The sequence below is a fragment of the Diadema antillarum genome, unplaced genomic scaffold (genome assembly GCF_040938485.1).
Source record: "Diadema antillarum isolate AM-2024a unplaced genomic scaffold, OU_Dant_1.0 scf00000049, whole genome shotgun sequence".
Taxonomy (NCBI): domain Eukaryota; kingdom Metazoa; phylum Echinodermata; class Echinoidea; order Diadematoida; family Diadematidae; genus Diadema; species Diadema antillarum.
In genome coordinates this window covers 1725418-1797506 of record NW_027270938.1, presented here as the reverse complement: position 1 = coordinate 1797506, position 72089 = coordinate 1725418, and the positions used below count along the sequence as shown (strand labels likewise).

The following is a 72089-nucleotide window of genomic DNA, read 5'->3' as shown; positions in this document are numbered from 1 at the left end:
GTCTAATTTGAAATATCTTTTAAATACTAACTTACTAAGTGTTTGATTATCAAATGTATCACTTCAGTGCCCAGTTGAAAATAATGCCAAATCTAAATACATTGAGTATCAAATATTCCTATTCCATTTGAATAAATTGTAACAAGCATGTTTTCACTTTGACAGTTGCATTACAATACAGTGTACAAGTACTTTGCAAACAAAGAGAGGATAATAATCTTATACACGTGTATCTCCATTTATATAAGAAGGGGAGCAAATCTGTGATCAAATGTGTATTCTTGTTTTCTTGTAAATTCATTGCATGTTCTATTGTAGAGGATCATATGAAAGAACGATATTCTATCTACTGAAGATGAGATCATATAAAAATCAAACATAAATGTAATCAAGTAAGATATATGTATATGTGATGAAATATTTCTCAACCATGTCAATTGGCACAAGCGTTTAATGTGTGCACAGATGAAAATACGTCTGTAGTCACAGATCAATTAACTTTCCATTGTTATTAAGTTGCGTTAAGTATGACGTAAGGGTGATATGCTGTGATGTATTGTTCTTTATTTTTATCAAGGTGTCAGCAACAAATGGACATGCTGAGTTTGAGATCACATCCACTAGAGTGAGGGGGAGATAGAAAGATGTCTTGACTGCGATGTGAATGCCCTTTCCAGCTCACAAGTAAGTGTCAACGATTTGAAATTAGGAATATCATCTCATGAATACAAACCGATTTATGCAAGGAAATCATATCCTAATCCACATAGAAATGAGAGCATGATACAATCAAATATTTGTGTACAGGAATTACAGGTGTCAAGATGACTTCCATCCTACATAATTCATTTTCAGTAAGATATGGCTTTAGAGCATCAAAGATGATAATAACAATTACATGATTAATGTATTACATGTAAGACAAATTAATGTTGACAGTGACCTGAAGATCCAAAATTTCATACTAAGGGATTCATGAGATCGTGATGATTAATTCTAATTCATGATGAATGTGTTTGTTTTTTGTTGCAGTATGATTATCCTGTTTCACTCATAAAAATGATAACTTATTCAAGTTTTTGTTAATTGTATTTTCGACCAGAATTAGCACAAAGTGGACAAAATGGACCCTGCAAACCACAGCCAACTACGGACAAGAGAGAGAGAAAAAAAGAAAGAGACAGATGTCCTGACTACCAACTTCTAATCTGTGCATCCTGTACTCTATTTCGAAAGGAAATATGGGAGGTAAGCAATAATACATGTAAAATGTAAACTCCAAATATGTTGGAATATTTTGTCAAGCCTTTGACATCTTGACCAAATTTTTGACTGTCGATCGTTCATTGGGCAGAAAATTAACGCATGTTTTGCTAAATGAATGCAGTACTGCATATGCATGTAGTCAATCACTCCAACTACGAAGATTTACATGAATTAACGCTGATTATTATTTTTTTAGCCTCTGTCAAAGATGGTTGCAGGAGTTTTTATGTTGTTGCAGTCATCCATTCACACGCACATCTGTCCTATTCTCATCTTGCAATAACTTAACATTTACTCAGCAGATCATCTTCAACTTTGATTTTATACAGAAGAGATGATTACCTGCTGAGCCTTGTACAAGTAGCATTTTAGTTATTGTTGTGATTTTGCTGCTGATTGTAGATTACAGGGAAACCCTGATTTTTATTGACTGTAGAGCATTGCTACCATGACATTATATTTACCTTCGGATGGCAAAGTTACCATAACCTCTAAGCAATTTGACTTGATTAGTTATGAGGGTATTGATGTGAAAGGTCACGGGGACATTATATGCATGAAAGTGTTGAATGTATCCAGTTGCAGTATCAGGCAAGCACTACCTTGAAATTCTTCTGAATGGAATAAAAAGCTTAATAGAAAGAATTGGATATTTGGATCATGAAAGTTTCCTACATTTTATATTTCATCGTATACTCACGGTTAAATTGCTACAATTAGGATCTACTGTATAAAATAATATACTTTACAGTTTCAAGGAAACACTACATATAGAGGAAATCAAGTAACCGTATGTCTTTATTAGCGTATATGTCACTGTGTCTTCACCAAAGATTAAAATGCCCGTGTCACTTTCCTCATCAAGTAAAGACAGATACACCATTCTTTCTCTCTCTCTCTCTGGCTCTCTCCAGAAACAACCCTGCCAGGCTATCCGGTCCGCATCCAGATTCCGTATGAAGGATGTCATCAGAACCTGAACTTACATGTGGAATGCATCCATCTAAACTTCTCAAATATAATCACAATGTGCTTTCAGGACTATTATAGAAGTTGAATATATAAAAGACATGTGTATATATTAGAAATTTCTACTAATCAAGATTAAATGCTTCTTTTCTAATCTTTTTTTTCTTTTTTTTTCCTTAGTGATGAAGTAAAACAAGGCCTGATATCAAAATGTGCACAACACTACTTGGCAAAGAGCATTTACAATATGATTTGATGTAGATCTACTTCCAATTTTGATGACAGCATTAAAGGGATGAGGGATGGTCTATTTTTTGGTTGAGATGGGGGCTGAGATGGAGATTTTGTAAAATAATGAGAACCCTGTTATGAAATATTAAAGAGTAAACAATACCAAGAGGAATTCCAAATTTATTTGTTAAAAATTGGTTTTGAAAAGGCTGAGATGTACAAAAACAAAGAGGTCCTAATATAGGTGGCACCCACTTCAAATTATTATCATTCTGTGTCACTTTTTAAAAAGATTTCTCGGCCGTTTCAAAACCAAGAACTTTAATCAAACAAACTTCAAATTACTCTAAGAATTTGATGCTCTTTCGTATTTCATAAGTTGTTTTTATTTGCTTGCAAAAAGTTAAAGTCTGAATCTCCATCTCAACCAAAACTATACCATGCCTTTGAGACTCAGAATTACAAGCCGCATACTAGTAGTTCATGGAAATTGATCCTGTTATTTCCTTTGAAACCCAAACGCCAACATTTTAATCCTGTCAGATTGGAATGTCTTTTGTTTTTGTTTTTATGAGGGGGGGGGGCAACAAAAGGGAGGTGAACTTTGCCTTTCTTCATCAGATGGAGGAAAATATGTGACATGTTAGAAAAAAAAAGAAAACTGCACGTTGAAGTGCTTAAAAAGAGAAAATTTCACAAAGTAACAGTTGATGAATCTGAAGGGAAATAGCATAGAGCATGTTTTTTCTTTTCTAGTTTAAGATATAAAAAAATAGTATGTAGCTTAAAGGAACGAACATAAGTAAAATGTTTCAATCCAAACGCCAAGTACAAGAAGTAGTGAAAAGAAAATGTACTGGTCAAGATGTATGTTTTGCCAGGTTTCTTTCACATGTGCCATAATTGTCATGATGTTGGTAATACTGTAATATAATGTTAGCTATTCAGGGCCCCAGCAATGTATTCTAGTACTTGGAATAAGGGAAAGTATTAGAGGGAAACACCCATGCATTTTGGAGAGGTGATTTTTTTCTTCTTCACTGAGAGACGAGTTTTCAGTGCAGATATCTTATCACACTGGTCTGCAGAACACAAAAATAATATCAGACTAAAAGTAGATTTTTTAAAATTTGGCAGTCACCATTCTAATTTAGTTGTACATTGACGAAACTTCAATGCAACAGTCATAATTAGCTAGGATATGTAACCACAAATTGTTAAAAAGATAGAGATGTTGAAATATTGCTTAAAGAGAACATTTTGTTTTTCTAACTGGTGTAACGTTTGTGGTGCTGGACACATTATAGTATATGTCACATAAAAAGAAAATGAGGCTAGCAATGCAGTTAATGTAGTCAGCGCAATTTGTATTGTTTTTCAAACTCTTTGGATGTATGTCACAGAGATTTGTTCATGAAAGACATTTTCACTGAGGACTCATTCTTTTCTAATGCTTTTAATCATTTAAGAATATTGCTTTCAGATGGATTTTTTTTTTTTTTACATGTCCACAAATGGAGACTGAGGTTCTTTACCTTTCAAAACGAAATACTGTTGAAGAGAAATAATTATATACTAGTATATTTTGCAGGATTCAAGCATGTTCTTACTGTGTATGTATTCTAATCAGCATTTTGGTAACCAGCAACATAGATGTCAAGTGCTGCTATTCTAGTAAATGTACTCTAATGGCAAATCATTGCTTTAAAAAGCAGAAATCGCCTCGTTTACTGTTTACTGTATTTCATTCGTGAACGCTGCTTGAGACGGTGGTTGCGGGCGTGTGCACATTGTGTAGTACGTTTTGTTGGTTGATTGGGAATTTAGAGTGTTGGTGATAAATGAAATGATTTTCTTTCCACAAATTTGTGATAATATAGGAAAAACAATCGAATTGCAAACAAACAAGTTGTTACATGTCTGCTCCAAGGACATAGAACTTGGCCAAGGATTAATCTAATCTGCAATATAGAATCGATGATATAACCGACTTAATGATGGGAAGGGGAATTGAGTCTGTTATTGCATTGTACGCATTTCACTTCTACTTCCTTTTTACTTCTTGTTTTCTCTTTTGAGGGTGATATTTGCCTTACTTTTTCCACACAAATCCGGGATACATAATAACACTTTTATGTCGCCGACTAAGTGTGCGTTCCAAACAACGTTCATGTAAACAATCAACCATCATAAAAGAAACATTTAGTATAAGTCTTCTGCGGGAGAATAAATCAAAATAAAATGCAAACACCTCGCCTTAGAACATTACAAAAGTAAAAGTGATTTCGTGCCAATCCCTTGCAGGGCTCCGTTTCAGGGCCTGAGAATGCAAACTATAGCATTATGAATTCCAAAGCATTCTCGGGGGAAGGGGTGAGTATGCAGGATGGGAGATTTGGTATCGTAATTTGTCCCAGTAACACGTGATTTGTTATCACGGTTTCCATGACAACCATTTCCGAACATAGTAAACAATTTATATACACGTATATTCTTAGGTTTCATTGTTAAATATAGATTAGTTAGATTGATACATTTTTCACACACACACACAAAATGTTTCAACACTTTCGTACGTTTTACAATTATGAATATTTGAAATTTTCAGGGAGTGACCTAATGATGATCAGTTGCCATGGTAACAACACTACTGATTTTATTTATTTATTTATTTATTTATTATTTTTTTTTTTGGGGGGGGGGAAGAAGCACATTTCAGTCATATCAAGGTGCCACAAAGGGTTTTACAGTCAGCTATCCAACCTGTCCATTGACTTCGCCATTTATGTAAGATAAATACCTACACGCACTATACCATGTACAATATATATGGGCTTACGCTATACATTCGATTTTTCATTCAAAATGCGCGTCCGGTAAAAATACATCGTCCCATTTAGGATAACATAAAACGAGTTATCTTTCGCCTTATCTTATAATTTCTTTGCTGCATAAGATATCAGAATATATATTATATTTCGGAAAAATAAAAACTTTTGAATAGATTGATTTAGGTAGTTTAAAAAAAACTTTGAAATATTGGTAGATTTTACAACGTACAATTTTGAGTAAATCAAGTTTTTATGTTTCATTGCGCCATATATGTGCGTGTAAAAATTCCACATTCAAATGCATATTAGTCAGGTTCTAAACTTGAAATGGAAGATAACACATTTCTAGTTTGAAAGGTACTTATCAACCATTACTTATTTCGGTAAAAAAATAAAAATCGTGATTTTTGACATTCTTTCAAATTTTGTGCTAAAAAAGGCATTTTTCGGCAAAAACGCGCTTGACATCCGGCCGTATGCTAAACTTGAGTATTTTCGCAAGACTTTCAGCTGGAAAACTTAGCATTAACAAATTTTGCCGTCCAAAGTAAAAAAAATCGTCTTGGCTGGCCTACTATAACATAAAGAGTAAACATTTTCATTTGTATTAAATGAATAGAGTGAAATCAAAAGTCATTAGGTTATATAAAGTGTATACAGCAAGGGAGGAAAGCTAATTGTAAGCTTTTACGTATATGGCAGTAATTAGATCGATGTAGACAATTGGTATTAGCTTATGAAATTAGTAATGTACACACATATCTTCCATGTAATTTGTATTACAAATTAAAAAACAAGGAAAACATCTATGTTATGTTTCAACGGCAACTTAAAAACTAAATAGGTGCGGCTGGTTAATTAGTGACTAAAACCACTTTTTAGAATTTGTGTACATATTATAATATAATGGGGTATTTGTAACTTCACGAAATAATTGTCTACGATATTTCACTTGTTTATTTCGGCAATTGATGATAATTTTACTCGATGAAAATAGTGAGAGAAATAGGAAATTATAACATTTCCTTGTCAATGAGACAGCTTCACCGTTCGATAATCAATAAGCAACAAACTTCTCCGAAAGGTAAGTCAAAGAATACAGTCTTCGGTACAGCGATATTCAACCGGAAAAAAAGGGATAAAAAAAGAAAAAAAATGCAATTTTCTTATTAATATTGTGAAGTGCTTATAAAGGACAATATTCTGGGTATAATTCAGATATTCATATCAAAAGCACCATTTCTTACAAACCTCATTGTTTTGTCTGCATAGCCATCGTCGTCGTAGTCTAAATTTTTACCCCCCCCCAAAAAAAAAAAAAAATCATTGCAATCTCATGGTTGATATTGGTACCGCTCCTACTCGGAAGGTCAACTATGCTTATTCATTTATATGAAGAAAGGTATATTTTCATTAACACCACTCCTATTTGTGAGTTTATATCATGGGTGTGGAGACGTACTTATGGATAGATGTGGACTCTGACTCGGAATAAAATTTGGACTCATGATTTTACATGAAGGACAAGGATACGACTATTCGCCATTGTTCTATTGTTGGGATAATTGGGATCAGTGCGCTGAAATCGTACAGTGCTCGCATTTCTTACAACAAAACTTTTTCTTTGCAACTGATTGACAAATTGCCCGGCGTCGACGAAAATAAGCACTGAATTATTGACAAATTGCCATACATGGACGTAAATAAGGACTGAATTGATCAGTGCTTGTTTACGTCGATATAGGGCAATTTGTCAATCAGTTGCAATGAAAGCATCTCGACGGAAGAATTTCATAAATATGACAAACTTTGGCTTCCACAAACACCGAGAAAGCAAATACAAAATGTACTTTAGATCACTTTTAAATATTCCTGCAGTTTGATGCTGTCTCGTTCATTATCCTAAAATATGCATTGGGTTTCCCATGGAATACCTGTAGTTCCGTCACATTCGTCTTCTTCCTTATCACAAAGTCACAAGAATATTATTCGTAGTGATTCACCAACTGCTGGCAACAATTTACAGGGGAAGTAGGACCTCCCTTTCGTAGGCAAGGTGAAAGGTAAAAACGGAAAATGAACTGGCAGAGTCTACTTTTGCCTGAGAAGATACTTGATACTTTCACTCACCATGCTCAAGACCAACAGCATTTAATATAGGGACACAAACTTAGCAACGTAATCACTGCCACATTCTACCCTACGGGGACTTGAATTTTCTTTTATGTATATAGAGTTCAACGTTGTTACACTCTTCTGCTTCAAAGAAACTGTATTTGTCATCCACAGACAACAAAGTTGAAAAATCAATCCTACCCCAACTGTAAACTTAGTTATTTTAAGTTGGCCTATCATTCCAAGACAGTGAAGGTAATAAAACATCGACTACTCGCCATTTTCCATATCTCCACCAACTCTGATGCACAGATTTATACGATATCTTATATGAATATGTTACAAGAAACATAATTTTAAGGTGACAATTCAATCGTCCCTCTTTACAAAGGTGATATACATAGGTCTACGTACATAATGATACAAATATGTATTAACACACACATTCACACACATACACATCGATATGTGCATATTGTATATCCCTAAGTACACGTTTGTGTATGTGTATGTGTATGTGTGTGTGCGTGTACTGCGCGTTGCGTGATGGGCCAAGACTACTGAAAGTCAGATTTAGCTAATCATTCCCTCAGTTAGACTTAGTGCACCTGTTTTGGCTAATAACGTCATAACAGTATACGTATTTCATTTCTTCATTATGTGACACATTTTTAAGGACCAACACCTGCTAGCACCTGTGCTACCTCTTAGTTTTTTAAGCAACCTCATTGAGTACATTATTGCCATATTGTAGCTGTTCTTTGGATGAATAGTTTTGGATTATTCAGTTATTTATCCATTATATATTCGATATGTTTTTAGCTCATTTAGACAGTAAATTTCATGTGTGCTTTGTATTAATGTTGATGTATACACACTCATGTATTCAATCTTTCTTATAATGTTGTTGTTATAAATAAGCTGAAATTCCAACTCAAACTCATGCCAGCATTTTTATTTACGGCATATAGTATATTCTGTTGATGTCTCGTAGCACATCAGACGAAAATAGGACCTTTAATACAATCATATCTCTAGCTCCTCACTCAGCTTTCATCATGATAGAAAGTAGTGAATATCCTCGAAAAAGAAAAAAAAACCACCACGAGTCAACAAACTTACCTTGAAAGAGAGTTAAAGTTGATTTTTCATTTTTCAGTATAAACAAATCGTAGTGTATGTGATTTCATCTAACTGTCACGACGTGTGTGTGTGTGTGTGTGTGTGTGTGTGTTTGTTTTTATACTGTGGTAAATTTTGCCAGGGATGGGGTTTGTACAAATTATTTCTTTTGCAATCAAATCGATAGAGTCCTGACCCCTCACTTCAACACATCTTCGAATTCTTTAACATAATATTTCTAAAACCTGTCTCTTCTTTATTTGTTCAGGGAGGGAGGAGGGGGGGGGGGGGGGGGGAGGGGCAGCTTCCATGTTCACCTGTGTTCAATTTTGCCAGCGATGGTACTGCGATCAATTGCATCCAATGCAAACAAAATCGATAGAACCTTGGCCCCTCACTCCGGTAGTTCTTCATATTCTTTTAGATCTATGTATCCGTGTGCTCTCTATATCACACTTTTAAAGGGATGGCAAAATTTTGGTTGAGATGGGGCTTCAGATGTCTAACCTTTTTGATGAGAGAGTGAGAAACCTTTTACGTAATATGAAAGAGCATGAAACCACAAGGGGAAATGAACGTTTAGTTAATAAAGATTGGTTGTGAAATGGCTTAGATATCTAAAACAAAGTGATCCTAATAAAAGGTGAGACCTACCTTTTATTAGGAGCACTTTGTTTTACTTTGTTTTTTTTATCAACGTCTAAGCCAATTCGATTTATATCAAATAATCATTGAATTCATCATAAATGGTATGCTCTGTAAAATTTTATATGTGGTTTCTTAGGCTTCCGATCGCAAAAAGTTAAAAGCTCAATCCACATCTCCGCCAATACGACATCATCCCTTTAATCATACAGAGCGGTTTGCATTGTTGTGTAAGCCGCATGCGCACTTTCGATACCAAACGCCACTGATAGTTGCCAAACTGATTTCATTGTTATAATTCAATTTACCGAAAAGAGTGATTTCTCAGCAGTGTAAGCGACTCCAACAAATGGTCTTCCAAGAAAGAAAATTGGAGGCGAATGCAAGTTTCCTCCAGTTTGATAAAAAGCATCGGCAGGTAGGGGCACTTCTGGATTTATTAGGTTTTCTCTGTCTGAAAAAGTTCTCAATATTCCAACAGCCCTATCAGCGTCGGCTGCCAACCCTGACATTACAATATCTTAACGCATGCTGTAGCCGTTATTCTGACAGTTATTGTTGCTGCCGTTTCATAGCTTTGTGGCAGCATGGATAGGAATGGTACCGCACCCTCAGGGAACATCTATTTCGAATCGACTCTTCTTGCAATCTGCGTGACGGCGATGCTGTGTAATCTTCTCACTCTCTTCGCCATCCTTGGAATCCCCGCCTTGAGACGAGAGCAGAACATCTTTACCTTCAATCTGGCGCTCTCGGACCTGACCCAAGCCGTTGCCCTGACATGCCAAGTCGGCGACGTGCAGAACGGAACGGTGAGTTCCAAAGTGCCGTCTACAAGTAGAGCCAAATGATTAATTTCACTTGGTGTCCATTACTAGCGTTAGAAAAATCTGTTCCTTGATCCCGTCACAGTGGTTGGTTACAATTCATCAATCGGAAGTTTCGTTATTTCGCAAATGAAAAAAAAAATGCGTTGTTCATGTGAAGGTCTGTTTTATGTGAAAACGGGATAGTTCATTAGAAGGCTTGTATTTTGTTATATTAGTTCTTTTAAGCTTGGGATTAGCTAGCCTACATTCATCTTCGGTCTGTCGAATCTTAGCAATAACTAACCTTATTTCATTTTCGTACTGATGAACGTTCTCTAATGGCGAACCTTATTTCATTTTCGGAACAACGAACCTTCGGACTAACGAACTTTTGGAATAATGCCACAATGCTGCAATTAACAAACCCTATTTCATTTTCGGACTACCGCACATTAAGGTATACGGAATTTGTATGTTTCGGAATATGGAACCTTAGTACATTTTCAGATTAACAGATCTTCGGCGTAACGAAAATCACTCCAGCGATTAAGGCATATAAAAATCTAAAGAATCTTTAACAAGGCCCGGATCTGTTTGAGTTTATGTTAAGATTTAAATACTGGTGCAAATTATGCTTTGAGGAGGAGGAAACAGTCACGTTAAAAGATAGAGATGTTTTTTATGTTATTTTTCGTCATTATGCTATGAAATGAAAATATGTTGGATTCTCTTTATATTTTCTTAATATCGTTGTCCAGGGTGATGTTCTGTATTCCTATTTGTCTTTCTTCTTAATATGGGATAAGGTTCGTCATTCCTATGGTTCGTTATTTTGGAACACAAATTCTTCAAGGTTCGTTAGTCCGGAAATAAACAGAAGTTACTTGCTACAGACCCTTATTTCATTTTCAGATTAATGAAACTTCGGAATAAATAACTGTAACCGTTGTCCATGAGTGACATCACGAAATGTTCGGCTCTTCTCAGCCAGCAAAGGCGGCACCAAAACTTAGAAAAAACAAACAAACAAACAAACAAACAAACCTCAGGACTATTGAACGGAGTGTTCGATTTTCCTCAAACTTTGCCGACGTATTCTACTATAGGCGTTCCCGGTCAATTTAGTAATCATTCAAGTTCATAGTCCGAGCATCAATTTTACACACTCTATGCGACTCGCAGCACTGAATCAGCAATCAAATCTAAAATCTGGTCGGTCACTATCGAAGCAATCAATTGTTCATTTGCGTCATTCACATCTAAGATAGGAGCAGGCATTTCAGCAGTGAGCATTCAAATTAATTTCATGCCGGTGACAGAATTTCCTCGGTCCCCAATCCTCACCCAATTACCCCTTCTTCGTAAAGCTGACTCTCTCCATTCTTATCTACTTTATCAAACAGAGTGCAAGAAGTAGGATATTGATCACCTGAAACTGAAATTGGGACCAGAAACAAGCTCATTGAGACTATCGCGTGAATTTGAATGCACGAATCGGATATTCAATGCTCTTAATTGGAAATTGAAGGCACATGCGTGAACGATTTAGAGCTCACATAAATGAAATCGATTCTGAATTTGAATGCCCAAATATTTTCGCGTGCTTGCGCTGTGTGAATTTGAATGCACATTCATGAATAGGTATTACAAAAGTATGAAAATTGAAAACCTATATGAACGACAATATCTTAAATTTGATTGACATGGATATAGATTGAAAATCAATTTGAAGGACAAATCGGACATGGATCGGAAATCGGATCATGACTAAATTCCCTAAGTTAAGCAATAGTTGACATGGGGTGGAGAGTGTTTTATACAACATGGTCATTACATTCTTAGGCAATGATCTTGATTGGGATCGGGCACTACAATTATAACCATCCAAACAAAACAAAAAAAGAAAAAAACCATGGACGAAACAATAACAGACGCTGGCCGATACGAAAAGTAAAACCAAAATATTTCATTTCATTTCATTTATTTTCCACATCCTGGTAAAAAGCATTTACAAAAAAAAAATACAGGAACGATACATACACAGTAGGACATTGCAACAATACAAGAAAAACAGGTCCAACTTACAAGGATTTTACAACAGACAAACACAACATAAAAGCAGCAATTTCAGTTTGTGGGGGGATCAACATAGACCGTTGGTCTTTCTATGGCTGATCCCAAATGTTACAGCAAAGAATAGTTACATTGATGCAATACACAGTAGAAAAACTATACTACAAAAAGTGCACAATACATATAAGAAGGCAAGAGTAATCAAAGTGTGGTGCTTGTACACTGCATAAAACTTCAAATTTATAATATATCTTTATGAACAAGGAATGATTTGTATCTTCTTTTAAATATTGAAAGTCTATTAGACAGCTTTATCACATTTGGCAAGTCGTTCCATTGAACAGGTCCCGTATATGAAATATGAAAAAAAAAACCCAGAAACTTAAATGATTAATAACATTATTGATGTAAGTAGTTTTGGTCATTGGAAGACCTAGTAGGAAAGTTAATACTAGTTTTACATCGGTAATAAACTATTAGTCAGATTCCTACCCGCCGTATGTACTTTTATAAGTTGTTAACCTGTGATCGAAGCTCTCCTACACACGCTAATATCATCGTTGAGATCTGCAGATTTTGAATACGAAGACAGTGCTGTCGAGTAATGAAAAATCGTGATGACATTTTCAGATTTTGAAAAGAAAAAGGTCCCTAAGTATAATTTCAAATACATACATTTCACTCTCATGAACATCAGTGCTTCATAACTTAAACTGAAAGAGGGGCTCCTGTTATGTCAAAATTACATGTTTGGATGTTGTCATAATGTAGTGACTAATCGCATTTCTTCCTTCGTGCTCCAAGACAATTCAGTAAGAAATCGATCAGGAATTGCAATAAGAGTTTACATTACATTTTATACCCCGTTACAGTTCACGCCTATCATTGGAGACTTACAGGCCCCGGCAATGATCATGTCGATATTCAGCACTCTCGCCATCGCCTTCCAGCGGTTCGTTGTCATCCGTCTTGACCCGTTCGGTAATCGTAATCTTGTCACTGCTCCAAGGTCCGTTGCGGCATGTGTGATTGTGTGGATCATTGTCCTCTTCGGCTACATCGTCATACCAGAACTGATAGAGACCAGTGGAGACTTGGTGTCCACAGGAATTGCTCCAGTAGCTTCCGTCACGTTCATATTTTTGCTCATTACGACATTATGCTACGTAGTGATTTACAAACAGGTGGCAACAGTGTCCCTCCAAGTTGGACTGCCCTCCGACGTGAAGGCAAGGCGCGCTGATCAGAACCGGAGAATCCTCCTCACGTTTGGTCTCGTCGTGGGGACGACATTCGTCGCATGGGCAATGTTCCCTTGCGTCCTTCTGATTGTGTTCTTTGCTCCACATCTTATTTCGAAGTATTTCCGACCGCTGGTTGACGCTAGTCTCATCTTGCTCGCCCTGAACCTGGTTGGTAACCCTACTATCTACTGGTTTCGACTCGTCGAGTTTCGACAGCAGCTGATAAGGTGTTTCAGAAAAAGAGGGAAAAGAAGTGGATCGGCAATGCCCAAGACATCCAAGGAAGAGACGGAGAATAACAAGGCCGCCTCTGTTACAGAGACAACAGTTGTAGGAAGAAGTTCGGATATCGCAAACAACATATAGCTTTGTCGTACACTCGAAAAGTTTGTAAGATGTACAAGGAAGTCAGCGCAATATGACTGATTGCGATTGCAATTCGCTTTTACTTCATCATAGTAAAACAAAATTTGTTGAACTTACCAAGATTATGGACGCACTATGTACAGCTAAACGTGAAGGGCACATGTAAACTTATCTGGACAAGCAAGGATTGTACGAATTTTACGTCGTTTAATTCTAGGTGACGTTAAAATCAAAGGACAAATGTTTAACATCAAATATTTACTAGCTATACAACGATTCAGATCAGTGGTTGTTGTTTACTCTGTTAGAAACAGTCCTTTTATTAGAGTTTCTGAGAAATTAAGTGTATTCCTCAGACAAGCTGACCGAAAAATCCCTCTATATTAGTAAAAGTATTCCTAAATGTACCAGCTCCATTCCTGTGCTCCTGTCTTTGACCAATCCAAAAATCTTATCGTATCCAGCATTCACGTTTCTTTGCAGCCATTGTCAAAGTAGACACGAAAGTTTACCTAAGCAAAACATAAAAGTCAAGAAATTTGCCCGTCACATTCCTTTTACCAACGAGAAAGTTCGTGAAAGCAAGTTCTGCCATTCCAACAGTTACAGTCATCGTGAAAACGCGCCAATAATTCCTTTTCACGAGATTATCACTTATTCTAAACTCCAGGAATGGAACGCGATTCCCGTTTTGAAGCGATCATTAGCGTCATTATCAAGGTTACACACTCATTTCTTGTCTCTTTCCTGTAAACATATGCAATTATTGAAGTCTTTGAGAAGAAAGTACTGTAATAAGACCATGCTTTTCACTGCGTGCAGACGTACATTGTATATAAGTCAACGCATGGCTGCGATGGCGCCATTCACTGCACGGTAGTCATTGAAACTATCCGAAAAATGCAATGAATAAAATGAAAATTCATCTAACAGTGATGTTGGCTTTAACAAATAGATCACATGCCAAGAAATGTGGAAATACCTTTAAAATCGGACCCAAATTAGAAAGTAAAGGAGTAACGGCATCCTCATTTTAACTTTCTTTTCCGTTGTCATAATGGTTACACATAATTCTGTATTCATGTTCACAACGTGTATGACATATTACAGTCTAACTAATATTGACAAAAATGATTTCAAAAATCAGAAATTGACAGGTTGTTTGTGTGTGTGTGTGTGTCAGACTGTGATGAATTTTGGTAGTCTCATCCATAAGAATGATTTAGTTACAATGTCTTTCCTCCGTCGTGATTCATTGATACTTTTAATGCCAATTTTAGAACAAATTAATGACATTCAATGACATTCACATGCAAAGTCGATGTTGTGTAGCAATATTATAATTGTTCAGTTCAGTTCAGTTCAGTTTCTATTTCTGCATTTCAAAATCAATACAAATCAACAAATCAACAAAATACTTACATAGTCATTTACACAGCTAATATTCGTAACGTTTGGATCTTACATACATTTTCTTTTTTTTTTCAAGAACGAATATCATATATGAAAGGAAGCAATAGGAAATAATAAAAATGAAATGCAGGGGACCATCATCATAAGCTAAGCTTGACGAGGAAGACGGCCCCAGGTAAATTGTGGCCCCAGGTAATTGTGGAAGGAGGCAGACAGATTTTCGTTGACACTGTGCGTGTGCACAGTCCTTGCATGGGCTGTTACTTGACTGAAGAAGAGAGGAGAGAAGAGGAGAGAAGAGACATAGGGAGAACATAAGGAAGGCAAAGAGTGAGTGAACTGGAAGTTGAAGTTGAACTATAGCAGAGAAGCGAGAATAGGTGACAGAGAGATGTCGTAAGAGAGAATAAAGTGAAAATCAGATGAAGGGTTCGGAAATCGTTGAGAGGAAAAAAATATGAAGCAGAAAGGAAGGGAGGGAAGGGAAAAGTTGCAGGTTTAAAAACCATAAACAGAAGAGAGAAGTGAAATAAATGTGAAATTCAGATAGATATTTCACGAAATCAAGAGGGGGGGGGGGAGACAAATTCGATGGGCAATTCATCACCATGTTTTTCTGTTTTCTATGTTTTGTTGTTTTTTATGTATGAGTTTTGTTTTTCATTTCTGTACATTTATGTTGTATTTCATCCGCACGGACCTGCGGAAGATCAGTCTTCGGACTGAAGTATGTTGCCGTGCTTAAATAAATGAATGAAATGAAATGAAATGAGACTATGGATCGTAGAATCAAAACGCCGATAGGAGGAATATAATCACAATATAAAATTGTAATCATCATGACATTCATGCATTATCATGCAATGCTACTAGATTTAAAAGAAAAAAAACCCTGAAAAGATTGCTGTTCTCGCGTTACATAACGAAATTCTAACTTTTCCCTGTATATTAAAAACGTCATTTTCAGTTTATCCAGGGGCTGTATATCTAAAAGTCTTCTCTTTGATATTGTGTGCCCTTTTGTGCGATTCCATTTCTGTGAGTATACTGGCTCATTTCGCAAACTTTCCTGATTTGAAGGCAAATTATCTTACGAGATGGACTAATACTTGCTTGTGAAAGGGAGAATCCTATCATCTCTTCTTTAAAATTGTTCAGTGACCGTAGAATTTGGATCACTGATCGCCATTATTCGATGACATGTGAGGTGCTCTGAATGCCACCTCTCCTTATAAAACGTTGATGTGATATATAAAGGCAGATAGAAGCATTATGCATGATATGTATAGTGTTTACGGAAGAGGTTTAATTCTCACACGGTATAGTAACATAGAGTCAATTTCCAGAGCTCGTTGTCCAGATTTGATGGAGTGAAAGCAATGAAGATTTGCTGTATGTTGTGTTAGTTTGCTAGACTGCTCACCTTATTTGCTGTCATAGCAACCACAATGTGTATACAATTGCTTGACCGTTTCAATGCGATCTCTTAGATTCAATGCAGAATCTCATACATAATATATATATATATATATATATATATATATATATACATATATATATATTTATTTATATATATATATATATATATATATATATACATATATATATATATATATATATATATATATATATATATATAGATAGATATGGGTCAGAATTTTGAACGATGTACAATTGAGCCAAAACAACACCAAATCTAAAAATAGGAATTACTCAAAATCATTATCATACCCGAACGAGTATAATTCAACCTTTGATATGAACCCGATTATACTAGGATCTTCCCAGAGGAACAATTATATAAGTTTTTATTCGCCGCGGAAGTTTGCCATGTCTAGAGCAGCGAACGTCCGTGAGAAATAATACTGCACATACGTTTAAATACCATTTTACACAGCATGCGACGATCTGATTCAGTTCAGAATCGTAACAAATGTCTCGAGGAATATGTGTGTGTTTTGTCTGAATATTATGCTTGTGTTCTTAACCTATACGTAATGCCAGACAACTGATAACTTAATCAAATTCGTTATTTCTGATAAAATATCACTCTTCCGCTGAACACTTTCTCCAATTTGCGCTCATTTGACAGAAACTCAATATTTCGACCTCTTATTTCACTATCCCATGCTTTAATACTTACTCCCAAATATCAAAATGCTTTTTTTAAAGATGTATCTGATCTAGGCAGTCTCTATAACCCAACAAACGTCAGGATCCCATCGAATCTATTATTCACTTTCAGTTGCAGACATTGCCACGGAATCCATGCAAGTTCATTAGGAAATGTCAAGGAATTTTGACAACCTTTCGCACCCACGAGAAACCTCATGCCAAGAATAATTATATCTCCTTTTCAATTGTTCCACATCATTATTTTTTGTAGTCCTCGTAAAGACAATATGTTGATAGTTTCTCTATAAAACTCCAAAAGTAGAAGTAGAAGTATAAGAACGTGATTCTCAGGTTTGAGTAATTCGTAGCATTGTTCTATAGACTAATTGGTTGTCATTGGTTGTACCGTGCACAGAATATGCTTGTTGCAGTCTTTGGGAAGAGCATACACAGAACACTCCTTTTCACTGCGTGCACATGACATAAGTCAACGTATTGTCGTCGTGGCGCCATTCATCGCACAAGACAGTCTTAGTGAAACCTTGCAGTAGATTTAGTAAAGTGAAACTTCATCTCATCATTATTTTGGCGCTAATTAAGAGATCACAAAATAAGAAGAGTGGATGATATAATTGAAGTCGGACAAAAATATGCAAGTAAAGCGAAAACAATATCCTCATTATTCTCTTTCTGTTCCGTTGTAATTAGAGTGACACATATTGCCATGTTCATAGTTCTTACAACACGTTTTAGTAAAATACGGGATCAGTTTCATGAGGTCATCACATCAAAGTCTTTACGTAAATCTCAGAATGGTCAAAGTCGCTCATACATGAGACTTTTAAATTCATTTTGTGAAGTCTCTCATGAGTGTGTGTTAAAAGGGAAACGGTCTCTCATAAGACTTTCATGAAACGGACCCCTGGTGATTTTGTATTGTGGGAAAAGTGTTCCCTTCATGCAACTCTATTACACATTCGTTTAATAAGTGTACTTTGAATAGTCGTTTACGGAGATTCCCGTAGGGATCAAGTAACGACGACAAAAAACAGCACTCAAAGCCACAATAATGTAAAGGGCAGACTGCAACGAATTTAAACAGTCTCGACAACCTTCATACACAATCTATGAATGTTCTTATCTTTTTTTTTTTAATTTATCAACACATTAACGAACAGGAATGGCATTAGCATGCAATGACTATTTTTTTATATAACGATTGTACTGTCATGCAATGTTGTTGAAACAACAAACAAACAAACAAACAAACAAACAAAAACATGTGAAAATTACAGTTCCGGCGTTAGATTACATAGGTTCATAGTATTCCCATACACAATTGCTTTTTTTTCAGGGCATAAATGTATTATGATATCTATGAGTCATCTTTGATGTTGAAAGTATCCTTATTCACGCATATGGCAGTTTGAAAATTTGAGTCGAATAAACTCATGCTTTATTGGCCAAAAATGCATTTGCCAGTTCGCTTCTTCATTATTACAGATGTAGATATAAATAGTATTCATTATTCCAAGGTTTATCATTTTTTTAAAGGTTCGTTAATCCGAATGTGAAAAGAAGATGGGTACTACCTAACCTTCAAAACATCGCCTTTTCTCATTTTCGGATAAACAACCTCGAAATCAGTAATCATACATGTGTGGGTATGCGTGTACATGCGTGCGCCCTCGCGCCTGTGTGTATGTGTGCGCATATGTTTGTGTGTAATCGTAATCAGTTCCATGAATACTAAAATTTGGGTTTAGTTCATCATTATACTTTACTCGGGCAGATTTCAATAATGCATCCGTTTTACACCGGAGCAGAAAAAGAAGTCGTACGATTTTTTCCATTTATTTTCAAGCTCCTTAATCAGCTATCAGTATATTATGTTTGCTATATAGCATAATGTAATATTCCCGAAGGTTAAAAACACACACAATAGATCCACATATTTGGCTTAAAAAAAGAGGAATCATTGTTAATGCACAAAGCAAACGAGGCGAGAATGTGGAATAGACATGAAATAAACTATTTTATTCTCATCATGACAATCACCACAAGAAGAATTTCATACCACACGGTGCATCATTTGAAGATATCTTAATTAGATCTGACTGTGTGATAGATACTGACACTTTCATTTCAAAACATCTGGAAATTTGCATACAACGTGATGAAAAAAAAAAAAACCCGAAGTGGGAAACACTTCGCTGACAAACAAACGATTAATGGTCTTATGAAAGCATTGCATTTAACAAGGATTAAGAGGCAATCTTGATAATGTGGGCTCATTTTGACACTATTTGCCATTATCTCTTTACCCCAAGCATCCTGCTCAGATTTCTATTGCTCTCATATTTGCATGTAGCCCACGCACTTGACATATATTGCACATGTAAATAAACGCCCACGAATATACCTTTAACAAAATAAAAGAAAAATCAAAAAGAAATCCTTCAGATATTTCATGTGGTTTGTTTTACATTCAAATAACACGAAACGATGGTATCTTGCATTTTGATCATAGTCAGAGTTGCTTTAGTATCCTTTGAACGGCTGGTAAACGTGATTCTCAAGCTTGCATTATATGCATAAAATAACACCTGTTCGCTGTCATTTCGCATGATTATGGAATAATGTCGTGTACTTGATTCACTTACCTGTTTCAACTATTAGATTAAAATAGTATTGTATATGCACATTAGTTTAATTAAATGAATCTGCATGAAATTCATGTATGAGAAATAAATGCAGAAATTATATCAATCAATCAATCAATCAATCAATCAATCAATCAATCAATCAATCAATCATAATATCTTTACCGTCATTATGACAGCGGAAACCATTTCATAAACTATACTGAATTTCCTTTCAATCATGTACGCAGAACATTCACTATTCTACACGAATTTGCTTGCGTCCTTTGTAGTCAGTATTAATATCAAATTCCTTGTAGTATCTGCAAACCTGATACCAAAAGTAGTGGAGCTAAACTTCGGAAAAAGTGACAAAACAAGATAGATAGAATGAGAGGACATTTCGTCGGCGTTTTCACGAACCGACGCTATTTCGTTTTTGAGCGAAAATGCAGTTCTGAGAAAATCGCGTTTAAAGATCTCACAAGTTTTAGACAACGTTTTCAATGACTTTTCCTGTCTTGTGTGTGAAAATTTTGACAGGGTGATGAGAGTGGAAGTTGTTCTTCCTATCCATAGTGTAATTTTAGTGTGAATTCAAAAAATTTACGATATTTCTGTCTTCAAACTCACTGCGTCGGTTCGTAAATCCATCGTTTCTTGCGCGCACCATAGGTTATGTACTTAAGCGCGGGTCTCACGAACCGACGTAAGTTGTATTACGCCGGTTCGTGAGACCCGCGCTGTAGGGCCTGTACAATAGGTAACGTGCAATACGCGTGTATTTACGAACCGTCGCTATTTCATTTGCGTATGTGTTTACATACAAATACTATTAGGGCTATACCTGCTTATCAACAATAACCTTATTAATTGAAATTAATTGTCATGTAATGATTGTTGTGATGATTACAATACATTTAGTGATAATTAAGATGATAATACAAGCCAGTTTCTCTTAATTGTTCTAAAAAGAGCCTGTTGTCATTGTTTTCATCTTCATTTAGTACACGCATGTATTGTTATTATAGCTGTGGTTGATCGTTCCAAAGATTTCTTTGCCCCCCCTTTTTTTGTGGATATATTATTATTTAACACTTTTGCATTTGGACATCTATCATTTGGTAATACAGGTATTCGGTATACTGTGTTTCATATTTTTAAACTTTTTACTGTTTTTTTTTACTTAATTAACTTACTTTTTCATTTTTTCACATTATTTTTAATTCAAATTCAGTTCACTTCTTTCATAATAATTATGAATGTTTGTTCTAAGATGAAGGATACCGCTAAATCTTGGGAAAAAGACGTGCCAGTAAGTAATAATTACTTGTATTTACTCATCTTTCATACTCATGCATGCACTCTGTTATTTCTTTCTCTGAAATAATATATTAATTTCTTTATTTCTTATTATTCCACATATCTGTGACATTTACTTTGTCACAATTTTTATCAGTGTCATTATTGTCATTTGGCTCGCATGCGAATTCACTCATAATTCCTCATTTTCCATCTTTCTCTTTCCTGCTCAACAGATTCTATGATAGCTGCACCTGATCATATAAAAACATAAACTCATCCTGCATGCACTCTTCGAAACTGATAAACTCCTAAAAATACATGAATATCAACACTATCAGAGTTTCAAGCTTCATTTTAAATATATAATAATGGTCATGTTTTATTATGCCTTTTGCAGCAATATATTGAAGAGGTACATTATGTAATCGAAAAAACATAGGTCCTCAATAAAATATCAAATTTGAATTATTCAGAGATGAGTACTGACAATGGGAAGGATAACAATTGTGGAAGAGCTCCATAAATCAATACATATCTAATGGCAAATGGAGATGGAATCAAGATTCAAGAATATGTGTAATTCAAGTTCATTATTATATCAGTTCTTGTGTGTTCACAAAAAGAGGAACACAGTTCGAACATGCACACCAAATCTTACATCGTACATTTACATCTATAGAGTGCGGACGGAACATAATATACAAGAGAAAGAATAACATTCTCAAATTGATATATCAAGCATAACTACATGTATGTATATGACCACACAAAGATGTTGCTGCATATGCATGAAGCTTGAGAGTGCTGCAACACCCATATGCTCAGATAAAAACTTGATGTGTATCATACAAAAGAGAAGAGGTACTGCATGTACATGTAGTTACACTATTCACAGGACAGTAGAGAAAAAGCACGAGAGGGAAATGGGTGTCTAAAATAGGTCGATGTAAGGAGTGCCAAGCCAATTAAGTCTCTAATAGAAGTCATACATATATAAGGAAATAAATTAATCACAACATAAATGATCATGCTCATGTTAACCTTAATTAGCATCTAAAAATGTGTGTAGAAAGCCCATAATATCAGCCTTTCGCCCCGAAGGCTTGTTACATATGAGAAAAGAGAAATTTTGGCCGACCCCCCCCCTCCCTGTGAATCCTTAATCCACCAGTACTATAAACACATTCTGAGAATGTGTTTTAGTACATGTACTAGCAAATTCACAAGAGGGGTGGGAAAATTCAGCCAAAATTGTGTGTGGCTAAAATAATTAAAAAGAAAGGTCATCAGCAAAACTACGGGGTGGATGCAGACGAATTTTCATGTGATGACTAAAAAAAATGCAGCTAAAGGAAAAAAAAAAAGACGGCGGAGAGGGGCCAAGGCTAATTTGACTCCCCTCCCCCCCCCCACCAAAAAACAAACAAACAAACAAACACCACTGTTTTACAGTACCTTTAAAGGACTCTTAATTTTTTGTTTGTTAAAAACAAACGTCTCGAAGTAAAGAATTCCATATTGTAGGCGAAATGTAGACCGATACAGTGTATAAAGTGTACATCCCAAGCTATTAAAGAAAAAAAAAAACAGATTATGAATATCATTTAAAGTAAGAATTTCAGTGTGTTTAATCATCTTTAGTTGAGTTGCAAATGACATGTACATATTTAATAAGAGCAGTAAACTTCGAAGCGCCCCCAAGCCCTTCTATACTTAATTATTCATGTGTAAAGGTAGCGCCAGGGCACTCCGGTGGTCTAGTGGTTATGACGCTGGTCTAGTAATCCAGAGGTCGTGGGTTCGAATCCTGCTTGGGCTGCCTGTGATTTTTTTTTCACAGCAGCCTACAAACTGCACACTGCAGTTGCGTGCGTTACTACGGATGGAGACAAATGAATAATCTATTATTTTAATATACGATGTTTGACATCCTTATTGCAATCACTTTCTTTAATTGTAAATTTAGAGACATAATGAATTATTATTAAAAGAAATCAAATTTTTGTATTTTGTTGTGAGTTTGCATGGGAACATACACGTATCATAATTTACAATTTTAGTTAGATAAAGAACATCTTATAACAGAACTGTCTAGTGATGGTTGAATAATTATGTCAATTTGTTATAAGTCCTATCATTTACATGGAGTGCATGTTCCCATGTTTATAAGAATCATACGTGACACATTCAAAGTGGGTTGAAGACAACAAAATAATAAATAAAAGAATAAAGGAGAATAGAACTTAATCTGATTACAGCATCATCTAAATATTGCCAATGTGCACTTAGAAATCTATCAAGATTTATCACAAGGTTATGATTACCACACAAAACCTTCAAGATTTATTATCATGAAATACATACCAATGAACACTTAAAAAAATCTAACATTCCATATCCACATGAAGCTTTCCTTGATATAAATGTCTCTCTGTAGTGTTATTAAAGTGTAGCAAAATTGTAATTACGACATCACAGAATGGAATGCATTGTTTTCACCTTCAATCTTAGGATCTCCTTTCATGTTTCCACTTTACAATCACATTTCACTGTAGATATACCGTCCTTATGTTGTCGCCCTTCATCCCAATTTCTCCCTTCTATCCTATCTGTAGATTGTCTTCTTTCCTAAGCCATTGTATTCACATTCCTTGATGATCAGCACGATGCTGTACTTTTTTCTTCTTCTCTGAAACAGTCCAGCTCTTCGCTACTGCATGGCATCAGTCATCTGAAAGAAAAGACAGAAATTAAGAACTTTCGATTAAAATCAAACATCATGATACAAGATACAACTTTCATTTTGAGAAAAAGAAATCAGCCAACTAAACTGTAGTTGAAATTATTTTGCTCTATTTATATTAAACATAAAACAAAACGGTATACAGGATCAAAGAATGTCAAAAAAATACTGCTGTTTTTGATGCATATTCAAATTGTCTCGCCTTTTACATATTTTAATGATGCAAGATCTTATGTCTAGCACTTAGTAAGTCTCATGTAGAATTTAAATTATTATTCACATGAATAAATCTGCATGTCCTTGTAAACAAGGCATTGCTTTGAAAAAGCTGAATATTACTAATTGCATTTGGGAAAGAGTCTACGACAATCAAACTTGTTTATTATCAGAGACTTTAACATCTTAATTAGACCTAGACTCTACATTACCATTGTATTCACATCCGTTGGTGATGTACACGACCCTGTACTTTTCCTTTTCTTTTCTGAGACAGTCCAGTTCTTCGCTACTACATGGCACCAGTCATCTGAAAGAAAAGAAAGAAATTAAGAACTTTTGATTAAAATCAAACATCATGGCACAAGATACAACTTTAATTTTGAGAAGAAAAAAAAATCAGCCAACAAAACTGAAGTTGAAATTATTTTGCTCTATTTATATTAAACATAAAACAAAATGGTAGGCCTATGCAGGATCAAAGAATGTCAAAAAATGCTGCTGTTCGTATTTGATGCATATTCAAATTGTCTCTTCATTTACACATTTTACTGATGCAAGATATTATGTTTAGCACTTGGTATGTCTCATGTAGAAATTGAATTATCATTCACATGAATATAAATCTACATGTATTTGTAAACAAGGCATTGCATTGAAATAGCTGAATATTACTACATGTACCTGCATTTGGGAAACAGTCTATGACAATCAAACCTGTTTCTTATCAGAGACTGTAACATCTTAATTAGACCTAGACTCTACATTATCATTCAGCTTTTAAAGGTATTAACCATTCACCTATAAAACACTGGCATTGTCATGTGCATCATATTTCTTTGATACTGCACATATTTTCATGAAGTCTGCACAAGAATGCAAATGAAACACGTCTGCTGTTTGGTATTTATGAAAAAAAAAATCACTAACCCGGAAGTCCTTGGCCTTAGGAATAACACGTGGCGAGTTAGTAGGAATTGACGTTAAAATAGAATAAGAATAGATCTACTAAATAGGCCTTTGCCTCATGAATGTCTGGTCTAATTATAGACTAAGTGAAGTCTAGACCTTTCACTTTTAAGTTACCAGTGGTTCACAAAATTTATATTATAGATCTAGACTACATCTAGATCTAGACATCTAACAGGAACGGCGCAGTGTTTTCAAAAGTGTGGGGGCCCACTTCCGGGTTTCATGAGCTAACAAAGTGATGACACCTTATGTATTCCTTTGTATGGTGCACAAAAAGTGTGGGGGCCCGAGCCCCCACGGCCCCCACGGCTGCGCCGGCCCTGTCTAATACTATTAGATCTTGGCAACTTTTGTCTTTGTGACACGAAATTAACACGTCACGGATGATATTGCGGCGTTATCCAACAGGATGACAGTACCACTATTACTGACTCAGTAAGTTGACATAGATAACTAACATCAACTTGTTAACGTGCGTTAGAGATGGCACCATATACAATAACCGGTGACACTGACACTGACAGATCTAACGACTACGTTTAGACTAACGTTAAAGAGTTAGACTCGCCATCTCAGTAAGTCGGCCAAAGACAAAGTCAATACAGGGCTAAGTCAGTGTTACTGTTATGTTAGGCCTAACAAATGTTAACGGTTACTCGGTTAGGTTAGGTTTACCAGGACTCAAGAGTCCTGGTTAAATCAGTCGAGGGACATTTCTTAGAAGTCCTTCGATTCCAAGAATAAAAAGGGTGAAAGAACAAAGGGAAAAAAGGAAAGAAGAAAGGACAAAAGATTATGTATGGATGCTGTGGAAATCGACAGCGCTACTGTATCACTATCAATCACGCGTGAATATGTAAACGCCATTTGGTTGGGCCGCATTCACAAGTTTTAGGGAAAAAAAGCCCCACCGCTGTGCTTCAAAGGTACTCCACTCGAACTAACGTTAGACATAATGTCACATATCTACACACAGTACGGTACTAGGGCTGAATTCACAAGTATACTATAACACTGCACTGTACAGGAAAGCCACCTAACCTGTAGAGTACTACTCGTAGTGTTTATGTAGTATCACGAGACCACATACTGTCATAGATGACATCTACACCAACGCTGCACACTGGCACTGGTCCGACGGTCCCTGACCAGGAAAAATTACTGTTGGACACTGACCAGTAACTTTTTCAGGAATGGACCAGTAAAAATTGGGGGAAAAATGGGTGGACTCTACCTACTATTACCACTAGTCTAGATGTAGATCTAGAGCTAGACTATAGACTCTGTGTTAATTTGACTTGGTCTTAGACTTCAGCTGATCTTAGTTTTAGTAACTGGCATTACAAGTAAAGTCTTAACTTAGACTTAATAGTTAAACTTGAAAGTTAAAGTCTAACATGTCTAACTTTATTCTTTACTCTTCCTTTGAGTTTTACTTTTAGACCTTTTACTTGTTTTTTTTAGTTTAGTAGGCCTACTTTGTCAATCTCATGATTTCATTTTCAACTCAAGTCAAGGCATAGCCATGAGTGTCTTCGAGACTTTGACATCTTGCATGTCTTGCACACAGACGTTACGACTACGTCTACAGTACTCAGTAGTCTCAGAAGTAACGACATAAGTTGAAAAGAAACTATAAATAATATGATTTGGGATCTAATTTGAAATTGGATGGCGTTTACAGACTAGGCTTCATAAGCATCACGCGATTGAATACATGGGACTACACTCTACCGCAATTAATGGTTATGGTAGTCCAACTGAAACTGTTATTTTGAGCATGATTTTAATAGGATTATAGCTTACCATTCACTTCACTCGTGGACAGTGGGCTGGCTTAGGTCGTCATTCATCTTTCAGATGGTTTGGTTCTCACTCTGAGATCTGGATTAGGGCCAAAACCTAATTCTAGGCCAGTAAGTTGAACAAAGCTCAAAATAATAAACTGCGACGGTTCGTAAAACCCGCATTGCTCTTCACCCTAGCAATTCGGGTTTCACGAACCGGCGTATCTTTACTGCGTCGGTTCGTGAAACCCCTTTTTCTCAATTTCTCGATATTTCGAGTACCGTCGTTTTTTTCTTTCTTTGATAAAATTAAGAATAATTAATTTTGTGATCTAAAATTTTGGGATTTGGTAGAGTTTTGAAAGCACTTTCATTTGGTACCAATATCTCGATTTTGAAAATTTTGACCAAAATCGAAATAGCGTCGGTTCGTGAAAACGCCGACGATTTCATATCTGATGAATTCTATGCTAACCCCTTGTTTTTGTTTCTGTTTGCTCAAAGATGGGGTCCTCTCTAATTGATTAATTGATTATTAATTGATTCAACGATGTGTTGATGACCTTAGAATGTGGACGGTAAGTTTGGCTCGTGATGCACCAGTGCAGGGCTTCTCAGACTGCGGAAATTAACGAGAAGACTCAGAAATACCCATCGAGGTCCTCTGGTTTAGAAGATTTGATAGGTCTAAGTGTAAACGTATATGCGTGTGTGTGTGTGTGTGTGTGTGTGTGTGTGTGTGTTTGCGTTAGCCGTTTGTTTAAAATAGGTGTCAGCATCAAGAAAGAGGTCTATTTTCAGTTTCAATTCAATTTTAACTTATTCCATACTTCTCATATCAGATGACATTAAAAATAATAGTTCAAATTCTATTACTTTGTCAATACTATATATGCGTATAATGTACACACACTCATTTCAATGATGTCTAATCGGCGTCAAAATTACGTTTAGGGTTGTATGCCTGCAGATAAACTTATAGACTTGTGTAGAAAATAGTTTAAATCACCGACTTGCATAAATTTCAAGATTTTGCACGAAACATAGCCTTGTATTATTTTGCGTATACATGCATCTATATGTAACTTTATTATTTTATCATTTGATATCATTTGCAAGTTGTATGTATACGATTGTGATATGATTCCTAATTTATACTGTGTTGTGTTCTGTTGGAAAAAGGAGAATGAAATAAAATGAAATGAAAAATGAAATGAAATACCATCGTGGGTAGCAGGGTTTTTATTTTTTGAAAAAACAACAGCAACCAGTTATTCACATTCAAGCAAATACTGTAAAGCTCTTCAAAACAGAGAAATCTCACTAACATTTTTAGATCTTTGCAGAAAGTATCAAAGAAAATTTACGACATGACAGCGTATACCTTTCTTTTTCCAATTTCGTTCAGAGTCACCAGTTAAGTGATCTCTGTCTCATTTTTCGAGGATTACTGATTGTAAGCGAGGTAAGACCTTCCGATCTGATCGGTAATAATAGCAAATATGCATTTTCCCTCCCGCTTTTTAAATCGGTGCGGAATAATCTGAAGACTTACGCTTTCTCCTCACGCCGAAATAGCAATTTCCAACGACTTTATTGCCAATGCCGCTGCTCTTCCTCAAATAAAACCGAAAAGACCTTTATGGCAAACTTCATCTCGTCTTCGGCATACGCGAGATTTTCCGGCCTTCTATTATCAGAGTAAGGGGACAAAAGGGAAAAAGCTTGTAGCGTAATTTGCAACGAGATCAAGGAGTGTCCAAATATGAGAAAAATGCACGCCTAATTTCGCTGCATGAATCAATATTTGAATACTTTTGAGTGCGATTTTTACCTCGCTCGTAATTGTTGCGCGCATGCGTGTTTTTTTTTTTCATTCAACGTTTAATGGTAAATGGCATGACTTAACAGTATTGTCCGAATCTCGATTAGAATGATTCCGAAGCATTGCGCCGGAGTTTCATGTACGATTGTCCTGTGGAAACTCGTGGTACCAAGTACTAAGTTACTCTTCACAACAGATGTGTTTGCTTGTATGTGTGTGTGTTTGTGTCAGTGCGTGTTGGTGTATAAAAACTCCTGGACAGAGACATCCACTGTCAATTCAGCACTGTTTTTCGGAATTTCAAGAGCCACGTCTCACAAATTACAAAATCCAAAACAGCCTCGTCGTTCTCAATCCTCTGCGTCATTTAACAGGACATTGTGAAACTAACCGATATCGTCGTCAAAGTCTTTCTCTTTATTACAACGTCGCTGCAGAACCATGAATGACAGTAGCACAGCACCTACTGGGAACATCTACTTTGATTCCGTGCTCCTAACGATCTGCTCTACTGCTGCGCTATGCAATCTTTTCACCCTTTTCGCTATCCTTGGAATCCCCGCCCTGCGACGAGAGCAGAACATCTTTACCTTCAATCTGGCACTCTCTGACCTGGCCCAAGCCGTGTCTCTCATAGGCCAAGTAGGAGACGTGCAGAACGGAACTGTGAGTACCGCATGTGACGAATATCTGTGTTTATCAGTTACACTTCAGCGTTATAGAGGAAAGTCAGTCCAAAGATAAGTTAGTTTGATAAAAAGAGAGTAATATCTTACGAGTTCAACTGTATAAATTTGACTGAAATCAGATGAAAAATAAGGAAGTTATGAAATTTTGAAGTTTTGCTAATTTCTGCAAAACAGTAACGTTCTTGTACAGTCGATATGAATATGTTAATGAGTGAGCTGACCATGTCATACCCTCACAATTTTCCATTGATCGTGTGCAAAAAAAAAAATGACCCAAATTCAATGTTTCTATCGTTGAAGTCTGCAACATGATGTTACTCCTGGTTAAATAACTTCAGAATAGTGATCACATCCAAATATCACGATTTGAGCATCGGGCATAATTGCGTTTGAATGGAAAACTGGAAATTTCAAGATTTGATGTTGAAACTATATGGCAAGTTGTGAGAGATGACATCATCACTTTGCCATTTGCATATTAATATTAACCGTTCAAGAACTGTTTCCTCAAAAATAAGCGAAACTTCAAAATGTCATAACTTCCTTATTTTTCATCCGATTCCGACCAAAATTTTACCGTTAAACTCGTAATATTTTACTCTTTCTTATCCGACTAACTTATATCTGTACTGGATTTCCCCTTTAAGTAATATCATACTTCACCTTGAAAATCGGAATCCCCATAGTGTACTCAGGGGCAAAGGAGCAACACAGATGTGTTCTTGTGATGTTCAGAAACAGGTCCATGATGGGAATAAGTTTCGCCTACTAGTTTGGATACCTAGGTATATTGAAGGAAAAAAAAAAGATAAACACACACCCACAGCAGCCTTCAGGGGTCATCAAAGGATTTGAATTCATAGAGTAGAATTAGTCAAGTTTACACTCATCTTGATCATGTTTATAGTGCATCCGATAACAACAATTGCATCAGATGTTTGGGAAATTAGTGCTTCGACAACAACGAATGAAGAATACCAGTCTAGAATCTTTTCGAAAATCGCCATCTACGTACAAGGAAATGATCACAACTTCATTTGTAATATTAATGCCATTTGTTAACAATTGATCTGTCATTGTTTTAGCGCTCATTTCACTTTGAGAATATTTGCAAAGTGCTAGAGGAATCTGTTTCCAAAACTCAAGGGAGACTATTTTGATAGGACAAAATAACAGTACGACAAAATAGTAAAAGTGACGTGTGCCTCTATTCTTTTAATGCGTGTTGGTTGGGACACACCTTGTCATGATCGCGATTCACGAGCAAAAAAGAAAAAAGATAAAAGAAATCCGAAACATCATTTCTTTTCTCATATATTTTCTTCTAAATAAAACGAGTAATATAACAGCAGTGTATTTACTAGAGACTGATGATGCTTTACTAATTTACAATTTAGACAAAATACGCCAATGCTAATAAGTTTACATCAGACATTTTCTGCTTATAGAAGGCTGTGTAGAGCATCCACCAACTCAAAGAAAGTTCCTCAGCATTGTGTAGTCAGGAAAACATAAAAGCCAATCAACACATCCGCCATCACTGCGTATTGTTATTAAAGCGATGCACGCTACATTGTTTCAGTTTCAGTTTCAGTGAGCTTTATTTTTCCACTTGTACGTAACAGAAGATAAGTATGACAACATCGAACATATTATTCAGAAGTCATGAAAATATAAACAAAATGTCGCATTACAAATATATAATCCTGTAAAATTATGCATAGATATCATTTCAGATCTTTAAGTGTACAGATGGAGGAGACCGTTATCAATAAGCAAAACGCTTGACTTGAACAACGGCCTCTGAACATAACATGCCTTATAACAATGTTTTTATTTAACTAAAGGAAGGAACGGAACAATTATACACACGTAGAACAAATAGAGTAAATGTTTAGAGTATTTTAAATGTCATTTAACGAAATAGGACAACACAAGGTGGAATGTATAAAGACGAAAGAAGGACAATACAAAACAAAATAACACAAAGCCCGAGAATAAGGTATTCGAGTAGGAAGAGTAGAGGATAGAGAGAAGAGATGAAAAGCGAGGAGATACAGTGTTCAGGAGTTGGGAACTATAAGACAAAAGCGTAATTTCTCATTGGAGTGGTAAATTGCGAGAAGAATATTTTTATAAGATGATTTAAAACATTGTAAAGAAGAACTGCGTTTAAGGTCATCATTCAATGAGTTCCATACATCCAGTGACATCTGGACCATGATGTCATATAGAATTTTGAGCTATACAATGAGTTTAGGGTTTTCCAAATGATAATCTGTTGCATGACGGGTAGGATATGAATGAATACTATAATTTGAAATATACATTTCTTTAAACAAATCAGGGAGCTGAGTGTCGCATAAAAAACAAAAGAACAAGCCACATGTGAGAGAAATGTGTCATTATCACGTTAAAGTAAAGTAGTAGAATTTTTTTCAGTTTGCTTTTAATTTCCATTGAAACTGACTACCTGAGGATTTTAAGAGCGTATGATTATGATAAATTACATTTCTAAGAAACACGTATAATGTAATGTTATTAAAAACCACAGCCTTTAAGAGTGGATGTAATATACATTCATTTTGATAAATTGTCATAATACAAACGCTGTGGATTGTCATAATTTCAGATATGAACTGTTTAATCTCGTGATTGTTTCTTGAGATTTTCATTATGATAAGTTTGAAAAGACCGATACAGGTGCTTGAGTTCTTTCTTTGGTTTCAAAAACTCTTTCAATTAACAAAAAGTCATCAATGCCATTATCCAAGAAGGTCCAAGAAATTCCCGACCAATGTCTCTTTTACAGGCATGTCTGGTTTTGTATTTCCTATTCCATTACTTATGATAATCATAAATATAATGATAATAATGTTTCTATTTTTCTTCAGATTACTTAGATACGCTCAGAAATACCTTCCAAACCAGGATTCTTACATCTGCTGTCAATTATTGCTTAAGTTCTAATATGCTGTAAAAAGTCGGAATGCACCTTCCACTCAACTGAACGTAATTTACATAAATGCTTCCGTGTTTCTATAATGTGATTAACAAGTGACATTGCGGGGAAATCTGCAAGTTGTGGTCAGGTGTAATGGAAGGTGCTTTCCAATGTATTTTGCCTATTATATCATACCAGTACTTTCGCAATGGTTGACAGATGATATCACGAGCATCTTGGTTTAGAGGTTGTTTTCTGTGGACGTATCTAAGTCATGTGAAGAAAAACAAATAGAAAATTATCATCGAATATATTGAAGATATCAGAATATTCCTGTCGCCACAGAATCTCAACGAGCGAATGTGCACGTAAGCGAGGGTGTAGGAGGGGTCCAACACCCCCCCCCCCCCGTGGCCTCCCACGGTAGGGAGATTTTTCGATTTTCAGCTCTTAATGGTGCGGTCAGGTGCATACTTAAGTGACTATATGTTACTTATTTTGAAAGACAAAAGGAAAATATACCTTCAATTTGAGCTATGCTCATTATTAGTTGCCCAAATTGCTGACTTTGCCCGATGCGTGAGAAAAATGGGTGCCATGCGTGAGATCGTGAGACGACCCCTAAATGCTTGAGTCTCACTCAGAATGCGTGAGACTTGGTAGCTCTGAAGGTAGAGCCATTTCTAAAACTGTTTCTAAGAGAGAGCTGCTTTACTCACCATGCCCTGTAACACTATGGTCTCGTGGTGGCATGCAGCAAATGGAAGATGCGAATACTGGTTTAGATACAAACGAAAGCAGACGAGGTTCTTAACGTGTTTTCATCTGTTTGTCATTACAGCGCACACCAATTGTTGGAGCGCTGCAGGCCCCAGCAATGATCATGTCCATATTCAGCACTCTCGCTATCGCCTTCCATCGGCTCGTCGTCATCCGTCTCGACCCGTTCGGCAATCGCCATCTCGTCACGGCTTCGAGGTCCGTGGCGGTGTGCATGATTGCCTGGTTCGTCGTCCTCTTCGGCTATATCGCACTGCCAGAGCTATTAGAAAACAATGTTGGCTTGGTTTTCTCCGGAATACTTCCGGTATCCACGGTCACCTTTGTTTTCCTGCTTATCACGACGTTATCCTACGTGGTGATATACCAACAGGTGGCCACAGTTTCGAAGCAGGTTGGGCTGTCCTCCGAGGCGCAGGCGAGGCGCGCTGAACAGAACAAAAGAATCCTTCTCACGTTTGGTCTCGTGATCGGGACAACATTTGCAGCATGGTCCCTCACTCCCTGCGTCCTTCTAATTGTGTTCTTTGCTCCTCACCTCGTTTCGAAATACTTCCGGCCACTGCTTGATGCCAGTCTTATCCTGCTGTCCCTCAACTCTGTGGTGAACCCACTCATCTATTGGTTTCGCCTCAAGGAATTCCGGCAGCAGTTGCTACGATGTTTCAGGAGGGAGAGCGGAATTAGAGCATCCGGAGTATCGCGGGGCTCAAGCGTGAATACGAAGGTTGTTTCAGCTGTGTCGGCTACAGAAGCCGAATCCCGGAGTGGAAATATGAAAAGTGACAAGAACATTTTTTGAGTTCTGCCTTTTTTATTGTTCAGTGTAATACACTCGCACGCGTTGACCTTCTTTCTTAAGGATTTCAAGATTCACAACAATTATAAAGTCAAGGTATAGCTTGATAGACGCTCTGCCACTGCACTCACGATTCAACACTTAGGCACAGAGTAAAACAAGAACTACACTGCTTTATTTTCTATTTTACAAAGATACTACGGCTTAATTTAAAGCACAATTTTTAAAGGAGATCAAACATACTCTTTTCTTTTATTGCACTGCCAGTGCTGGAGAAACGAATGACGGTTTTTTTAGTACAGGTAGCAACCGAAAATCAAACGGAATTGCCTCATTGTTCATTAGGCATATAATGGATTACCACAACTTTAATTCAGCATTATAGATTCCAATTCGGAAAGAAAGGAAAAAGAAAAACAAAAATAAGTGTCCAAGCTAGACCAAACGAAGGCCTCCTCCATTTCTTTTAGAATTAATTTTTTTCTTTCTTTTTCAAATCAGAATCGGGGGTTCAGATACTACTCCATGACATAAATTGTCATTAAACTTTAGAGACAAATGATGGCTTGAAATTAAAAAAGTCTCAATAAACTTTGTCATCATTTAGATGTACAATATCTTTCATTGAGATGGTGTGTGCAAATGGATTATAAATGTGCATGGAAAATAAGGTTCTGGAAGAGTATTTGATTTGGTACGTTCAAATAATTATAGAATGTTATTTCCTGGACTGGAGTCGCCAGACGTTGAGGATGAGGGAGTCGGCGCTGCAAGAACAGGGACCCAAAACTGGAGATAAAATAGGTTCAACTTTGCACCCTTACTAATGTTACACTGGAGCACCTAGCTTTACGGGTGCAACTTTGAACCTTTTAGAACGGAAGGATCGGAAAGAAGGATTAAGTGTTCCACAATCTACAAGCAATGCTTTGGAGTGGACCTCTCAATTCTCATTTTACCCTCCAAACATAACTTTGTAATTCCTGTATGCGTGCATGTATGTTTTAGTTAGTTGATTACGGTTGATTGTCACACTTTGAAATATATATATATATATATATATATATATATACATATATATATGCTTATAATAGAATTTGTGAATTACGTTGTGTTATGTTTTGTTGGAAGAAAAATGAGAATGAAAAAATGAAATGAATGAAAGGATGCAAAGTTGCATTCGTTAATGCGCTCCCATTGTAATACTGTCAAAGGTTTAAAGTTGGACCTATCTTTTTAAGAGTGTAAGACTTGGTGCTTTTTTGACAATCAGCACTTAATTGATTCACAAATCTTGACACAGCCTGTATAAACAAATGTATTTTGTCCTTGAATAGGAGTAAAGGTAAATAAACTCGTTAGATCGTCCGTTAAGATATTCATGAACATTGGTATTGTGTATTTATCGGCTACTCTCCCTAAAACTGATACCTCCAAAGAATCAGAAAATATGGTATAGTCGGATTTCTTTTCGGTATATATATAAGTTGTCAATCAAATAGATCCTTAATCGTGTATACATTATTACTTAAACACCTGTATAGGAAAAAAAGGAGTGCCCTGAAGTACAATCTTATACTTTCTAAAACAACGTGATTTCATTACGATTAACACACTTATAGACAAATTGCTGTGTAATAATCAAACGACTGTATTGTTATCATCTACAACGTCAGCTAACTTTATTCAATTGCACTAAATGTATATTTGTTTTGCTCTCTGCACCGCAACGGTTTCCCTCAACGAAGATAATATTATGTTGAGGTGTATTATCAGATGGGTTAAAACAAACGCGAAACAAATCAATAAAGCAGATATTTCCTTTGACACCATTGATCGAGCGAGAAGTGCTTGTTCTGCTTGATACTTAATGGGTATGGAATAAAATAATTGTGATCCACACCGCTCGAAAGACCCGTTGACATAGAAACCTGGTGGTCTACGTATGATTGACAAGATAATGTCTTTTCTCAATTCGAGCATATAATTATTCACAGTTTTGGAGAGAAAACAATGTTTACGAAAAAATAGAGATTATTAACTCCAGTTGTGAGGAGCGCAATGGCGAAACGGAAGAAACAGGACACAATCAGGGAGGTGTTATTTTCTCCTCTGTTCATAAAAGGCTGTCAGTTAAGTGCATCAGGGTACATATCAGTGCAGCACTCAAGTACCCCTGGACAAGCATGGTATGCATGCACACACACACACACACACACACACACACACACACGCACACACACACACACACACACGCATACACACACACACACACACATGCACCAACAACAACAATAACAACCCGAAATCGGACAGAAAACACCTACATGACCTTTTTAGGGACAACAATTAGCTGTGTGACGATAGGGGAAAAAGAAATGGAGATGAGACCCAGTGAAATTATCCGTCATCCATTCCGAGCAATCTAAATCAATGTTGCTTATTTTAAATCCTCCTTTGATTAAGGTTGTCATCAGACTACTGGAAAATACATGTTTTTAAGTTAACGTTATTGTACATAAGTTTACATTATCATTAAAATATCTCGTTTTGAGATTACGAACTTTTATTCATATTCGGACTATCAGACCTCATCTCTTATTTGGATTAATTCACATTCGGTATGATGAACCTAATTTCCTCGTCGGATTAGCAAACCTTCGGATAAACGACAGTTATCTTACTACTTGACACAGTATTATGTACGGTTTTGTGCGTCAAGCCACAAAAATTTCAACAATTCAATAATAAAATATAGATATAACTTTATCCCGAAAGCTGCTATATTGTTAAGAAATATTTCCAATTAATCTTTTATTTCATTAGTGGAAAATTGAGCAAAGAAAATGGGATTCCACTGGGATTCGAACCCGAGACCTCTGGACTGCTAGCCCGGTGCTCTACCGACAAAGCTATAGAAAGCCCTAGTTCAGTGTTCGTCCCAGAAATCCTAAATTCTCAGTGCTCGGATGGTCAGAAGCTATAATAACAATGTGTTTGTGTGTGACACACACGCACACACTTACACCTGGCATAAGCCCGAAGGATAATTCAACTTGGGGATAATCGGTTTTTTTTTTTTTTTTTTTTTGGTTACAACTTCCACGTCAAGTTCTATTCTCAATATATTTTCCTTTCCAGTAGGCTATTGATATGTTGCCAAGTATTGTCTTTAATATCGCCAGTTGATCATGATCAAATATCAAATTCCTTGTCTTAACTTATAAGAAGGCCTAATATATGATTTCTATTATAATCATGCAATTCGAACAAAGATGATGAAGATGATCCAAAGGGCCAAGTTTAGGATTCATCTTCGATTTTAAAACTGATGTTTTAGATCAATAAAGACATCATCAAGAGGTCCTTAGAAAACGATGGAATTGTGGATGGTTAAGAGGAAGCATGGGTCCGCTGCACATACAAAGCAAAATGTCAGACACCATATTCAAAGGCACGGGCACAGTAATTAGTGTCAGAAGTAAATGATACAAATGAGGTGATGAAAAACAAAACAATTTCACACAGTATTTGAGAAACAAATTAAAATTTGCGTTGAAAAGTTCGCGCTAAAAAGATTTCGTGCTTTTTTAATCATCACTAAATTGATTCAAAGCACATGGATCAGCCTGTATGAACAAATTATTTTCTGTGTGAAAAAAAAAATAGGAGTAAAGGTAAATGCAATTATTAGTTAGATCATCTGTTGATGTACCCGTAGACACCGGCATTGTACATCAATCCGCTATACTCCCACTGGAAAATGCTTTATGGTCGCACTTCTTTAGAAGTGTAAATGTTACTTTCAATCAAACATTTTGTGATCGTGTATACCTATTACTTGATTACTTGAATACTTGGCAGGAAAAAGGAGTCCGCTGAAATGGTACCATATATTTCCGTGAACAATGTTATTCCACTTCGATTAATGCGCTCATAGACACAACAGATTATCAGCACCTGCAACGTCACCTAACTTTAATCAGTTGCACTGGTATACGTATATATATATATATATATATAAATTGAAACAAGAGAGGGAAAACTGACCAGAAACAAATGGCGAAAACTTATATATATATATATATATATATATATATATATATCTGCCCCGCAAGTTTTGGAAGATATACCGCAAGATATTTTCTATTGTATTATCAGCTGCATTTACACAAATGCAAAACAAACAACAACACAGATGTATCCCTTGATACCACTGCTCGAGCGAGAATGCTTGTTCAGCTTGATCCTTGATGGGTAATGGGATAAGGATTGACAGAAGCGAGGCCATCGCGATTGTTGTAGGGAATTCATCCGCAAGTCATGCAAGTAGTGGCGGCAGTGACTGCGGAAATGTATCTTTTTATTTCATTTTATTTTACTCGTTGTACAGATTTTTCTGGATCAAAACCGCTGGCATTTTTCACAATGGACCACATCACTCCAAAGATTCGTTGTCATAGGAACCATCTCGGAGACGAATGACCGACAAGGCAATGTCATTAGATTTTCTTATAAGTAAAACGTAGCATGATGTAAAATCTCGCACGGAAAAACAAATACATGTGAAGAAATAGAGATGAAAATCACGACTTTTGAGGGCCCAGGTATAATGGATAAGCAGTAGAGATGGGAAGCGATCAAAGGGGTCTGATTTTAACTTGCAGTTATATTAACATTTCTATCATTACTCATAAGATGCATTCCAAGAAGTGCATCAGGTCACGTTTATTGAGAAATCACTTCAGATTAATCGTGCAGTTGTTCTTTCACATTTCCTTGTGCATGAGTGACCACAATCAACCACAAAGTTCCGACGATGGTAATTCAAGAACCATGGTAATTTGACAATATTACTCAAATGCATTACATTTACTGAAATGGAGTTATCTGAAAGGCTCAATTGACGCAAACAAAATATTATAGCAAAAGTTATGTCGTTGATGTTCAATTGCATTCCCTCATCACAGGTACACTAGAATGTCTCATTACTGTATCTTACAGTGTGAGGCATTATAGGTTCGTATCTTTGGCCTACATTACAAGGGACATGGGGACAGAGAGCTCAAGTTATCACTCTTGTCATGTAAATACATCTATACCTCATAATAAATGTTTGTGGTGTCAGTGGAGAAATTGTCATGTTTCGAGAGCATGTTTACGCCTACATCCCCATTGTGACATATTCGTCTTTATCCGCGTTTCCTTGCGTTTCCTTATCTCATGTTTCAGTTAATTTCTACTGTAAGAAACAACAACAACAACAACGAAAAAGTAGACTTATTAAATTGCTGATGATATCTCGATGACAATGCTGTCGAGTCATAACTCTCCTGTAGATGTGTTCATGATAACGTATCAAAGATTGGATTTGATAGATGATATATAACAACTTTTTCCCCATTTCTTCAAACATTACTTAGCACGATACTTTCATGTCATATGTATTTTGTTTTTGTTTACGTTGCAATTTATCAAATGAAATATTGCAGTGAAGATTGGCTTATAACTATAAAGTCATTAGAAAATGTGTGAAGGGATTAACATTTCAGTTACAAATAATGTGCAAACTTATGTTAAGGCTTATAAAAAAACATGAAAAAATAAACAGGGCACTTTCATGATGTATTTAGAACTAAAATAAACGCGTTCTTTCCCCTTTGCTCGGCTGGTGTGTAATCTTTAATTTATAAAAGTCATCTTCAACAAGGAGTGACTTCACCCCTTAACATGCTTAAGCCTTAAATTTATTATCTCCTGCCACAAATACTGTCCTCATTATCTAACAATTCCAAAACTGTCAGATGAATCATTCTGTTATAAAGTGCTTTATACATAACGGCAGAACTACTTTGAAACGGGCTTGACGCGAATTTGAAATAATCTGATAAATAAGCTGATAATTGATCACTTTGACACTATGAATCTGGCGTGATGTTGGCTCTGGCGTAGATTTGGATCGCTCTCATACGTGCAGAAAGAGGACGAAATGTATCCTTCTATTTACGGAAAGAACAAAAAAGAAACAAGGGAGACGTAGCAATCGTTCAATGTCAAGTTTGTTTCCATTTTTTGACAAGAATATAATACACATCTCACTTTTTTATGTAAGAGAAATAATGTGAACAAGAGAACATAAATTGGACAGAATAACCAACTATCGTCGAAACCTTATAGGAACGATACATTGCAGAGATTGCTAATGTAATCAATGTCATGTATCAATATGCCTTTCGTGAAAAATGGAGGGACGATGAAACTAAAAGCACAATGCTTGTAGAATTGGGCCACTCGTGGAAAAAAAAATAAATGAAAACAAAATATAGTTGGAACAGCAGCAACAACAACAGCAGCAGCAACAACAACAAAGTTTTGAAGCTCACTAAAAGACAGAGGGACAAGCAGACACACACACACACACACACACAAATAACAAAATCGTAAGTCAATGTCGCAAATGTGGAGGAGCGGGTAGCGCAACAGCTGATTGTTTATTTTGAATCAACCAGTACTCAACCAGTACCTTCTTCGAAATTAGTAATGAACACAAGGAGCATGACTGATGAAGGTGATAGATGACTGGATCTTTGCGCATGATCAAGATTATTTTAATTGGACAGTATCATAGGGCTAGTTAACTGAAGAAAGCGTTTGAACTGCATCATCAAGCATTTATCTTTAGGTTTTGTGACACTTTAGTGTTGATTTTTTTCTTTTTCCAGTATTTTCTCACTGGAATGCATATCCGACATAATTAAGTTGATTGTGTATTATCTGATGGTTCATGTATTATCTGATGGAAGATATGATTTGTGGGGTACATCAAGACTCACTTCACATTCACATTACTAAAACTTTTAATAATGTGGAAATGTGTTAATTCTAATAATGTGGAAATGTGTTAAAACGAAGTTTTGTGTACATATTCATTTAATGAATTTGTATACAAATCTGTGTAGGCTATATATAATTCTTAACATACTTGTGTATCATTACCCATAACTCTCACATAACATACAGACAAACAGTGCTGATTACACTATCATGCCCAGTAATCTTCAAGAAAAGAGCATTTAATGATGTGATATTATGCCTGCTTCTTACTGCAAAGCAACACAATTATACGTTTTGGGATGATTCCAAGGAGATTTGGGTTTGACTGTGAAATCACATTCTAAAGAATACAAATATCTACACACAGGACAAACAAATTACAAAACAAAAGTGACTATATAAGGCCTGCATTTCTAAAAACAAAATCAGTTAATGTGGATGAATAACCAGGTTGAGGGAAATCAGTTTCTTTGACCCTGGAATCGTCTTAAGACCCTCATCTACATTATTTGTATGAATAAAATCATTTTCCTACTCCACACATAATTATAAACTCAGCAACTATGCGGTCCCCATCGTTGTCCATTTGGTTAGGAGACAACCTTTCCTTTCATTTGATATATGACATAACAAGGATGATAGGGTCCTATCGCATGTATGCTATTGGTAACATCCAATATGTTGTACTGATAAACATAACTGTTTTCGTTCATTGAATTATCACAATATGTTCTGTCTGTGCACATCAAAGAATGTATTTCCCTCTTTCGTCAACATAGTATATGTGGTATGCATTTCAGCGTAGCATCAACTTTCAATCATATTTTGTAGACATTTTGGTGTCCATTCAACACTGTCGAATTCATGACTTGTATAAGTTTATCGATGTGTTACATTTAAAATACCGTCCTATGTTCACCACGTTTTCAAGGGAATTCCTTTGAAGCATGGATTCGTTTTAACGCAGGGCTATTGAAGCGTATCGCCCTAAGAGGTTTTGGGTTTTCAACAGTAAAAAAAAGGTCATTGAGTCCGAAGCTTATTCCAGTCACTACGGTGGTCGGTCCCTATGGCTTTGGCACGATCGGTCTGCCGTTATATCGATGACGATTAACCGTCAACCTACAAGGAGTTTCCAGGACGCAGCCGTATGGATTAGAATGCCGCTAAGACACTAAAATAGGCACTTATTCAACATCTGCATGCACTTGTTCACCGACCGGCGATCACAACGCAGTCCGCAGGAGACGGTTCGGGTAAGCTCTCACAACACCCTTATTATTCATCTTATTACTATAGGGTCCAATAGCTATGTCCTGAGTTCCACACATTTTTAAGTTCATTGAATGCATGTTATGCAAGTGAACGGACTCAAAAATTCCCTATATTTGAGAAAAGGCTATTGTTACACCATTATAAACCTTTCAAATTCATACTATCATCAGCACTGACTATTTCCGTGGCTCAAAGGAAAAATATATGTTATGACATCATTTGGCGTGTATCACGGTAATCTGGCTGTATTGTATCTGTCAAAGGTGTATTGATTCCCGATGCCTTTTTCATTCACAACATTGTACCTATACTACTTTCGAGGGGTTTGGCAGCCTTTTGTAAGTACCTACACAAAGCTTATATTTATCAGTGCAAAAGGAGATTGATTTGATCATTCAATTAGTAATAGAAAATGTCTGATAGATTACAGTGCCAGAGTAGAAATGTCTACATCATATCTTCTAAATGGACTCAATCTCATTAAATATCAATCGTGTAATGACTAATAATGTTACTAAAATATCCTGCAAAGTTTAGACCAGTTTTCTAAGATGTAACTAAAGGTAGCGTATTGGCAAATGAAGTGTTTTGAGATCTAGCGGTATCACAACCATTTGTCGTTGTCAAAATGCATGAATATTAGAAATCTGCAGACTCTAACTAAACCTATACATAATATCGCTACACTGCGAGAAAAAACAAAACATAGCGTTTCAACTCATTCGATTCCTTTAAAGTTTGTCAGATCAGCAAGTAGGCCCTACTATTTTGAAACCTGTTATTATTTGCTACTACAATATTATGAATGTACTCTTTATACGGGACGTTTGCTTTTGATCATAACATTCTCTGAAATTGGCTATGAAGGAATCATAATAATTTAAACCACAAATTTATTGATGAATGGCTAGAATATGTTACAGGAATTGTTACCAAGAATAATCTTGGTGGCGATTGTCACCCTCCACCAATACAAAAGCAAGGGATTTTGTTCAATGGAACTTTTTATCTTTATTTGCCACACCCAACGTTAAGATGGGGGCATGGGCTGTTCCACGCAACCGTACCCATTTCAGCTAGGGTGCATGCAGCAGGCGGGGCAGCTACACGCCGAGTTTAGGGAGTGGTCGGGAGTTTCTTATTGTCTGCTGACAGGATTCCTTGACTTCTGATTTGTGCACAGTTCACGCCGTGCTTTCAGGCGATTCAATTAAGGTTATTGATTTTTGTGGAAGAAACCAAGCTAGTGAGTCAGAAAGCCGAGTAGCTTCCCCTTTTTTAACAATGAGCTTAACAAACATACCTCCTTTGTATACATTACGCCAACCTTTACCTGCGCGGGGTTCCTTATAAACAGGGTTCAAACCTTGTAAAGAAATTGACTGCCTTGTGTTTAACGAAATGAGAACTTCCCACTGCATGCTACGTCTTTTCCTTACATTAGCCCTTTTCCCTTAGCTTTTCCCTTTTTATTATTTTCATTTCTTTTGGTTGGCATACGATTGCAATTGTTCATAACATTGTACTCCCCTCAGACGGTTTCCCCATTTAAATATGGCAATGATTGAAGAAATAATAAGATATTATTTGCTTGTAATTGCTGCGTAAAGAGACGTATAATTGAACATAGAAAATGCTCTTCCACAACCCCCTCCCCCCCAAAAAATATGTACCATCATCACATTCTATGCATAAAAAATGTATTTATCTATACATACAAAGTGATGGTTAAGGTCTTAATTCTAAACATATAAAGTGATGGTTATGGTCATTTTCTTTTTAATGTAATCATTCAGGTGTCCCAATAGTTTTTGGCGTCATCAAGCTTTACTTTTCACATGGATGCCTTCATGTATGGAAGGCATATCTTACCTTCTCTTACACACTACTTTTTTGTGAAGTCACTTCTTCTACCTCAGCATTTATATCCCCATTCTCCCTCTCTCTTTCTCTCTGTCTCTTTGAATCCATTATGGTACGAAGTGCATGCAATAGTTATTACAGCATGGTTTGAACCGTTACACGTTATGTCAAACTATATCCGTCCCCTCCCCCGTCATACCTATTGCCCCTTTTATATCGGGCAGTATAATTTGACAGAACATTTTTTTTTTGCTCGTGTACCAGAAGTGCAAACAGACGAATAGCTGAAAACCCAAAATATCCTTAGCACGAATGTTTTACCATTTCCCCATTTTGCACGTACTACAAGTCTCTCAGGTGATGCTTATTATGGTGTGGCCATCTTCCATTACATGTAAAATCGTCCTGGCGTCCTTGAAGCTTTGTCGCTGTTATGCTCTACTCTACACGTGGATGCTTTTGTACTTTCATGGAAGGCATTTTTCTTTTCGTTTGCTTCTCTCTTTCGCGCTACAATTTTGAGAATCCACCTCTCCTTCTCCATTGATTCCATCTCCCTCTTAAGTGAGGTACGCATTTCACGTATAAGTTATTACAAATGGCATCATTCTGAAAAGTTATACATTATTCTAGTATAAATTTTCTCTGCCTAGGGTCCCACTTAGATTGGACAGTGATTGACGAAGCATTGTTTTGTTGAAGTTTATTGTAAATATACGATCGATTTAACATAAAGATCACCTTCGCATGAATCGTCCTATCATAAATGTTTCTCAATCTTATTCATAGAAAATGATAAAAGTCTTTCAAGGGGTGGGTATGGTCATTTCTTTAATTTCACATCAGTCAGGTGTTCCTGATAGTTTTGCGGACTTCATGTTTTGCTTTTCCACATAATTGGATACATCCGTTGTTTAATACAAAGTTTGTCTCCATTTCTTCCATTACTTTTGAGATTCTTTTAAAAATCTTGAACGACATCAATTCCTTTTTTATGCTTTCTCTTATTATGATAAAGAAGTAAATATTGTAGTTATTACACTAGTTATTAATCAATTTCGATGTCAAGGGGACTAGGTAACGGATTTTTTTTTCCCCAGAGTGCAAGTTCACAGTGCATCTTACCTACACGCCTGGGGCCTATATGTCGTTTCAACACAGTTTTCCGCCCATTCTTATAGGCACCACTGAAACATCTTTTTAATCCTGTCCGGCTAAAATCCCCTTTCCCTTTCAGTTGCCTTTGTCTGTTAATAGGTCCACTGCTAAACAATTCTTCAATAGTACTTCGGACAATGAGTTCCAGTTTCTTCGGCACCAGTTTGGAGTTAATACCGTTCTGTTCAAAGTCAATGGGATCGTCCATAGTTAAGCTCTGTTTGCATGAGTGCGGAACAGCTCCTTCGGAATTAGGCCTGACTTTCGTTCACTGTGCCGTGAGTCATAGATTTTCCTCCTTAATAACTGCTTTTATTCTAGGGGTTTAGTTTTTCCGTCAGAAAATGGGGCATATTGCACGCTAAAGATTTTACCCCTTCATGTACTACATTTTCATTCAGATTCCCCTTCGCCAAATTCTGTATAAGATAAGTTTCAGGGACAGCAACCGACATTGGCAAAATCCATAACATCAGCATTCAAATTCAGGGAGTACATTAGAAAATTGCGATACCCTCATGACTAGGAATGACTCTCTTGTCGTAACATGTGTCATTCTACGGGCATTTGTCTCATTCTTTCAAGTAGGCTTACAGTCACACGAAGCGCCGATACAACATACCCTTCATTAGTTAACAGAGATAAGCAATTATAAAGAAAGAGTAAAAGCAGCTCCACCCCAATGTAAAATATTAATGTTACATTAGATCAAGACTCTTCTGAATAATTGTAATCGTTTTGCAATACATGATATACAAATGTATTAACATAGCGCGTGTTCCTCACATGTTGCATCATATTTGGTCATATTTCCATTGTTTACAACTAATGGACAATGGTCTTTCTGACACTTCAAATCGAAATAAAATGACAAGGAGCTTTTTTTCCCGTAATTGTATAAAGAAAATGGTTTACCTCAATCATTTTAACGAGCACTCTCTTTCTGTTTCTATTATTCATTTTGTCCTTTCATCATGTACAACGATTGCACTGCAAAAGTGATAATCATTCTCTCCTATGTTGAAACAAACAAACAAACAAAACATCGAAACATAACTGGATTGCTTGCTAACCCCGATCGATGCTCAGCCTTGTTTGATCAAAGGGCCCTTATTCTTATAATGTATTCAAACTGCAACCTCACATTAATAAAAAAAATGCTCTTAAAAGTAACGTGGTAAAACTCTATGTTTGAATCTGCTTTATTACGCAGCAAATATATTCTAAGATGTTCTATTCGTTTCCCTGTTCACCATTGTTGGTCCTAGTGATCAGTGTGCTTTTATTGGGAGTCCTTTTTTAGTCCAAGCTGAGGTAAATAAATGAACTACTCAGAACCTAGCTTATCCCCGCATTCGGGAAAAGGATATTTCTTTCTTTTTCTAAATTGGATAGATCTGCACTTTGTTCGTTTTCAAAGGGGCATAATGAAAAGGAAACATCATGAAACAATTTATGAAATTAATGATCAAACAAAGAATTAATTTGATAATGTTCATTAAAGGGGATGGCTAATAACTGATCAGTGGGAATCAGTGGGAATGATGGGGGATGATTGTTCCATTTCTTGTGTCATTCATTTAAGAATACATTATATATCTATTGTGTGTAAATTATTTACTTCAGAACGGTCTCATTTTCAAATAATGTGCAGTTTAATGCCCCGTCACTGTACAGGCATGCTAGCCTGGAAACATTAAACTGCACATTACTTGAATATGAAACCATTGTGAAGCAAATAATTTTCACACAACAATAGATATATAATGTATACTCTTAAATGAATCCCACAAGAATTGGAACTATCATCCCCCAGCATTCCCACTGATTCCAACTGATCAGCAGTGGCGGATCTACAGGGGGGATTTGGGGGGTTTAAATCCCCCTCTTGGGCTTCCAAGTTAGAAAAAAAAGAACACATAACCAAACAACAAACAATACTAATCAATAATTTTGAAGACCAAAATGAACAAAAAAAAAAGCACTTTTCTTGTGTAAAAGTTGTCAATTTCAAAACTGAAAATGCTCATACACTAACAATATACATTATCATAAATACGCACTATAACAATATTTACTTATGAGTGAATTAGTGTATAGATGGTAACCTCGCATCCTCGAGTGTGCCCCGTGGAACATACCTTCAATAAACCCTACATTTTTCCTTTTCTTCATTGCTTTCTTGTGATACAAGAATAATCTTTATTTCTCGTACAATGTGATTTCGTTTTAGCTTTTAATGAATACATTTCAGACGAATGGCAAAGTGAGAATGGCTCTCTCGCTCTGTCCGTCAACTTGTAGTGAAATGAATAGTTTGCATAAGTGATGATCATAGTCCTTCGCAGTAATTTTGTTACTATGTTTAATTTCCTATACAGGAATTTTATTTAAATGCTCTGTAAACGCGACTTTTATACTCAGTTTTACAAAAAAGGTCCCTGTGCGTGGGAAGGGGTATCCCCCTCCCACACCCTCCCCCGCTTTGTAGCTGCGTTCTCTCGCCGAGGATCTCACACCGTCACATGAAATAATGTTATACCCCCGTATAATCATAGTCCTTCGCAATGATTCTATCCAATTCTTAATTTCCTAGAAATTTGCTTTTAAATGCTCTATAAACGCGACTTTTGTACTCCGTTTTTACAAAAAGTCCCTACCGTGGGAGGGGGGTATCCCCCTCCCACACCCTGCCCTCCCAGCTCAGTCGCTTCGCTCCCTCCCCGAGGATCTCACACCATCACATGAATGTGCCCCCTCCCAAACCAGAGGTGTTCCGGCGAGCTTGGGGAGCGGGTGGGGCTGCACCCCCCCCCCCTCTCTCCCTAAAAAAATATACAATTTATATTTATACTTGTATATATTTGGGCAAAAAAAGAGGGGGAAATAGAACGTGCAAGTATGCTTAAAATCGCAAGCTGGCAGCCCTAAAAATGAAAAACTTCCCTACTTTGGGAGAGGGGATACCCCCTCCCATACCCTCACCCCCCCCCCCCCCCCCACTCGCTTTGGTCGCTCGGGCTTGGTCGCTATGCTCCCTTGCAATTATACCTAGCTCAGCCCCTTAAACCCCCTCCTTGGAAAAAAGCTAGATCCGCCCCTGATCAGTTACTAGCCATCCCCTTTAAACATGTAAACAAAGTTGCCAACATGAGTAACAAAACATCGAGCTCCAGTCCTAACGTCGAGGATACCATGACATGGGAGCGATATTTGTCTCCTTTTATCCTTTTTTTTACCGCTTAATTAAAGACTAATGATTACGAATATGTTTATACTCGCCGGTGTGGAAGTATTAAACAACTCAGAGGTATTAGTGTTATCTATTCTCCTCCTTTCTTTGAACCCACGTGACCGAATTTTGATGCTATTGACCAATAAGGCCATCATTGTGAGGTATTCGTCTTTGTTTTAACTCTCTCTCTCTTTCTCTCTCTCTCTTTGCAGGGGTCGTGTCAGAATCCGTTAGGATGATGCGGAAGTTTCTCTTAATCTGTATCTTCTGTCTTCTGCAGTGGCGTGCTGCCTCTGCAGAGTCAGGTAAGCGTTACCATGGTTACGCCTAGCCTTCCAAGAACATTTATCACAGACTATATCGACGTTATGATCATGATAAATGCTGTCCTCTCAGTTTGATTTATGCCCATATACATTCCAGTGTGAAATACGATATTCTTTTTTCAGTATAAATGTGTTGTATATGTTTGTTACGGCGACAACACAATCACAAACGAGTATTGGTTTTGCCACTTAACCTGCTTAGGTGTTATAAATAGATGATATAAAAGATGATGTGAATGATTTATTTAAGTTATTTTCAATTGTGAGAAGCAATTGTTAAAGATCATGGCATTTTTCTTTAACTGATTCCTTTTTTTCTCAAATAATATTTATTCATTTCCATTCAAATAATATAGGAAACATCAATTCGCTCTGGTATTACTTTACAAATATAAAACTGATGCAATAGTGAGCAATGGTTCACACACACACGCACACGCACACGCACACGGAAACGTACACACGGGTGGTAGTGTAGAGAAAGATGAGTGAATTTATGACAGACAATAAACTGTAGCTTTGAAATTGAATTGTTTTACGATGTAAATAGGGTGGTCCACCTCAATGGTGTATAGTTGTTGCTGACAGGGATCTCGTCTGACCCCTCTGTCTAAACATGGAATACTGGAAACGGCATGAGTACATTGTGCTTATTATGCGATATAATAGCGTGTGTAATGTTGGTTTTATTCTTATGTTTCAATTTGATTTTTGCTGCTATAGTTGAACACGAAATCGTTACTCTGTCCGGGCAAGCATCGGAATACGTCCTCTCTCCGTTTTACCCGGAAAGTTACGATAACAATCGAGATATAATCTGGCACATCACCGCTCCGGTGGGTCATGGCGTGAAAATGGTCTTCGTTGACTTCGAGCTCGAGACCGGTTTCGACTTCCTCGAGGTCGGCTTCGGCTGGTCGCCCGAGTGGGAAGGGGCGGGCATTCTGGGTAGATTTACCGGGACGAATGTGACGTCAGAAATCGTGAGCCCAAACCAGATCGTGTGGATGCGATTCACGAGCGACGTGTCAACTTCTGCTCGTGGATTTATCGTCCAGATCAGCGCTTTTGAAAATGAAGGTAGGAAATACACTGCAAACATATCGTCTATATTATCACTACACATTCATTAAATGGAACTTATGGATCTTCTTTGATACATTCATTGCGAAGTTAAACATCACTTCCAAAGAATGGAAAAGTCGCCGAATATCTATTTCAGATTTGGATATCTTCAAAGTACTCTAGAATTTTTGCCTTCCAATAAAATGTAATTCATATCATTTTGTGACAATTAAGTTATTACAGAAGCAAATAAAAAGTCAGTCACATCTTAGAAAAAAACTAGTCTTGAAGTATTGAATTGGCCTTGAAAGTCAAGTCAGATGACATGTTTGGTTTAACCGCAAAATGTTTTCGATTTCAAGTCATTCTTGAACGTTTGAGTTTCAAAGAAGGCAATGAAAATGCCAACCTTTTGAATTTGGGAAAAATATCAAATTTCTTGAAGGTGATTACTTTTTTCAGGTTTATCATCATAATCACTGGATAATTTTTTCTGTTGAGAGTTTTACCTTTTGATTAGTGAAATAATGTGGAGACCGATCAAATGATCAGATCGACAAACGATTGACTATAAATGGATGAATGATAAGACAGATTGATTGGCTCATAATATGTCACATTGTTTATTCATATAATTAACATCGTTGAACAGCAATAATCATTGTCTTGAATGTGTATATTTATAAACAAGATATACTTAAACATGTCCTAATCAAACATATTGTTCATCTAATAATAATCACAGGTGTGGAAAAAACTCTTGCACAGAATTTAGTTTGGTCATAGAAAAATGCTCCCCTTAAAAAAGTCCTTTGTTTTAATCTCTGATCATGCCAGGTGAACATCATCTTAACTCACTCTTAACTCATGAAGCACAGAAAAGCACTCTTCCACATTAGTGCAGTATATAGGATACTGTATACTAGTAGTTTGATGTCCTCAGACACACAAATACAAACACACGCCATTCGATCATGCCCAATAAAGCCCTCTGATCACTCATGAATGGGCGTGGACCAGCCCAACTCGGTCTCGATCTTACCAAATGGCATTCAAAGCAAGAACGATTCACTCGCTCTCACAAAAGCCGAATCCTCTTTTAAGAACAAGATTATCGGAAATCTCCTTGAAACATAATCATAACCACAATTCGCGTTTCGGTATTTGTCGACATTCCGTTTTATGCATGGCTGCCCACTGGCCTTTCACTCTCTGGCCACAATAATCGCTTCACCTATGTGAAGAATGCACGGAGGACGAGTTCCAGTGTTCGAGTGGACAGTGCATCAACAAAGACCAGGCTTGTGACGGCAACAACGATTGCTTGGACTTCTCTGACGAAGACCTATGCCGTAAGTCTCAATAGCTCATCTCGTTTCTTGTCCGAGTGCCCCCCACACGTATAATGACATCAGCACCACTATCAGACCTTTTGAAAACTCTGTGCTAATATTTTATATGGACACAATGCGGCGGAGTGAACCCTCTTTTGACACACCAAAATAGTTTTCCAAAAAAGCAGAACGTGTGGTTCCTTTCGAAAGAGGATGCTTGCTTGTAAATGATTGGACACTTTTGTAGTAGATTTCGGCTGAAGATGAAGCAGTCAAACTTAGCACATATCGTAAACAAGTTTCATGCTTGAACTTGTAATATAAATCATCGCTGAAAACTTCTGGAACATTCCCTGAACAAAATGATGCATTTGCCAGGTATATAGAGATTACAGTTTGGCGCCAAGCTGCACAAACGCCATGATATACAGTGTATATTCATTTACCTACCAATGCCCTACAAATAGATTGGACCCCACACGTACGTGTGTGTTAACATATACCATGATAACTGGAATTTACGTACAATATCATAAGCCAGAAAGATCTAATTAGCTAGGATTTTTGTCAAATTCCGGGGAGGTCATACGAAGCAGTATAATGTGGCCATTATGTAAGATATTGTGTGCGTTTTCAAGTTCACTACATTATATCAATTAGAGGTTATTTTGATAAGAATTTGCATTGATATTGCAGTGAGAGATTGAGAAAGAGATTAATACTGCACTGTTGTAGTAGCATATAGCATATATACTGGTCAAACTGAACATTTCAAAAGTGAAGACGAGTCACACAGAAGCATATAGAAGTTTGTTTTCATGCTCTGTTCCATACCCGTAACAGCAACGTGCGAAGAGATCCCCCTGGAGGTGTGTAGGAGTCGATTGGATTACGACACAACTTTCTTTCCTCATCAGTACGCCACCAACGCCACGGTTGCCCAGCAACGCTTTTCAGAAGTTGTAAGTGGCTATTTATTTATCGTCTTTATAAATGTAACCGAAACGAGCATTTGTGACTCTTACTAACTGCAGATCAGTTTTTAATCTTTATTTGAAAAATTAAAAGTTGTATACAATTTGCTTACCGCAAAAGCAAACTTCACCAATTCTACACAAATGTAGCCATGAAATGATTATATAATGTAAATGATTTGAAAATAACTTCTACATACTGTATATATATATATATATATATATATATATATATATAAATAATTCTTTTTATTTTTTTAAATATTCTGTTTGCCAACCATCATCTGCTGCTTGGCACAAATGGGCGCAACACAAACATTCTACTTATCAAGAGCTACTGGGTATTATTAAAGCATGAAAGGGAACACAAATTCATCATGTACTGGCGTGAAAAAAAAAGCATTGAATGAAATCCACCAGCAGTGTGATGATATTGAAGTCGTCATTGCATATAGTTTTATGTTATATCAAATTACGTTGTATTATATCATATCATATCATATTATATTATATCATAACTTTATTTGCAGTTGGATGAAACTAATTTGAATATCTGTGTATGACTGCATTCATTTCCAGTTGCTGTTTTTTTATCCAATACTTATTTATCAATTTGAAGATATTTAAAGACTTTTAATGTGTGAATTATGTATAATGAATATTATGTACATTGTATGTGAGGGTGTGTGCAATATCTCTTCTGTTGATGCCTTATCTTTGTTGTTAAAGTTGGAGTTATTAATTTTTATGATAATGTAATTATAGGGTGACATTTTTTTTTCTCGGGGGGGGGGGGGTTGTCAATATGAATCAGTTGTTGTGTAAAGTGTCAGTTTGTTTTATTTCTTTTCTTTATGTCTCCCGGTAAAGTTGTAAAGCTGTAAAGTTTGATGTAAACCAAATATGGTTAGTCTTCGGACTTTTATATGGTGTTTTTTTTTCAATAAAACCGAAATTGAATATTATATTATATTATATTATATTATATTATATTATATTATGTTATATCATATTATGTTAATAATTATAGGAAGGAGGAATAGCCCTCCTTAATTCCCATCACTTGAACAATAAGAATTTGTTAGCATATCGCAGCATTGCAAATTGCAGGCACAAAGTAGATACAATGCTTTGAAATGGAAAGTCGCGTTCATATTGTTGTGTTTACATTAGAAATACAATAGATGTGTCGGTATCTAATTTACGGACTTTGCGAGCTCCTAGGAAAGGGATTAACATTTTGATTAATCAGTTATACACTTTATTTCGTTTACTTGTCATGCTAAGAATCACTATTTCAATAATTCTGTTATGATCTATGTTGCTACGATTTTTTTTTGATTGCGAAATGAACGAAATATCACATTCCATATAACATGATATCAATATTATGTTTTGATATGCGCGGCCATTGTTTTCTTCTTTTCACCCTTGTATCAACAAAAGGTTGTAGCCATTTCTTCGTGCCACTCCCAGCTGATCACCTTTATGTGTTCGCTGCTTTACCCGGAATGCTCGCACAACGGACCCACACACCGGATGTGCTACTCGGACTGCGTATCCGTTAGTGATGCATGCCGGGACGACTACGAGCAGGCGTGGAATCGCCCATGGCCATTTCAGTGCTCAGGATTTAGCGACGAAGACCAAAGAGGGGGCAGCTGCTTTGGTCCTTCCGGAGGTAAATCTGAGGATTTAGCGCTAGGGGACAACAATTATACAAGAAAAGCCCGAATTAAAAAAAAAAAAAAACACGAGAAAAAGTTGAGTACGGGGTGCAAAGAAGGGAACGAATTTGAGAGGGACCTCAAACTTGAAACCAATATAGCTAGATATTCAGGCGTACAGCTGCCGAAGAAAAAAAAAAAGGTGAACAGAGCAAGACCTACGAAGGCTGTTGCAGAAAACAACCCACACAATAAACCAATAACAACCCAGTCTAATGAATGGCGTATCCGCTCCGAACAAAGATTAAAAGCACAATCACTAGGAACACAAATATTTGGTCATAGAAACATGACTTCTTTCTTTTTCACCTTGCTGATGGCTTCGGTGACAGAAATGAGTGCTCAAGTGAGGATAAATAATCCAAGAGTATTTGAATAATCTATCGTGTAACAAATCATAATAATGTTACTGTATTTCATCCTTCTCTTCTTCTCTCTATATCCTCTTTATCTTCTCCTTTTTTTATCAGATCCTGCTCCGTACATACCTTGGTCTCACCTTTCCAATATTCCTGCCAGATTGATGTCAGGTTTTTAAGTGTCACTGTCAAGCGTATACCCCATTTCCAAACTACTTGACGCTACATCTCCAGTATCTCTGATTCCAGTGCTCACCGTTTGCTTGTTTGTTCTTTGTTTTCCATTGTATTCACACACTTCATATCAGACATCTTAGGCACGCGGGTGTGCGGTACGCGTCCAGGGTACGACTCCGGAGGCCAGTCTCGCGTGGTCGGTGGCGTGAACGCCCGTAGGGGCGAATTCCCGTGGATCGGCTCCATGCGGAGGACCAGCGACTCGACCAGAGACCATTTCTGCGGAGCGTCACTGATCGGCAGCCGCTGGGCTATCACCGCTGCCCACTGCATGTACGTATTTTTTTTTTTCAAATCATTGGAACCATGATTTAATGGTAATCAACTTTTCATACTCCCAGGCAAGATTTAAATCAGTGTGTAATCTGTGCTCCCAGTGTGCGGGTAATATAAACACGATGCTCAGTTCGGAATGATCTATGGATTTTTTTTTTTTCTGGCAATGTTTGAATAGCCGCAGTGATGAAAATTGATCGAGGTTTCACATACACTATGTTTACTATAATAGCATCAAAATACAAATAAGACAAACTTTTTGCTTTATAAGCTATCGTCTTCCAAAATAAAATATTGTATGCAGTACAGTGCACTTTCTAGTTTACTTACTCCCCAAAGCACACCGTTTTGTGATCAATATCCGACAACCATTGTTGGGACAGGGGAAAATATGTATAAAAATGAAACAATCAGCTTTTAGGATGTTATATTTGCATTACTGGTGATCGCACGATTCCCCATCGTCTAGAATGCGTGCATGTCTGAGCCTGACAATGTACTAAGTCCTTAAAAAACTTTATACAGATGTATCCCACTTCCAAATCCTGATTAAGATGGAATGCCTTTTCCGAGTAATCGTCCTCTTGCATTTAATTATTAACCTTTGCTTGCAGAGGAACAAACACACGTCTCTAAAAATAATAGAAAATTACATTGAAACAAGCTCAAAAAGACTGATGTCATCATGATAATGACTTTTACAACCTTGATTTTCTCAGTGTAAAAAAAACAACAACAAAAACTGGTACTACAAATATCCCTCCCTTGGTTAATCTTTGTTTTTCTTTGTTTTGTACACTCAGATTCTCCTACGTAGATCGCTTGATTTTCGGCACCATCGATTTAGCGGGGGAATCCAGCACCGCCGTGAGCGTTCTGGTCGATGAGATCTTCATCCATCCCGACTACGACGGCGATTCTTCCGACAATGATTTTGCCCTCATCAAGCTCGCCGAGGATGTCCCGTTCAGCGACTACGTCAGACCGGTGTGCGTGGCGGAGTCGACGGACGAGCTGAGAGCGTACCGACGCTGTCTAGTCTCTGGCTGGGGTTTGACGGAACAGGGAGGTGAGGACTTCAGATGAAAATACTATTAGCATTCATACGTAAAACAAAAAGAAAAAAATCGGGATAACGATTGCGATCAACATCTCAGATTTTTTTTTTTCATTTCTGTTTTTTTTTAAACAAGCGTACACACGGTCAGAAATAGCAAGATTTGTATCCCGCTATATTCCCGCTTGAGTCTATCCCACAAGCACAAAAGACATGGGGGCTTTCTGCTGTTGTTTTGTTTTGTTCTCATTGTGTCTTTTATGCTCGGGTTGGATGGGGTGAGCTGTTCAGCCTGTAAATCTGATTGAGAGTCCCAAACTTTCGTCCCTTACTGATTACATAATAGAAATGATAATTCATAATCGACATTGATGGCTTTTATGTCTCTGATGATGATTTGGAAGATGACTTTAATGAGAATTACTTTCATTTCGATGTTTTTGTGCATCACGAACATAATGCCATGATTGTAATAATGATGATATTAATATTAACAGCACTGACAGTGATGATAATGATTAGAATATAACTAACGTTGAACAAGTCATCGTCATCATGATCATCATTTTTGGTCATTAATAGGTCCATCTTTAACTTCTTACATTTTTTTGTGTGCTAAAATCATTTCTGACATAAAAAGAACAAAAATCCACGTATTCTTTTTAACCCTTTCTTTCGTTTTTGATGTAGGCCGCATGTTGCCAGATACGCTCCAAAAAGCCGTTGTCAATCTTCTCCCATACGAATACTGCAATTCCACGGAATCCTACAACGGTACTCTGACCGAAAACATGATATGCGCCGGGTATGAAAGAGGGCGTATTGACACTTGCCAGGTAATATTCCAGACAATTTTCATATTTTCCCATAATGCAGTATATAAATCGACAACTCCATATATAGATTTGTGGAATTCATTTTCGTTCTTGCGCAGAGAAACAATACTTTGAAAAACCTTAAGCAAATTACACTGAACAGGGATGATGACATAGGAGGTTCACATATTTCAGAAATGTAGCAGTGTAATTCCATTGTAAATACCGCTTGCTTGCGAGTTCACCTGTGTATAATCTATGCATATTTTGTTCTTTTGTTCTGCTTCCTTGAGCTCCAACTCATGCATTTTTATGGTGACTCTGGCATGTCATCATCCTTGTTCATTGTAATTTGTTTAAGATTTTGAAAATATTCTTATTCTTCATCCCAATTATCACGAATTCTGAAACTCTGTCCTCAGTATAACTAATTTATAGTTGTTCAAATGTACAAATCTGAAAATCATATGGAGGTCTCCTTCAATGTTTTTTTTTCATAATTAGAAATAATTTCTAGGGAACATGGCTCAACAATGAATTCATTTCCCTCCTGCTGGGTACTCAAATATTATATTCATGCTGACCAATTGTATCAAAATAAAACCAACGAAAAGAATCTCCATGGATTTGTTCCAAGTGTGTTTATAGATTAGGATTGACGAATGAATCTATTCTTAGGTGAGGACGAGTCAATGAATTTTTAATTACAACACAAGTAGCAAACTGTAATCGCGTAAGGAGTGAAAACAAGGCATTCGCGTAAGAATAAATAATAAAGTTAAAAAATGGCCCGCGTTTATAGAAGAGAAGAATGGCATTGAATATCATTTTGACCTTTGACCCACGAAGGGAGACAGTGGCGGACCTCTGACGTGTGAGGGCGACGACGGCAGGTGGCATTTGGTAGGGGCAACAAGCTTTGGCGAGGGATGCGCACAACCGAATTTCCCCGGTGTCTACGCGAGGATCTCGCAGTACCAATCGTTCATAACGGCAGTGGTTTCTGGAGGTACGTATAACACACTCAATTGTAAATGATAGTGATAGAGATAAGTTATCTTGCCTTATGCTTAACCTGAAATAGAGAAAAAAAAACAGCAAGTTGCGGATGTTACACCATATACTTTTATGCGTGTGCTTTATACAGACGTCCCTGTTTGTCGGCTGATTCGTCTTTTATCTTTATCTGTATATCACAGGAAATAAGGATGTGCTAGGGGTGAAGCTGTAACACCATGCATTTACTAAAATAACAGGAGTCGAATAAAAATAAAGACAAATAAAATACCTACATTTCTTTTATATAGAAATATCATAGCGCAGTGATTTTAGTTGCCTGTTGCCAATTACAAGGATGGACAAAACGGCGTCATCTTTATTACGATGAATTGTTCTTACAAGTTCCATGTTATATAGCATAGAAATAGCGCACGGAACGGAACGCGAGGTTTTTGTAGATAGGTGCCGCCTCTGCGTACGAGCCGCTAGGCGATTACGCAGTGCGCACCATTTGAATATACCGAGCGTCCACTGCACTTACACTGTCGCACAACGGAATAAGTGGGCTATTTCTTTTATAAAATAGCGACTTTTGATCAATACCCCTCCCCCCCCCAAAAAAAAAATATATATATATATAGAAACGACATTATACACGATGAGTGATAGACAAATTTCAACGCGATAACGCCAGATAACGGCAATCAAAGGCCAGCTCACACTGCGATTCTTGCGATGGGTTGTAGCATCGCAAGCGTTGTGTGCCGGTTACGTTAGATCAATGGCACGCCCGGATGAATAATGATACACAAAATCAACGCAATATCACGAGAGTGGTATATCACTTCTTCTTGTTTTTGCGCGACATCTGCACTCCCGTGCAGTGCGCGATAAAAGTTGAATGCCACGTGACGCGTTTTGACCAATTACCATGCTTGAAATCCGCTAGCTATATATAGAAAATACGCAAACATGTGTAAATATTTAAGTATCATTAGCTATCCATTTGTGTGATACTTATGCATTCATGATATACAAATACCATTCTATCTATCTATAACTATCTTTCTGTCAGAATTTAAAAAGACAAAATACTTACATGCTTTGTCATTCTTTCAGAACATTCCAACCTCTTCTGTCTTTGAATTTGACTACTGTAGCATTACAAACGAATCAGTAATAGCAGAGACACAGGGAGTATAGAACACGCACATTTTGTTTTTGGTTGTTTTTTTTTTGTCGCAACATCATTTGCATTACCAATGTCAATATCATACATACTTGCCTTGTTTTACAGCCATTAGGCCAGGAATAACTGACATTAATCTCGAGGAAGGTTCTCAAGTCGTGATTTCTTCGCCGAACTACCCCGACGACTACGACACGGATACACTGTTGGTCTGGAAGATCACCGCCCCTGAAAATCGTAGCGTTAGAGCAAACTTCCTCGACGCCGACCTCGAGTTCAGTTACGACTTCGTCTACGTGGGCAACGGCCTCACTCCTCTCAGTTTTACGGAAATCGCGGCGGTGACTGGATACGAGAACCGTCCCTCACTGACGTCGAGCGGCCGCTACATGTGGGTGATGTTTACCTCTGACTACACGATCACCAGCAGTGGTTTTCAACTAGAACTCTCGGACGTTGACCCAAGAGGTTTGTGTGCACCTATAGGAACCTATAACAGCGTGATAATTCACTTTGCGTGAATCACTATTATTTTAGATACTTTTGTCGTTGTTGCGTATTATTGAAACAGTGATTGCGGAATGTTTAGTATAGCTGATCCTGTTGTGACCTGTTTAGAAAGCAGCGTCTTTGTAGAGAGAAAACCAACCCACGTGAGAGATCTATCGTCTCTTGAGAAGAGCTATCAAAATCTAAACTTGAAGAAATTTGAAGTTAAGTGCAATACAATGTTTCCATTTTCTCCACTACTTGTTTCGTCTCGGATGTTGACTAACCAGTTGTTGTCCCACCAGTGGCATCTTGTGACAAAATGTCTTTGAAATAGCTTTGCCGAGTGAGGCTCCAATAAGCTTGCAAAATACGTCTTTGTTACTCTTCCTATGCGTTGTTTTCTTTGTTAAGATGACAATTCTCGCATAACTGTGCGTGAGCAAGAGATCACCCAGCTAGCCTCGCCGAACTACCCGGGAGACTACGAGAGCAACCATCACGAGGTGTGGGTGATCACCGCTGCGGAAGACTACAGTGTCGTCGTCGAGTTCGTCCATTTCAATCTCGACTTCTACACCGCTATATTGGACTACGGCTACGGGGCAAGCCCAACGGGAAGGTCGTTGGAAGGGACCCTATTCGGCGAACAGCTGCCAGCAGATATTGTGTCCCCCGGAAATTCCATGTGGTTCCGATTCGTCAGCACTGGTGATGTGTCGAGCAATCGCACGAGAAGGGCGATAGCGGGAAGAGGTTTTTTAATGAACATAACGTCCACGTTAACTGCAGGTCAGCATCAGGGCCAATATTTTGACAGAAAATGTGACATAGATAGTTATATATAACGACGAAAGTGACCTCGTTTGTCTATGATGCCAGACCACCTTCAATTTTGCATGTCAAAAAAAAAAATACGACAAAGTAAAGGTTTAGCATGTTCTTTTTTTTTAATAACATATTCGTAGTACCATTGATGATGCCATGATGACAACTTAAGTAATGATGAATCGAATATTCTTAGAACAATGTTTAAAGTTGATCATCATTCTGTAAAGATAAAGATGTTACCTTTTTTCACGTTGTTTTCTAGCATTACTGAATGTAATCCGGAATCGCAGTGTGATTGATGTAACCCTAGCCCTATCCGTTTCGTATTAATTTCCTTTCCATATGAGTGTTTGGGAGTGTCGTGCATTTTTATCTCATTGGAACAGGAATGGTTAATTGCCAAATAATGTTTTCAAACTTCTGCTTACAGGGATCGACGACTGCCTAAGTGGACCGTGCTTTAACAATGGTACCTGCATTGATCTGCTTGGAGGCTTCCAGTGTAATTGTCCGGATGGCTTTGGGGGTGACGAATGCGGCTTTGGTAAGGACGAGATAATTCCATGGTATTACCATTTCACAGGAGTCGGTAATTTAATTTCTATATTTAAAACTACTACAGCCGTAGTAAAATGACTTCTACCACTACTGCTAATAGGGGATTGCGTACAAAAGGGAAAGCATTTTATCCCTATGATCAGTTTGATCTCCTACAGGTCAGACGAAATATAATAATTTTTATGGTAAAGCGTGATGACTGTCACTGCTCAGAGGCAGTGGCGGTCATCGTGATTTGCATACTCGGCTAGCAATATTCAGCGCAATGCTACCGAGATTCGTCACAAATCAAAAGTTGTAGAAATTGAAGTGCGTGTTCCGAAGGATGGACAGAGAGGGTTATACCAGGTCGGAATTGTCGGAATCATTCCTCAAAGAAAGGAAGAATTACAAAGGTGCTGTTTGTTGCATTTGTTGTCTTATAATTATCACCTACTATGAATTCCTTTTATACGCATATCGAGTATTCAAACATGTTTCTAGTGTTGTTGGTGCTTTTCTCTTTTTCTTCTTAATAGAAAGGAAGTGTCCGGAAAAGAAGCATGTCAGGTCCTTCACTCATCCAGAGTTCGGTCAGAAATGACCGGGAAAAAAGACCGAAAACGATTTCGCCCTTACATTGATTTTCCACTATTCCTTCCCGTAATTCTATACATTCAGATAAAAACGAGTGTTTGTATGACCCCTGCCAGAACGGTGCAACGTGTGACAATGAATACGGGTCGTTCTCCTGCATCTGTCCACCAGACTACGTCGGAGAACTCTGTGAAACTTATATTGATAACAGTGAGTAAAGTTTTAAGTCAGTAAATCTAGCGTGATTTTGAATAAGGCTACAATAGGAGAACATACAAATTGTAAAAATGAAAGTCTCACGAGATGAGTGTTATAAAGTCCGAAATGACATTTTTTTCTTTTTCGAAATCCCGAGATGTGATATATTCGAGCATCTTTCAAAAGGTATTTTTAATGCTGTCATCAGTCAGAAAGTGATACACAAACACGGATTTGCTACATCCATTAGCCAGTAGGTCGTAAAAAAGAAAAAAAAAACTTTGTGAATGTCATCTAGCTACTTGTGAATATAATCATATCTATAGGACTATTGAATGTATTAACATATACAAATCCGTTTTCAGCAAAATATTTCCTTGATCATTGACCGACTGATTAATTCCCTCGTGCAGAAGAGCGCCCCCTATCTTTCAACTTAATGTGTTACAATAATTTATGTGTATAATATACACATAAATATCATCATATTATAATATATATAATTCCACAAACATAGTGAAGTATAAATCTTGCCTCAATTTATGTTTCAGGTCCCTGCGAGAATCACCTCTGTGCCAATAATAGCACGTGTGTACCCATCGGGCAGACGTACGTTTGCCAGTGTCCCGTCGGGCTCATCGGACAGTACTGTGATCGTGGTATTTGTTCTCATCTTACACTTTTTTTCGTAAACTTGTTATTCCTTTTCTTTGATATCAGTTCGACTAAAAACTAAGGATAGTGCCAGGGAAATTTCATTGCATATTTTGAACTTGTAGACCATTGAAATATGCTGCTATATTTGCACTTCAATGTCTCGAATCATATTTGGTACTTTGAAAAAGTATATTTTCATAACGGCTGATAGCGAATTTGGTTGTGTGTTTGCCATTCATTCAACGTATGATGTGAACCTAGGAGAAAAACAAAATCTGAAATCTTAAGTCAAGATGTTTGTGTCAAGAACGAGTGTCGCAAACGGAAAGTAGAGGACCAGCAGGAGCTTTTGCCCTCCCCTGACTTTAGAATTGTCCTTTTCTCTGGACAAGAAGCATACACTTTAATAAAAAAAACAAAAGGACTAGAAATGTGATAATAAACGTTTTGAACCACCCTTCAGATAAAAGCAGCTAAAACACCTGAAGCATATTATGCAAATGTGCAAGATGGTGAAAATGATTTCCTTCGCCCCCGTAGGCATAAGGTTTGTGAATGTGTGAGTGTGTATGTGTTTGTGTATGTGTGTGTGTGTGTGTGTGTGTATGACGTGTGGTATGTATTGAGTATGTGAAGGCTTGAGTAAGTCTACATTCAAATAAAGAAATGGATATCACCTTTAAAAATGAAGAATTGATGTTAACCAATTCGAATCAGTCGTGATACGCCAAAAAATATTTTATTTTGAAATACTCAAGGACATTCCTTAGCAAATTAAGTTGCCTAAGAATGAAAGGAGAGTAAAAGGTTAGTCAATCCTTTTTTTTTTCTTCAAATGATAGAATTTATTGATTTCTCGAAGCAACATAATTTTACAGAGGATAAATGAATTACAAAGTTATTACTTCAACACAATCCTGCTAGTCAATCCTGCTTATTTGTCTTCGGAGTTCAGAATCCATAGTTTCATTTGTATCCTGAAGTAAATCTTGCGCATTCAGAATGAGTGTTGAAATAATAATATACGCAAATGAGGATGAAATGCGAAGTGAAAGATGTCTTACTAAAGCCTATTTTGTCCCTCATTTTGATACGTAGAGCCGTGCGATGGCGACCCCTGCCTTAATGGAGGTACCTGTGTGACATTCCTATCAGACTTCGTGTGTCGCTGTCCCTCTGATTACACCGGAAGTTATTGTGAAACCGGTGAGTCACCCCGTGATTTGCCCTAGGTCACTAGAATTATTCAGCAAACGGTATTAAAAAGGAATGTTGTGACGAAAAAGAGGTCCTGATTTTTCTATATGTTTTTTCCGTATGATATGTTTCTCGTTATGCAGCTGCCAGATTTCGTACTTTATAGTCATATTGATGGGGGAAATTGACAACTATAGATGAAGGCGAGACTGAGACACCAAATCATATAATTTGGAAGAAAGAGAATTAGAAGTAGAATGGCAGGGGATCTAGGTGTGTAGAGAGGGAACATAGAGCAGACATCCTTAGCGAAATAAACATATCTTAATAAAACTTATGTCCCTGAAACTTGTAATGTTGATATCAAAGGATTTGACTCTCGATTTATCCAGCACTAAATGACAGAGGGGGAGAAACCCATTGCAGTCAAAATTATAGTCGAGAATTAAGTCTACAATTATCTCTGTATATAAAATCATTGTCAAGACAGTATTGCGTTGATACTGTCGAAAGTTAGAACGTCTTCCGTATTGAGGATGCGCTGCCATTTTGGCTGAGCGCAAATAGCAACGAAGATTCTCCGGATTGAGACACAGATATCTGTGTTTAAGACACACGCCCTCTGCGGTATCAAATATACACTTGTAATGTATGACATGGAAACACAGAACTAGAGTTCTGTGCATGGAAATAGTAACCAACTGATCTAGCTACTTCTTCCCTCTTCCACGATCAGATATTAGGAATCCGTGCGATAGCAACCCATGCAGCAACAGTGCAACCTGTGTCGTCTCTGGGACGGCCTACTGGTGTGTGTGCGAGCAGGGATATGCTGGATACAACTGCGATACAGGTAAGATCGAAAAGCAAAAACCTTTCAGAACTTCAGGAATCATTTTCAGAAATTTAGAAACGAATGTGTAAAGTGGATCTGTTTTGTATCTGACATCAGTGTCATGTCTTGACATCCACGTCATGACAAAATCAGCCGTGATATCAGCAAGCTGGCAACTCAGCCGAACATCACAAAGACCTGTCATACCACCCCTTCAATTTATGTCAAAGAGGTTACCATATCGAAATTAAGATAAAGAATCACAAAATGTCAAAGCTTCAGAACGTATCTTGCCAAATTGTCAAGCATTATCACCTTGTGACGTCTCGATATTTTGAAATGCCAGTTTTACCGATATGCCCCTTTGTTTATATTCAGATATCAACGAGTGCTCTAGTCTCCCTTGCCAGAACGGAGGAACATGCCTTAACGAAGTAGGCAGGTACACCTGCCAGTGCCGCCCTGGCTACTCCGGAATAAACTGCGAGGAGGGTACGTAGTCTCCTGTAAACTTACCTTCGTCCCATTCCAAATGTACGTGTAACTCGCTGAGGCCATTTGGATCGTAGTTAAGTGACTTCTAGTAAAGACCGCCACACGTACCTCATATCGCACGCAACAGTAAAACATATGAATGACTTTCGGTTTTGAATCGTTAACATGGACATTGATGAACACTAGGTTGATATTAAGAGTCCAATATTTATAGTAAGGAAGATACAACAAAGTTAACTTTAAATAACTGTTTGTATCCAAATGTAAATAAAGCAAGCATAAGTAAGCAGGACAGAATAGCACGATCAATTAATGACGATGATGAATTTCCTCGTGATTAAACATTATGAGTGAAATTTCTCCGGTGTTATATTACTCTTCTTGATGTTACCTACAATAATTTTCAATGATTTGCATGACATACACAATCATACACCGTTGACGTACAATATGGGATTATGTACTCTTGAGAGATACACACACATCTAGCCCTAGGATTCTGCTGTTGCTCTTCTTACTCTTTACTAGCTTCCATTTCATGGCGTATTGTTATTTTCTTTCTAATAGTCAACTACTGCGATTTGGAGGGAGAATGGTACAACGACTGCAACGACATGATAACCATCGTAAAGACAGCCACAGGGCTCCTTCTCGGCGACTACACTACAAACGCCGAAGCACTCACCGGATACGACGGTAAGAAACCGAGGGACAGAGCGTTGATCTGTGAAAACTTTCTGCTCACTTCAAAATGGGATGAAAGTTGCACCTTTAAAGTAATTTCCGATCGGAACAGGACCTTAGAAATGATGGGGACAGTTGTAACATTGTCGCAGGCTTCTGGTTCCTTAGGGCTCATCCTGCTACAGGATGATCTACGATACTTTTGAAGATCACTGTTCAAATAGGAAAGACACTTGTAACCGAAAGATGACATAGTTTTCGCCCAAAATTGCACAAGCAGGGTCCAATAGACCAAAACGTATTTGGAGCTGATACTACGTCAGTACATTCGAAAAAAAAAGTTGTGTTAAAGGTGGTTGACTGATAAGAAAAGATGTTTGCGCGTCTCTTTCACCTGGAGTTTTTTTTTTTACCATGACGTAGACAGCACTCGGATATCCTTGACCAAATTTACTTCTTCTTATTATATTGTATGTTTGTTTAATTAACTCTATATCTTCTCTCTTTAACTCTACCTTACAATACATATAATATTATATATGTTTATATATATATATATATATATATATATATATACATAAGGATTGTACTCGAGAAATAGCGATTTGATATAATTCTTGCTGTTGCTGAATAAACACAAACTCATGTCTCTTTGTCTTAATACATAGAGTCACTATAGAGATGATGGGAACATAAACGCAAGAAATGGTCTCAACCACAGTCTTCTCAATACCGACAAAAATCTTTCTCAGTGTTTTCTATTATCATTTCTCCACTATTGCCAGATACTTGTTACTTTATGCATCAAGTTGAGGAGAGACACAGTTGGTTAAACGTCTTGTCCAATGTCACAACTTTTGCTTTGTCACTCTTTCTTCTACTCGGTGTTTCAAAGTACTTTGAACGTGCTTACTTCAATACAACTACATACCGCTTTCCTCCTGAACAGTTCCAACCGTTCTGGTAGGGTATGCCAACCAAAACATGGACTTCCCTTCTTTCGGGTTCTTGGTGGGTCGAGACAATGGTCAGTCAACCACAAGCTGGTCCGGTCAGTGCCAGTTGTGTGACGGACAGGAGGTTCTCTACACGACGTGGACCAGCACGCGACAGGCTAACACTTGTGTGGATGTCAAGAGGTCCACCAGGTCAGAATCAATGAAATTAAATGAAGGACAATATATGACACCATCCATTATCGCACGACTCGATCTCTCTGCAACATTTTGCGGCCACATTCATCTTTATGATCTTTGTTAGATTCATAGAATAACATAACCTGGTTTGGACACATTTTCTAATTTACCTTTTGCGTACTGATGGACTTACGATACCTAGATGATTGTTTCAAAGCTCGGGTTTTCTAGCAGTCTCTAGCTTGTTTCAACGTTCAGCGGTTACTGTTGTTCTTATAGTGATGTACAAAAGAGTTATCCACAGCTTTAGAGGACAGATGTGTCTATGTAATTTCCTTCACCTCACACACTGTCCTAATTATTGATCAATGTGAAAGTTTTCCTGGCATAAGGCTATATTTTCATTGCCAATAATTAGTTTTGTATATAGGGCCTACGAGCATAATGAATTAATGGATTCAACTTCGTCCTTTGATATTTTTTCGGTGAAATTCAGGAAGGAAACAGAATCATTGATAATTGTCTTCATATGTGTAGGAGATATGCTTATTTTGACATTTCAATTCTTTTTATTCCATACCATTTGCAGAGTTGGTCAGGACAAGTGGACCCGATATCAACAGCAGACGGCCCCGATGCGAGATTTATAACATCGAAATTTCTGGAATCTGACCGTTTCCGACTTATTATGAAGGAGGAGATCAAAGACTCTAAACGATAAAGTGCCAGTAGAATATACTTTACGTCAAAAGATACTGCAGACGACATACAAATATACTTGGCCTTTTTGTATGTAATCTTCATATGATGCTGCAGTGTAAATTTGTGATTTTCATTGTTCCGCAAAATAAAAGAAGTGCTAAGCTAAGTAAACAAGCTTTCTTGAAGCACCACCTGCGACATGATGAAGACTCCTTCTTTGCGATTAATTATTTCAAACTCCTCTTCACCTTTCGCAATAATGGGCGGGCCTTTAACCTTAATTAGAATGTATTACCTCCTCCCCTTATTGTAGTTGAGTTAAATGTGGCGTACTCATAAAACCAATGATAGACATTGATTAGGCTGAACATGCTAAAGTTTGTAAATACTTCCTTATAATTTGTATTTGCATTTGATATATATATATTTTTTGTAAAAAGCATGTGGACAAAACAAATATCCATGATTTGAACAATAAGTGGTCAAACTGGAATGAACATAACTTTCTGAAGTAGCGTACACATGAACTCAATGCTACATTGGATAGACTCAGAATGCAAAAGTTGAATACATTTTATATCTTATGATACTATATTCTGAATTCATACGTTGCTCACAGATGGACGGAAGAGATGTCTTGGTTAATATCATGTGTGATACGGCGCATGCGCCAAGAAACGGATGTCTGGAGTATTGTGATACAACATGAAAGCATCAAGAATTAACTTGTCTTTCAGACCGACTTTATGGTATGTGATGGTTTTTCTACACACACACACACACACACACACACAGACACTGACATTACTTGGAGTACTATCTTTTTTTTTCATAGAAGTGAAGAATGTATCAAATAATAAGGCTGGCAAATAAAATAGGCAATATTGATAATAATGGTCGTTAATTTAAATGTACTTTCAAATTTAGATGGTTTGTATCTTTCTGGCGAGTACTGTAAATTGTATTGACAAAGTAGTTAAGTCCTGATTACTACTTTGAAATTCTATTGAATGTATTGTAATAACTAATTTCTTGGTGCTTATTTTTGCTATACAATTAATCATTTTCGAATGAGATAATTGTGCTTCATTGTTTTGTGTATCACTGTAGTTTCAATGTAATTTATTCTTCTAAATTGGGATTCATTTTTATTAGCTTAACACAGTGACATTGAATGATTCTCATAAATAGTTCATAAGTAGTCTAAAATAGGTATTTATTCTTCAAAAAGTTCTCTGTAAACAAAATGCAGAACGAAGCAGCGTTGAAAACGACATTGTAAACTGCAAGCAAGCTAAAGTACGTATATCTCAGATCAGTACGTGTATTTCGATACCAACGCTAGGATCAAATGAATGTATACAATTGTGTTTATATTAAACCTGAACATGCTGGAGTATACACATTGAAAATTTGCTGTGCCTTGCTCACTTGTATTACTCATGGCTGTTAGTCAGAACTACAACAACCGCTGTATTTCATAGCAGAACCATGTATGTTTCCATATTTTATAGCATTTAGTAAATCGAACAAACGTCATAAAAGTGACGTATAACCACGTGATCGAATGTCGCTGATATCACCACTCTTACGACACGCCCCTATAATCCTATATCAAAAGAAGTTAAAACGAAAGAAAATATCATAGCTGCTAACATAATGCATGCCACAAACGCGTGACTCCATGTTTCAGCCCGATATACCTTCATGGCGCACCTTTTCAACGGAGATTAACCAATCAAAACCCATCTCTTATTCAACTTCATTTCATCCAACTTTGAAGGTGAACGACATTTTCATGTTCTACCAACACAAAGAAGTACTTAGCTAATGTACTGCCGACCGACCTTACAGTTGCAATGAAAGCAAGGAAAAAGAATATACAAAAGGCCTAACCTGCACAGAAGCGATAGCCATGATTCATGCAGTGGGGGAATAATGCAGGCTGTATCTCCCTCTCTGAGCAGCAGACGGTGAATGGATTTTTTTTGGTAACAGTAACATGTGGGAAAAAACCCACACAAACAGCCCAAGAGTATTGTTGTGGCTATCAATTCATCAGTGCACGCTTTTAGAAATCGATCTGAGTGCTGTGCTCCTTAAGGAAGCTTCAATAGATTGCTTCATCCAAAGCAAATAAAAAGAAATCTTCCAAATGACATGGAAAAGCTTTCGGAAGCTACATTCAATTGAATACTCTGCTTGGAAACATCGTCATTAGTAGACAATCATAGCTTCCAATCAATAAAAAATATCAAAAGGATATAATGTTAATATCGCAAATAAAAGGCGTTCGTGCGCACTTTCGAATAACTATCTTCTGAGATTTTTCTTTTCTTTTCAAATATCAAGTTACCTCCATTTAAACGGCAGGTTTAATAACAGGGTGGGTAATCATGTGGACATTGGGAATAGTAAGTGATGGTATTCATCACAGTTCCCTTACTCCGTCAGAAAACACAAGTCTCGGGGAAAGAAGTTTTAACCTTTATGTTAAAGAACTCAATGACATTATCTTTATAGAAACACAGCTTGCGCCATGAAAGGATACAAAATGTGACTCAGGATTTTTTTTTTCAATTGATGAAAGAGAAGAACGTGAAGTAAGTTAGAAAAATATAGCCAAAGAAAGCAAGGATAATGCAACTCTTCATACAAAGGACTTGTTCAAAGTTGTTTATTCTCTCTGAACAGGAAAGAAGTAAATACGTGTAAATACCTTTGTGATGAGTTAACTAAAGGAAGAGGAGTAGGTCGCGTGTTCTGTATTTACTGGCTCAATGTCTCCCACACTAATGAAATCAGTAAAGCCAGGTAAACTACGCGGGAAATGAATATGATTGAACTATCACCTCTTCATCAAAAGGAACCAATATTACAATCCAATCAAAACTTCCCTATCGAAACTTTAAAGGCACTCAAAATTGCATGTTCGGTTAATTCGTTAATTCGTTAATTCGTTAATTCGTAGGTGCTAGATGATGGACATTTTGATTGGGAATATTATTTTGTTTTAACCCGTTCCATACGGGAACCTGGTGGCCTGTGTATTAAGTCTATGGAGATTTCAGAATTTAGTATGGAACGGGTTAATAGGTATTTATATCTACACTCTTGACATTATCTTGATATCGCCTTGTTTATCATAATGCGCTTATATTCCAAGGGTAACCCCTGCAGTTTTACTATGATAACTATTAAACCATACAGTATTGCCATGTAATATTCTTTTTTGTTTACTGAGTTAAGCGGGGAATTGCGTGTGTGTGTGTGTGTGTGTGTGTGTGTGTGTGTGTTTGCGTGTGTCTGTGTTTGTGTGTTGTGTCCAAAATGTACACACTGAAGAGATTCGAAGTCAAGTTCTTTTATGAATCCAGCGCCTTGCCCACTTTTACCACAGTTCTTCGAAGTATAAATATACCGAGGCGGTTGTACTTCTGGAGTTCCAACTGGCTATACTATTCGAAGAGCTGTTTTCTAGGAATGTGCAAAAAATTCCAGTGGTAAAAAACATTTGTGCCTGTGGTGATCGGGTTTGATGCCGGATCTTTCAAAACAATATGAGGATTATAAAACTCAAACACAATATTGGGTATACCCTATTTTACAATTGCTTATTTGCTCATTAAGTGAAAATAAAATCAAACATAAGTCAGTCCTCACCGGAAATATGTGCAAAGTATAAATCAAACTGCATTTTGTGAAAGGGTTCGAAACTTTAACCTCATCATGCTCATGGAAAGTCGATGTCACACCTTTTCAGATTACTTTCCGAAAATAAAACTGATGGTAATCTTCAAGTAATAATATAATATAATATGATATAATATGATATGAAATAATATAGTGTAACATGATATAATGTAAAATGAAATAAAATAAAATAAAATAAAACAAAACAATATAACATAATGTAATGTAACATGATATAATGTAAAATGAAATAATATAACATAACATGATATAATAATTATAATAATAATGACAATAATATTAATCATAACATAAATGATGATGATAATAATGATAAGGTGTTGTTTATCCAGGGTAGCCTCTTCAGTATTGCAACTGCTTTACCAGAGGGCCTATAAACGTTGCTAGGTATCCATTTATACATGTATTCCTATTTTGTGGGCAAAAACATCTTGTCAAAGGACGTAAGCGCTGGGTGGGAATCAAAATACATGGCCGGCGCCACATTTCTAAAGGTGGCAGGCAGTTTGTATTTCTGATGTCCCTTCCGGATTTCATCAGCTGACAAGCACACCCACAAAAAAAGGGCCCCCAGTGCAAATTTCCTTCCGGGTTTCTTCACCTGACGAGCAAAAAAAAAGGACGAGCCATCGGCCCCTCGGTTTCGCCCTGAACTAGGGTCCCTCGATCGGAAGTCGGGAGTCTTAACCACCACGTCACGTTGCCCCAAGTACAGGTCTTTATAACTTAATAATTATGTCAGAGTAGAGTACATACATGGCCAGTCGAGTTATCAAAGATTTATATACATCGATCTTTTCGCAATTTCTATATGCGCATTCTCGCGTCTTCGCCTTAATATGTAACGTTCATCTTTCATATCAAAGTAGAGTTGGCTAAAATTATTACCATTTCAAATACATAGAATACTATCTTCCTTACAGAGTGGATGGTGATTATACAGTGAGACATGAATGAACTGCCTTCCTATCTATGAGACAGATGCATTCTTGCTCATACTTCAAATAATTTTGGCATCAAGGCTAGTTCACAGGGAAATAAGACTGATGTGACTCCATTTCTTGAACCGCCTTGGTAATAGAAAATAATTGTCACAAACATTAACTCTGACATTCCAAACGCAATGTGGAAAGCGCTTCATTTTGGTAACAGAAAATTTCAAATGTAAAAGACGATATTGATCTATTTGCTATGGTCACTACGTAACAATAGCCATTGTCAATCTGGCATCAGCCAATGATCTTTTGGCATTTCTCCTTACGGGGGCCGTCGTGGTCTCTATGACTATGACCATATTAATTCTCATGCGAAAGGGTGCCACGCAGATGTAAACAAAAACAGTTTCCAAATCATAGGAAATGGAAGCCGCCGCGAATATTTCCTTTCATAAACC

At 37.0% G+C, this 72089-nt stretch overlaps 3 protein-coding genes and 1 long non-coding RNA gene across 4 annotated transcripts in view; all 4 read left to right on the top strand.

Annotated features, from left to right (window-relative positions):
• Positions 1–2335, top strand: part of LOC139715496 (uncharacterized) — a 2484-nt gene extending 149 nt beyond the window's left edge. The window contains exons 2-4 of the long non-coding RNA XR_011709827.1: positions 578–684; positions 1103–1248; positions 2181–2335. This is a non-coding gene — a long non-coding RNA (uncharacterized lncRNA). The remainder of the gene's footprint in view (positions 1–577; positions 685–1102; positions 1249–2180) is intronic.
• Positions 2336–9766: 7431 nt separating this feature from the next.
• Positions 9767–13671, top strand: LOC139715451 (nociceptin receptor-like). The gene is made up of 2 exons (XM_071627024.1): positions 9767–9991; positions 12934–13671. Exons 1-2 carry the CDS (start codon positions 9767–9769, stop codon positions 13669–13671), a joined length of 963 nt encoding a protein of 320 aa, XP_071483125.1.
• Positions 13672–29130: 15459 nt separating this feature from the next.
• Positions 29131–33904, top strand: LOC139715450 (adenosine receptor A2a-like). The gene is made up of 2 exons (XM_071627023.1): positions 29131–29355; positions 33164–33904. The coding sequence occupies exons 1-2, from the start codon at positions 29131–29133 to the stop codon at positions 33902–33904; spliced, it is 966 nt and encodes a 321-aa protein (XP_071483124.1).
• A 13871-nt stretch (positions 33905–47775) lies between these two features.
• On the top strand, positions 47776–66930 carry LOC139715449 (uncharacterized). Its single transcript, XM_071627022.1, has 21 exons — positions 47776–47827; positions 48479–48571; positions 49316–49672; positions 50902–51009; positions 51835–51953; positions 53412–53646; positions 54360–54561; positions 55368–55633; positions 56312–56457; positions 57286–57445; positions 58733–59092; positions 59528–59905; positions 60375–60488; positions 61163–61288; positions 61828–61935; positions 63032–63139; positions 63867–63983; positions 64344–64457; positions 65028–65156; positions 66094–66292; positions 66870–66930. Exons 1-21 carry the CDS (start codon positions 47776–47778, stop codon positions 66928–66930), a joined length of 3552 nt encoding a protein of 1183 aa, XP_071483123.1.
• Positions 66931–72089: the final 5159 nt, after the last annotated feature.

Bases quoted from the DNA above. Each gene is read 5' to 3' on its own strand.
- LOC139715449 (XM_071627022.1), top strand. From the start codon at position 47,776: ATGAATGTGCCCCCTCCCAAACCAGAGGTGTTCCGGCGAGCTTGGGGA. The intron at 51,010-51,834 runs GTAAGTCTCAAT...TACCCGTAACAG, and splicing joins CTCTGACGAAGACCTATGCC to CAACGTGCGAAGAGATCCCC. The intron at 54,562-55,367 runs GTACGTATTTTT...TTGTACACTCAG, and splicing joins ATCACCGCTGCCCACTGCAT to ATTCTCCTACGTAGATCGCT.
- LOC139715451 (XM_071627024.1), top strand. From the start codon at position 9,767: ATGGATAGGAATGGTACCGCACCCTCAGGGAACATCTATTTCGAATCG. The intron at 9,992-12,933 runs GTGAGTTCCAAA...ACCCCGTTACAG, and splicing joins GCGACGTGCAGAACGGAACG to TTCACGCCTATCATTGGAGA.
- LOC139715450 (XM_071627023.1), top strand. From the start codon at position 29,131: ATGAATGACAGTAGCACAGCACCTACTGGGAACATCTACTTTGATTCC. The intron at 29,356-33,163 runs GTGAGTACCGCA...TTGTCATTACAG, and splicing joins GAGACGTGCAGAACGGAACT to CGCACACCAATTGTTGGAGC.